The sequence below is a fragment of the Ctenocephalides felis genome, unplaced genomic scaffold, assembly GCF_003426905.1.
Source record: "Ctenocephalides felis isolate EL2017-DRISC unplaced genomic scaffold, ASM342690v1 CF-g0.4_SCAFFOLD_00845, whole genome shotgun sequence".
NCBI lineage: Eukaryota > Metazoa > Arthropoda > Insecta > Siphonaptera > Pulicidae > Ctenocephalides > Ctenocephalides felis.
In genome coordinates this window covers 87,529,656-87,594,184 of record NW_020536999.1, presented here as the reverse complement: position 1 = coordinate 87,594,184, position 64,529 = coordinate 87,529,656, and the positions used below count along the sequence as shown (strand labels likewise).

At 29.7% G+C, this 64,529-nt stretch overlaps 2 protein-coding genes across 2 annotated transcripts; both read right to left on the bottom strand.

Annotated features, from left to right (window-relative positions):
• Nucleotides 1–32,409: 32,409 nt before the first annotated feature.
• LOC113363687 (proteasome assembly chaperone 2-like) lies at nucleotides 32,410–33,394 on the bottom strand. The gene is made up of 2 exons (XM_026606164.1): nucleotides 33,268–33,394; nucleotides 32,410–33,208 (listed from the first exon to the last, which is right to left on the bottom strand). The coding sequence occupies exon 2, from the start codon at nucleotides 33,206–33,208 to the stop codon at nucleotides 32,435–32,437; it is 774 nt and encodes a 257-aa protein (XP_026461949.1). The 5' UTR covers nucleotides 33,268–33,394; the 3' UTR covers nucleotides 32,410–32,434.
• A 14,479-nt stretch (nucleotides 33,395–47,873) lies between these two features.
• Nucleotides 47,874–50,245, bottom strand: LOC113391328 (UDP-sugar transporter UST74c-like). Its single transcript, XM_026627273.1, has 3 exons — nucleotides 50,197–50,245; nucleotides 49,866–49,971; nucleotides 47,874–48,878 (listed from the first exon to the last, which is right to left on the bottom strand). Exons 1-3 carry the CDS (start codon nucleotides 50,243–50,245, stop codon nucleotides 47,921–47,923), a joined length of 1,113 nt encoding a protein of 370 aa, XP_026483058.1. The 3' UTR covers nucleotides 47,874–47,920.
• Nucleotides 50,246–64,529: the final 14,284 nt, after the last annotated feature.

Sequence of the window (64,529 nt, the reverse complement as noted above, 5' to 3'; positions counted from 1 at the left end):
ATTTTGATTTTGAGAATTTTGAAATTAAAAAAAAAACTAGAGGGTATGGCATCGTACCATAAGGCAAATTGCTGGAATTTCCCGTACCAAAAATTATTTTTTTTAAAAAAAGATATTTTTTTTTAACTTTCAAAAAATTAGATTATAAAGAAATTTAAAATTTTTGAAACAAATTAAATTTTTGGGAAAAAAACTTTTGGAAAAAAAATGTTTTTTTTATTTTGAAATATTTTCGAAATTTTGAACTTTTTTGCAAAGCAATCGCGCTGCTTTAGCTGCGTAAAGACGATAAACGATAAACAGATGTTACGGAATCCATAGAAAAATAAACAAGATTTATACTTATTATTAAAATCTCTATAAAATATCTGATATTTTGATGTGCATATGTGTAATAATCATTTTCGACCAATAAATGGCATTCTTTTATATTTGTTTACTAGATCTCCGAAACCACTAGACCTGTCTTCCTAAACATTCAATCGGTTCTTCATTTTGTCAACACAAATAAAATGTTTTTTGAATCATTCAAATCGGACGCTCCTTTCTCTCAAAAACTGAATTACCAATTTTGGCACTTTTTGCCCGTATCTTTGAAACGGCTGGACCTGCCTTGTTCAAAAACTAATCAGCACGTCTCCCTACCAATAGGATTCGAATGTTTTTTTGAATCATTCAAATCGGTTGAAGCGTGTTCCCGAAATCGTTGACAAAAATTTGTATCCGAACACACACACACACACATCCATTTTATCTAAGGTATGCCAAAATGCTCAGAAACCTTTAAAAAGATATATAAAAACTTGAGATTTTTCGCAAATACTATAACTTACCCTACGAAAATATTTCTAATCAATCAATCAATTCTAATATAATATATATTTATATTAGATAATATTATAAAATATTTAATTTTGAGCAAATTTTCCGAATATATCATTCATACTAATCGAATATAGAACCAATTATACCGTAAAATAAACCAATGGCATGGCAAGGCTGTGTTACGTTTCAGTTTTCATGCATAATGCTACGAAATACTGCCAGAATGTCATGTATCTAGTGCAATTAGACGTTTTAAACATAAACTTCACCCATATGTCATCAAGCCATATCCCAAAGATGCAGTTATGATAACATCGTTTTTTCTGCAATTGTGCGTTTTCTAGGTTAAGTTTTCTATCTAATGGGCCGATTCTGCCGCATAACAGACCAGTGTTATGGCAATGCCATGTTACGCTCCAACTTCCATACATTACGCTACTGAATCATACTGAATACTGTAAAATGCCATGAATTTGCTGTGCATTCAGGCGTTATACATATAAACTGCAATGTCACTGGCATGAAGCTGAGTCAATAAGACCATGTTATCTAAGATCGTTTCTTGGACATTTAAACAGTTTCTAGGTTAGGTTTCATATCTGACAACCTGAGAAAAACGCCTGACTACGCAGCAACCACATGGCTTTTGTCATAATTTAGTATGGAAAGTTCTTCATAAAATAGCCTGCCATAACATTGGTCTGTTGTGCGGCAAATAAATCGCCTGACTGCACACTAACTACATAAGATTTTGACAGTTTTTAGTACCACTTCATATGATAACTGCTACATGACATCGGTCTATTTTACGGTAGAATCGGCCCCATAATTATCAATTTACAATCGATTGCTAGGAAACATGTGTCTGAGAATAGCTAGAATAACTTATAATAACATTATGCACAAAACAAGTGTGACCTTGCCCTTAAGATGCGTATAAGGGAAAACCCCAATAATTTCCACAATATTTTAAGAAATGAGATAGATATTTTAATAAAAAATCTAATAAACGACATAACCTAAATATAATCATTGACTTTTTTCGTTGTTACAATATTATCTTATGTTAAGCGACCAATAAGACATTAGATAATTAAAATAATAAATTATAAATATAAACTGGAATATTAGTTTTGAACACTAACAAAAGAATAAGAATAAAGTTTGATTATTCTTGATGTTTTTTATATTATTTTATAAAATAAAACATAACAAAATAAATTATGTATTCAATTACAGTTTAAAAAATATTAAATATATAATTTACTTTATCCTCAAACCATGATCCCATTTTATTATAATGTTGGCAATACCTTTACTCGTGAAGTTAGCCGCAAAATTCCAGAGCGACCAACGGCAGCCGGCCCCCTCCGGTCGCTGTTTTATAATCCTCATTTTTTTTATAATGTTGGCGACACTTAACTTAACTGTCCACTTTTTTTTGAATCAACAATATTCAATCACTTTTTTCACCATTTAATTCATTTCCACTTTTCTGTCATTTTTCTATTATTATTATTATTTTTAGGTTAGCCGATACAGGTTTCAGGATTCCGTACCATTATAGAAAGATTTGTTTGATATACGTCTATTAATAAGATAAAAAGATTTTTTCGAATTGCTTAAAAACTATGCGTAAGTAGTAAATCAGATAAAGTTGAGATTTTGCATTAGACATAAATTTCAATTATTTATTTCAAAAATAAAGTTTTCGCTTTCACTAAAAACTCTAAATCTATTTTTTCATTTCTCGCAAGCCTCTAATAATTCCATTAATTTACCTCAAAATACTTGAATATATACGCCACTAGTTTAAATTTAAAATATTATTTTCGTCGTAGTTCGTCGAATAATTCGCGCGGGGGCAGTACGTGCGCTCTAACACTTTTCCTTATCTATGGCGATAAATATTACAATGGCGAAACGATAAATTATTTATTTAGGAATTTCAATTTAGAGAAACATAATGCAATACACAAAACACACACACATACACTAATAATAATATAAAACTTGGTCGTTAAATTTATTTATATTTATATTTGTCGAGGCTTTTGTTCTTATCGCCATCTTATGCAATTTGTTTTTACGAGATAAGAACAATTGGAAATTGTTTCACTTAGGAAATATAATAACATTATGCCCACTGTTCTATTTATAACATGCCATAAATAATTGAAAATTGTTTATCTTATTTCACCTCATCGAGCAACACTAAAATTATTTTTTAACAGAGTCAAATATAAAATAAATAATGAAATTTTTTATTCTGTTTCATCGGGCAACACTGTAATAAGGACATGGCGTATGTATCTTTCAAAAATAAACTGAATATATAAATATAATTGAACATGCCCCCTCTTTTTAAAAATATGATAAACATTTCTTCATTTAAGTCTACTGTTATACAAGTATGCTATGTTCCTAAAGTTGTGAACATAGTTTCGAGACGAATACTACCAACGTAACACCAACAAAAACCAATAGAAGTTTTCCGTAAATCTTTGAAATTAATCATAAGACAATTTAACTACAGTTACAGTTCTCAGAAAAACATTTCATCATTTCTGTCTACGGTCCAAAACAAGTATGCTATGTTCCTAAAGTTCTGAACATTGTTTCAAGACGAATACTACCAACATAACAGCAACAAAAACCAATAGATAGATGTTTTCCGTAAATCTTTGAAATTAATCATAAGACAATTTAAATATATAGTACAGTTACAGTTCTCAGATAAACATTTCTTCATCCCTGTCTACTGTCCCAAACTAAGTATGCTATGTTCCTAAAGTTGTGAACATATATTCGAAACGAATACTACCAACGTAACAACAACAAAAACTAATAAACGTTTTCCGCGAATCCTTGAAATTAAAAGACAACTTTACTATATGTAGAGTTACAGTTCTCCGATAAACATTTGTTCATTTCTGTCTACGATCCAAAACTAAGTATGCTATGTTCCAAAAGTTGTGAACATAGTTTCGAAACTAATACTAGCAACGTAACAACAACAAAAATCATTAGACGTTTTTCGCAAATTTTTGAAATTAATTATAAGACAACTTTACTATATAGTACAGTTACAGTTCTGAGATTAACATTTCTTCATTTCTGTCTACGGTCTAAAACTAAATATACTATGTTCCTATGTTTCTAGAGTTGTGAACATAGTTTCAAGACGCATACTACCAACGTAACAGGAACAAAAACCACTAGATGTTTTTCGCAAATCTTTGAAATTAATCATAAGACAACTTTACTATATACAGTTCTCAGAGTAACTACTGTGTAGAATAAATATCTAAATGAATTGAAGAGTAATTATTAAAGTCCTATGGAAATAGAACCTATGAAATTATTAGAGGCTTATGAAATACTATTTTAGGTAATAAGTAAAAAATATACATTAGGAACCAGTAGAAATCATTTATTAAAATTTATGTTCAACTTTAAAAAAAATTTATAGTCCTATTGAATGCAAGAAATTGATGTTTCTTTTACTAATTTGAGATAACTTTTGGTGATATTGAATAAAGAATAAATATTAGAGGCTTGTGAAATACTATTATGAGACAATAAGCAAAGATCATATGTTATGAACCAGTAGAAATCATTTATTAAAATTGATGTTCTCCTTTAAAAAAATTTTAGAGTCCTATGGAATGCAAGAAAATGATGTTTTTTCTACTAATCTGAGAGAGCCTTTGATGATATTGAATGACGAATAAATATTAGAGGCCTGTGAAATTCTATTATGGGACAATAAGTAAGAAAATACACATTTGGAACCAGTAGAAATTATTTTTTTAAATTGATGTTCTACTTTAAGATGGTTTATAGTCCTATGGAATGCAAGAAAATAGTATTTCTGTTACTAATCTGAGAGAACTTTTGGCGATATTGAATGAAGAATAAATATTAAAGGCCTGTGAAAGTGTGAAATATTATTATGGGACAGTAAGTAAAAAAAAACATTAGAAACCAGTAGACATCATTTATTAAAACTGATGTTCGACTTAAAAAAAAATTTATAGTCCTATAGAATGCAATAAAATTGTGTTTTTTTTACTAATCTGAGAGAACTTTTGGTGATATAGAATAAAGAATAAATATTAGAGGCCTGTGAAATACTATTAAGAGACAATAAGTAAAGAATACACATTAGGGATCAGTAGAAATCATTTTTTGTTAAATTGATGTTCTACTTTATGAAAATTTTATAGTCCTATGGCATTCAAGAAAATGGTATTTATTTTACTGATCTGGGAGAACTTTTGGTCATATTGAATGAAGCATAAATATTAGAGGCCTGTGAAATACTATTATGGGACAATAAGTAAAGAATACACATTACACAATACACAACCAGTAGAAATCATTTGTTAAAATTGATGTTCTACTTTAGGAATTTTTTGTAGTCCTGAGAAATACAAGAAAATTGTGTTTCTTTTACTAATCTGAGAGATCATTTGGTGATAATGAATGAAGAATAAATATTAGAGGCCTGTGAAAATCATCTACAAAAAGAATAAATTAAATGCACAAATTAATACAGAAAAAAATTAAATAGATAAATTATGAGTAAGAATTAAGTATAATTGAGCACTGGTATTTGAAAAAGGAGAAATTATTACAGACTTACGGAAATTTAGTCTATGAAATTATTATAGGCTTGTGGAATAGAGAAAAGAGATCTGGTACTACTACTAAGATTATCTTATATACGATTTTATTATCTAAATTAATAATTTTATTATCAAAAATAATAATTAATTTATATAACTAAATAGGTATATGCAAGTACTCTTGTTAAACATTAGAGGCCTGTGGAAATTACCTATTCAAACTTTAGAATAAGCCTATGAAATTAATAGAGGCATATGGAAAACGATTTTTACGTAAACGTTTAAACGAAAAATAAATAATTATTAAGGACGAAAAAAAAACTTGTAGGCGGCATTTTGCCTCAAAGAAAATTAAGTAAACTTCTCTTTAATTAACCAATGAATCAGAAATCAATGAAAATAAACTGTGAAATTATTATAGGCCTATGAAAAAAGAATTTGTTGTAAGTGGCATTTTGTGGCAAGCTGTATGAATTTTCCTTGAAGACGTAAATAACCACATAATCAATAGGAATTCAATAAAAATGAATTTATGCAATTACTAGAGGCCTATGAATAATTACTTCAGCAAATAAAATTATTACAAGTCAAACAAAAGCATTAAAAACAAGAAAAAAACATGTTAAACCATAATTAAGCATATCGTGTTTTACATTTATTACTTTAACACAATCATTTACCACTTTCAATTGAAACAAAAACACTTTTAATTTCTATTTTACAATTTGCATACAACCTTTTCACACACACACACTTCTCCATAAATTCTTTTGTTGAAATTCTTCCCACATCAGCATAAATTCCATTTAAAAAAAATTACAGCGTTTTATTATTCTTGTAGCAAACACGAAAAAAGAATAAAAATAATAATAAATGACAAGGGGGTCCCTCCCGGGTGCTCCGTCCCTTGTGCGACAGGAAGTCTTCGTCATTCCATAACAATGGCGAAGAGTTGAAAAAAAAAAGAAAATATGAAAATTGAAGAGGTGGTCCGTGTTCCCACGATGGTTCCGTATCAGTATAATTAAAAGTCGTTTTCGTGTTTAGGATGCGTGAAAGAAAATTGTTGAAGTGAAACTTCTTAGGCGGGCAAGTGAAGATTTGTTAGATAAAAAATATTTGGATTTTTTTGTATTTATTTCAATTTAATTCGAATTATTTTCTTATTTGTGAAAGCTTTTATGTACATTCATGCATTTTCTGACACTACCATGCACTTTCACACATTTTCATACACTTTCGTACTTTATAAAGTTGCACAACCTGACCTGTAACTAACTTAATATCAAACAAGCTACGTACTAGTAAATTTTTTTGTACTTTTGCAATGCAATTTCAGACACTTCCATGCATTTTCATACACTTTCGTATTGTACGATACCCTTTTATGCATCAGCAGTATTTTTATAAATTTCAGACATAATTATTTAGTTAAATATTTAAAAAATTCTATATATTTTATGAAGTTGCACAACCTGACCTGTAACTAACTTAATATCAAACAAGCTACGTACTAGGAAATTTATTTGTACTTTTGAGATGCCCTTTCAGACACTTTCATGCATTTCCATACACTTTCGTACTTTACGGTACCCTTTTATGTATCAACAGTACTTTTATAAATTTCAGACGTAATTATTTAGTTAAATATTTAAAAATTTCTATATATTTTATGAAGTTGCACAACCTGACCACCCGTAACTAACGTAATATCAAACAAGCTACGTACTAGGAAATTTATTTGTACTTTGGAGATGCATTTTGAGACACTTTCATGCATTTTCATACTCTTTCGTACTTTACGGTACCCTTTTATGCATCAGCAGTATTTTTATAAATTTCAGACATAATTATTCAGTTAAATATTTAAAAATGTCTATATATTTTATGAAGTTGCACAACCTGACCTGTAACTAACTTAGTATCAAACAAGCTACGTACTAGGAAATTTATATGTACTTTTGCAATGCACTTTCAGACACTTTCATGCATTGTCATGCACTTTCATACTTTACGATATCCTTTTATGCATCAGCAGTATTTTTATAAATTTCAGACATAATTATTTAGTTAAATATTTAAAAAATTCTATATATTTCATGAAGTTGCACAACCTGACGACCCGTAACTAACTTAATATCAAACAAGCTATGTACTAGGAAATTTTTATGTACTTTTGCATTGCACTTTCAGACACTTTCATGCATTTTCATAAACTTTCGTACTTTACTGTACCCTTTTATGCATCAGCAGTATTTTTATAAATTTCAGACATAATTATTTAGTTAAATATTTAAAAATTTCTATATATTTTATGAAGTTGCACAACCTGACCTGTAACTAACTTAATATCAAACAAGCTATCTACTAAGAAATTTTTATGTACTTTTGCAATGCACTTTCAGACACTTTCATACACTTTCGTACTTTACGATACCCTTTTATGCATCAGCAGAATTTTTATACATTTCAGACATAATTATTTATTTAAATATTTTAAAAATTCTATAAATTTCATGAAATTGCACAACCTGACCACCTGTAACTAACGTAATATCAAACAAGTTATTTTATGTATGTACTACGAGTCTCATTCATTTTCACATATAATCATGCACTTTCAAATATGTTTTCATACATTTTCCTGAATTTTCATTCATAGTACATACATCCTTACAAATTTTTATATATCTTCATTAATGTTCTTTGCCATTAATTTAAATTAATTCTTTATCATTAAATTAGATGTTCTTTATCATTCATTCAAATAAATTCTTTATCACTCCGGTGAATTTCATGCTCTTTCATTCATTTTCAAACGCTGTTGCTCATTATAATAACACAAATCCTAATATTTTCAAGAAATTTCATATTTATTCATATATCTTCATAAATTTTAGTACATTTTTGCATATTTTCATACATTAACATTCATTTTCACCCATTCACTTCATTTTCATTCATCCTCATCGATACACTTTCAAACATTTCTGTCGATCATCCTTAAAAATTTGTTCACGTGATTAATAGACGCCCCCTTAAAGACTCTTTTAGCCAATTCGATGTTTTTAAGCAAAAATATGCTAGATATTTTAATGAAAGTTCAAACCTTTTTTCAGATTAAAAAAAATTACTTTGTAAGATAAATGACTCGACCTAACTTTCAATGTTGTTCACCCTGATGAGTGAAGTAATCTTAAAAACATGTTAGGATATTCTTAAGCTTAATTTGAAAAATAATCGTATAACTTGTTTAAATATTTCAATAAAAGTTTATGATATTTTTGTAAAATAAAAACCAATAACTTAATTATATCACAAAATTGGTTATAAATAAGAAACAAAAAAAAAATAAAATTAATAAAATGTAAATTAAATATTTTGCTTATAATGATGTTTAAACTGACTAAATTCATAGATGATTAATTATTCATTTAGCTTTTTTTTAATAAAACAAGCTTAATAATACATTAAATATTTTTAAATATTCGGTATAAAATAAATGATCTGTTTTGATATAAGTTGTACTCCTTGACGTGTAAATAATTTTAGACGTAATTAGTTATAGTTAGTAAAATATTTCAAATTGTAAAGTTAGATAACAAGAAAAATAATAAATAAGATGTTTCTATATAATAATAAGTTATTTCTGCATATTTCATAATATTGTACCCCCTGATGTGTAACTAACTTCAGGTGTGATTAGTAAAATAATTTAAATCGTGAAGTGAGTCAACAAAACCCTGGCATGTAACTAACTTCAGACGTAATTGTTTAGTAAAATATTCAAAATTATATAGGATTACACCAACAAAAATATTAAATAAGCTAATTTTATACAACTTAAAGGGTTGTCCATTAATCACGTGAGATTTTTGGGGGGAGGGGAGGTTTGATAAAAAATCACGAAATATCACGTGGGTGAAGGACTTACTTCAGGCGTAACTGTTTAGTAAAATATTTAAAATTGTAAAGAATTACACCAACAAAAATAATAACTAAGGTAATTTTGTACAAGCTAAGGAGTGGTCCTTTAATCACGTGAGGTTTATGGGGGAAGGGAGGGTTGACAAAAAATTACAAAATATCAGGTAAGGGCAAGACTTACTTCAGGAGTAATTGTTTAGTAAAATATTTAAAATTGTAAAGAATCACACCAACAAAAAATAATAACTAATTTTAAGGTAATTTTATACAACCTGAGGGGGCGTCCATTAATCACGTGAGGTTTTTGAGGGGAGGGGGTTTGGCAAAAAATAAAAAAATATCACGAGGGAGAAGGAGGTGTATAGTGAGATATCACGTGTATTTATTTTTTACCTGATTGCTTTCTAAAAAAATCCGAACGTTTTCAAAAAAAAATCAAAAAAATTACATTTTTTTCTCGTAATTAAAAATAAACGTGATGTTTGATGAGGGAGGAGAGGGTAATTTTGAATATCACCACGAAAAATCACCAAGGGAAAGAGGGGGGGGGAGCAAAAATCCTTAAAAAAATCGAACACGTGATTAATGGACGCCCCCTAATTTGTATCTAACAAATAAGTTATTTATACATATATCGTAATGTTGTACACCCTGGCGCATAACTAACATCACACCTAACCGTTTTAAATTTCAAATTGTGAAGTGAGACTACAACCCCCAGTCAACATATATGTATTTATAAATTTTGTGATGTTGTATACCCTGTCGTATAAGCTAACTTCAGACATCAAGTAAAATATTTCACTGTGAAGTGAGACAGCAATGCCAACCTTTAAACAAACTAACTTTAAACCAAGCCGCACATTCCAGAACTTCACAAATACACAAATTCACACATTTTGTCCACTTGAACTTAAACAATGACACCATAAAAACACTAAACTATAATATATTTAACTTCAGTCTGTTAATAATATTAAATATTAACTAAATATTTCTTCCCGATTAAAATGTCTGCCCCGTTCTTGCAACAAGTCAAGACAACTCGACTCTTGACGCGGAGGCACGGACACACACTCGCCGAGCGGTCTGAAGTTGTGTGTGTGCGGTGTACGGTGAGTTTTCGTTTCGGTGTAGTGGTAGCCGTGAGATGCAGTTGTGACCAAAGTCGGAGAGAAAGGAATTTGTTTACAGAGTTGTTATTTAAAGTTCATTGTAAATAAATAAATTAATAAACTAGTGGTGCATGACAGCTTGCCTTAAAGCAAATTGCTGGAACTTCCCGTACCGAAGACTATATTATTAAAGAAAACATTGCAAAACTTAAGAAAAATTAGATTTTTGAGAATTTTTTGAAAAAAAAAAAGACTGAAAATTAGATTTTTTTTTATTATATGATTTTTTGTGTTTTGATTTTTTTGAAATTGTGTACATTTATATGGGTTGGCGCGATTGCTTCAAAAAAAGTTCAAAATTTCCAAAATATTTAAAAAGTTTTTTTCCCAAAATTTCATTTTTTCAAAAATTTAAAATTTCTTAAAAACTTAATTTTTATTTAAAAAAAATAAATTTTGGTACGGAAAGATCCAACAATTTGCCTTAAGGCACAATGCCATACAGAACTAGTTTTTCTTTAATTCTCACAATATATTATAGCTTCTAAAAAAATTTAATTATGGTACGAAAAGTTCCAGCAATTTGCCTTAGGGCACGATGCCATGCAACGCCAGTTTCAATAAAGTTATGGACCGCGAACCGCCATTTGGCCAACTATCGATATTTTTTCTTTCGAAGCGACCACATTAAAGAATGCACATCCACCATTGCAAACAAACATAATGGAAATGTATATACATAAAATATACATTTATACATACAAATTTATATATACATACATGTATATAAATGTATAAATAAATATATAAACATTTGAATGTGTTGAGAACTGGTTTTCTTGTTCTTGACAACTATGAACTCAAATACTTGAGCTAGCTAATGTTACATATGTTTTATACATATATACATACATACATATATACATACAATCATATTTATATATGTATATATACATAAATGTACATTTATAAACAAAAATGTCAAAAGATTATGTCGACAAAAAATGCAACTCGAAATTATATAATTTAGCTGTTACAACCAAAATCTACCTTTATACTAAATTTCATTCTGATATAATTTTGATATTATTATTTATAAAATATTTAAAAAAAAAAAATATTTATACAAAACAGTATATTAAAACTAGTGGTGTGTAGCATTGTGCCTTAAGGCAAATTGCTGGAACTCCCGTACCGTAACAAAATGTTCGAGGAATATTAAATGTTTTCAAATAGATTATTATAAATATTGTAACATTGTCTAATATTTATAAGAATTATATAAACTGAATTGCAAAGTTGAAAATATTGGTATAAAGTATATTAGAACAAGTCAAAATTACAATTCTGAATTATTTTCGATATACAAAAAAAAATTGAAAAAAAAATTGTAACAATTTTTTTCTAAAAGCAATTATTTTGTTATAACAAGCAGAAAGTTTTTTGAATCATTCAAATCGGATGCTTAGTTGTCTTAAAAACTGCAAGTTTTTGCACATTTAGCTCCAAAGATCCAAATTTATAAGATTAACATATAGATCCAAAGTTATAAGAGGTAATATAACATATAAAGTTTATAGTCAGTAATTCTTATTACTGGAATAAAAACACTCTTTTAAAAAGATTATTTTTATTGCATTCTTAAATAGTATTTGTTTTTTTAAAATCATATAAATTTTTTAATTAATTTGAATTTAATATTGAAAACGTGAACGAAAAATTGTATCCATACATACATACACACACACACACACATACACACATACATCCATTTTTTCTGAGTTATGCCAAAATGTTCAGAAACTTTCAAAACGTCGAGAAATGCAAAAATTTTCCATTTCGATTTTTGGCCTATTACAATAACTTACCCTACGGGAAGTTAACAAGATGAAGAACTGATCAAATTTTCATGAAGGTCTAGCGGTTTCGGAGATCTAATGAAAAAAGTAAAAAAAATGCCATTTGGCGGTCCGCGGTCCGAGAGAACTAAGCATCCGATTTGAATGATTCAAAAAACTTTCTGCTTTTGTTTACAAAACACTTGCTTTCGGTTTTTTTTTTCATTTTTAATACAAGTAAAATGTTTTTTGAGTTATTCAAATCGGACGCTCCGTTCTCATAAAAACTGAGTTACCATTTTCGGCACTTTGTGCCCCGTATCTTCAGAACGGCTAGACCTGCCTTCGCCAAAAACTAATCAGCACATTTTCTTATCAATACGAATCAAATGTTTTCTTAATTATTTAAATTCGACGGAAATTTGTATCCGCATACGCACACACACACACACATACATCAATTTTTTCTAAGGTATGCCAAAATATTAGAAACCTTTGAAACGTAAAGATATATAAAAATTTTCATTTTCGATTTTTTTGCGATTACTATAACTTGCCCTACGGGATGTTAAAAAAAAGTGCCATTTGGTGATCAAAAATGATCATCAGACATATGCACATCGAATCATCAGATATTTTGTAAATATTTTAATAGTATGTACAATTTTTGGTAACATTTCTATGGGTTCCGTACGAACGTTCATCCTTTACACTGCTACGCGGCGCTTACGCGCTTCGATAATTCGTCTATACGCAACTAAAAAAAAGTTCAAAATTTAAAACAAAAAATTCCAAGATTTTCAAAAAAGAAATTTTTTTTCAAAAATTTCAAAATACTCAAACATTTATTATTTTCAAAGTTTTCAAAATATTCGTAACCATTTTTAAAACTTAATTTTCGGTACGGAAACTTCCAGGAATTTGCCTTAAGGCACGATGGCATGTACCACGACCTTATTTTATTCATTTAGGCCAATTATCAAAAATTGTATTTGCAGGTTCCATCAGGCGTTTTACACATAAAACCTAACCTCAACTAGTGGGGTGTATGGCATCGTGCCTTAAGGCAAATTGCTGGAACTTCCCATACCGTAACAAAATGATCGAGGAATATTAAATGTTTTAAAATAGATTATTATAAATATTGTAACATTGTCCATTTATATTTATAAGAATTATATAAACTAAATTGAAAAGTCGAAATTATTTGTTTAAAGTATATTAGAACAGAATTAAAATAAAAATCTGAATTATTTTCGATATACAAAAAAAATTTTTTTCGGAAAAGAGAATTTAAAAAAAAATTGAAGCAAAAAATTTTTTTTCCAAAATCAATTATTTTGTTAAAACAAGCAGAAAGTTCTTGGAATCATTCAAATCGGACGCTTAGTTCTCTCGAAAACTGCCATTTTTTGCACATTTAGCTCTGTATCTCCGAAACTGCTGGACCTGCCTTTGCCAAAAACTAATCACCCCTTCTCCCCTTCATTACAAATTGAATGTTTTTGGGATCATTCAAATCGGACGCTCCGATCTCTCAAAAACTCGATTTCTATTTTCTGCACTCTTTGCTCCGTATCCCCTAATCGGCTGGACCTCCCTTTGCCAAAAACTAATCAGCACATCTCCCTATCAATAGGAATCGAATGTTTTTTTAACCATTCAAATCGGTTGATCCGTGCGCCCGAAAACTTGGACGAAAAATTGTATCTATACATACATACACACACGCACATCTATTTTTTCTGAGGTATGCCAAAATGTTCAGAAACCTTCAAAACGTCGAGAAATGTAAAAATTTTCAATTTCGATTTTCGGCCCATTACAATAACTTACCCTGCGAGAAGTTAAAAAGGCATAAAAGTCATACAAAATAAGTTTTGATTAGACTTCACGTATGTGTGATCCAAGAGACATCAGAAGGTTGCACTCGGGTTACGGGTCTATAAGCGTATGAATAGACAAAAGTGCCAAATAACAATTTTAACATAACATTTATATTTTATTTGAAAATTGACCCCAGTCTTATGTTTATGTAAACATGCTTATGTTTAATGTGTCAAAAATTCATTTGTTTGGCATTGGATATAGAATATTTAGCAAGTTGATCTTAGATTGAATAGTGCCCACATGAACTAGATTTTACAAATTAATTTACCTAAGATTTGAACATAAACAATAATGTTTATTAAATTAATAGAAGAAAAATGTACTATAGAAATTATAATTGCCAAAAAGCAACTAATATATCGAATGAGATTATAAAAATTATACACTAAATCATTGAAGCAATTATGTTGTGTGGTAAAATCAAGTGCGACATTGTTCTTTTACCGCAGATACTAAATTATTTTTTTCTAAATTTCTTACACTGCCTATGCTAAGACCATAAATGAATCACAAAGGCAGGACATCAAATAGGATATTAAAAAGTATAGGATAAGATATTAAAAAAATTGGAACTTTTGAATTGTGAGTACAGGACAATGTCTGTCGGGTAATCTAGTATATATGTATATATATATATATACATACATATATATATATATATAATATATATATATATGAATATACATATATACTAGATTACCCGACAGACATTGACATATATATATAATATATATATATATATATATATATATATATATATACAGGGCCGGTCCTGAGGTCCTCAGCGCCCGCATGCAAGATTTGTTCTAGCGCCCCCCTCAATAATTTCAACTGTTTTATCAGCTTTTCATTAAAATTATATAAACATTTACTTTATTTTTTTAATTAATTTTTAATCATTCTGGATTTTTGAACACACTTTAGTACACAAAAAATTAGATATAATCTAAATACGTATAGAATACATTGATTTTAAATTTATTTAGAAAATCTATCTTTACAAATTAAATATTTTTAAATTCTCAATTATTTCTAACGTAGGTGTAATATTAATATTTGAGATTTTAAAACATTTAACTTATTCATTATGCGATTTATTCTATAGAGCAAATCACGCCAAAAGAGCAAAAAAAAGACTAGACCTTTATTTTTAAACAAAACACTCGTATTTCATGTTTTAAATTCAATTTTATTCTAATTCATTTTTTCATTATTTACAATATCTAAAATTGAATCGTAAACTTTTCCTTATTGGTATCGTAGGGGCCAAATTGTATTCAACTTTACTTCCCCATCATATTCAGAGGACTTTTTAAAGTGCTGTCCAAAGATTAGTAAAAGATGCAAAGAAATTACATATTCCATTAACTATAATGAAACAAACAAATTATATTTGAATCTGTATTATTTCTGCATAGTTAATAATTAAATTGTGTAAAAAAAACCTTAAAGATTTTTGTTCCTAAGTACATTTTGCTTCCATTTTTAATAAACCATAAACCTAACCACGCATGTCTTTAACGTTCAAAAAACAAAAGGTACAATACAATTTTTCGGATTAAACAAGCCATTTTTTGAGCATTGACTCCCCATTTACCATTTTCTCTATCATAATTAGTATATATTTCTTTAACAAGTTCCATTTCAAGTAAATCAGCTCGCAATTTTTCATTAATAACGCCCAATAATTAATTTAAACTTTCGTAGGATGGCTAGATAGAAGAAAAGAATTTAAAAGTACATTAAACAATAAGCAGAAATAATAATTTAAAATTTGCAGAGTTATTATTTGGTTAATTGTTTCTATTGATATCACATTGCAAACTGAATATGCTCATTGTGACTCATAGTTAAGTTGGATTGTTTATCATAATCTATTAAGTATTCTAGATTTTATTTTTAAATATATATATATATATATATATATATATATATTATAAATTTCATTTCCGAACCTTGTTTTGGCGCCCCCTAAGGCGTGCGCCCGCATTTTTTGCATGCATTGCATTCAAGGTAGGACCGGCCCTGTATATATATATATATATATATATATATATATATATAATTTTACTGATTAATTTTTAATCTAAAATTGCATTAATAATACCAAACTGATAAAATGTATGCGCACATCCTTCCATTTATCACAAAAACTCCGGTTAAAAATTAAACTAAAACCAAATATGAATCACAACACATAAATTTTATCATAAACAATTAAAGGACATTCCATCCATCCATTTCTATTAATAACAAAAGACATCAATATTTTCTCATAGACTCGTATCAGAGGTTTGAAACCAGCCTCGGACACCGTGATCTCAAGCCGTTGTGATATCGGTTTTCAATTGGTAATAAATATAGCAGAATGTTTCCAAGTAAAAATAGCCTTGCCCAAAATTGCAGTAAAAAATTTATTGGTATTACAGAAAATGTATTAATAAAATAATCATTTAAAGATTGGACAACCGTTTGGGTCGCCATCTAAACAGCCACGATAAGACAGTGGACCCCCATCGGTTTCGTAGACCCCAAATTTTTTTTTCGCTGACGTGGACCCTTTTAAAATTGTCATGGACCCCTGGAGATCCAAAGCTAGTTCAATTAGTTCTAAAAGTTTTTCAAAAAGAGGCATCTAACGATCGTTTTTGGCAACCACTTCCCATGGTCTAAATTATAGTAATCGCAAAAAAATCTTCACGTTTTGAAAGTTTCTGAACATTTTGGCATACCTTAAAAAAATGGTGCATGTATGTGTGTGTACGTGCGTGTGAGTGTGTGTGTATAGATACAATTTTTCGTCAACGATTTCGAGAACACGGATTAACCGATTTGAAAGATTCAAAAAATATTCGATTCCTATTTTTGGCAAAAAAAACGAGCCGTTTTGAAGATACGATGCAAAACTTGCCAAAAATTGGTAGTTCAAAAGAGAACAGAACGCCTAATTTGAATGATTCAAAAAACATCTTATTTGCATTGACAAAATGAAGAATCGAAAAAATTTTTGAGAAGGCAGATTTACCGGTTTCGGAGATCTAGTGAAAAAAGTAAAAAAAGGCCATTTGCCGGTCAAAAATGATCATTATATGCACATCAAATTATCAGATATTTTATAGAGATTTTAAATAAGTATAAATTTTGTTAACATTTTTAGGGTTTCCGTACCAATGTTCATCCTTAAGACTGCGACGCGGCGCTCAAGCGCTTCTATATTTCGTTTATATGCGGCTAAGGTATCGCAAAAAAATTTCAAAATTCTCAAAACATTTCGAAGAATAAAAAAGCCAACTTTTTCAAAAAGACCATTTTATTCAAAAAATTTAAAATTCTCATAAATCTATTTTTTCCAAAGTTCTAAGAAAAAGTTTGAATCTTTTTTTAATTTTGGTACTAGAAGTTCCAGCAATTTGACTTAAGGCACAATGCCATGCTCCATTAGTTTCTATTATTAACCAGAAAGATTCTACTTTCAAAAACAAACAAAAACTTGAGAGAAAATTCAGTAGTTTTTTTATAGCATTTTTTAAAAGAAAGTTATTTGTCGAATCCTATACTTGTTCCAATGTTCGTGTCAAACGATTCAGAACGACTAAACGTAAAATTAGCAGGTCGAAAACGCTTACTAATCTTTCAAGAAGTTAAAAAAAAAAGCAAAGAAAAAAAAAGAGTGCGCGTAAGGATCACACGCGATTGAAGTAAAACTTTTAATATTGTATGAGTAGGCAATTAAGATAAAAATAAAAAAAACATCATATTTGAATTTTAAAAATCATCTTTTAATAATCACATAACATCAATAATAACTAGTTGGTTTGGTATTTAGCCTTGAGGCAAGTTACATGAACTTCCCGAAATGTGTAAATAATCGACTTAATAAAAAAAAAATGTGTAAATAATATACTTCATTAATCCTACTTTAAAAAAAACGATATTAGTTTTAGCAAACTTTGACGAATTTTTAAAATTAAACTACTTGTCGTTAGGCCGTAATATTACAGTAAGTTCTATAAGACCATGATGTATATCGCCAAAAAAAGTTCCATAAAAATCGGCTTGAATTTTTCTTTCAACAGTTAATTACAAGAAAACGGCTCGGTAGATTTTCACCTAAAATTAATCAGTACCATTCCCAACTAATATCTTTCGAACAGTTTTTGATTTTTTAAAATCGTTCGGTAGGATGAGCTTAAATGTGGACGAAAAGTTTTTTTCAAATTATAAAGAAACGGCTTGGCAGATCGTTGCACAAAACTGACAAACGATAGTCCTCACCGAAATACATCAAATGGCTTTTACATTTCTAAAATCGGTTCAGGCGTTTTTGAGAAAACGTCGATCAAAAGTCTAATTTTGACAAATGCCAAAAAGACCATACTGATTTTTGCAAACTTTGACGAATTTTTAAAGCTGAACCAGTTGTCGTAGGGCCGTAATATTTTAGTATGATCTAGAAGACTATGGTATCTATCGTCAAAAAAATAATCATAAAAATCGTCGATTTTTTTTTTTTAAAAACTTTATTGCAAGAAAACTGCCCGGCCGATCTCTACCAAAAACTAATCAGCACGATTCCCAACCAATATCTTTCGAACGGTTTTTGAATTTTCAAAATCGATTCAGAATTGCGGGCTAAAACGTAGACGAAAAATTTTTCACTTTTCTGCCATTTATGAAGAAACGGCTTGGCCGATGGTCGCACAAAACTGACAAACAATAGTTCTCGTCAAGGTACATCGAATGGCTTTTAAATTTTTGAAATCGACCCAGCCGTTTTCGAGAAAACGTCGATTTACGGCAAAAAATCTGTTCACATACACACACACACACACACACACACACACACATACTTTTTCCAAATTTGGTCTCATTCGATTCAGAATGGCTTGAAACGTCGAGAAAACATAAAATTAGCGAATCGGGTTTTTTGATGAAAACATAAACTTCTCCTTCGGGAAGTTAATAAGATCTCCTGAGAATCGGCACAGCTGTCCTACTGATATTAAGAGTTTGAATATGATGTGAAGCTTTCTTCCTAATTTTGTTACCTATCTTACCGGGAAATTCAAACCATAAACGTAGAAGTTCATCATTATCGCCACGTTCTATGTACACTAATTTTCCCACACAACCATTAGCTAAGCCATCACTTACATCGATATTAGTTGTTATAATGTAAAATTTATTCAGAACTAAAATTATTTCATACGGCAAACCCCCGGTATCAATAACCGATTTTTGTGAAACTGCTGACGAATGTATGATTGTTGATCTGTCGCATGGCAACCTACATAAATATCCGTGGCAGTAGATATTATTTTGTCTTCAACGAGACTTTCAATTCAATATAAATTTATTATATTCCATGACACATTTATTCTCTAAGAAAAAACGTGATTCAATTAATGCAAGTTCATATAGGGTTTAGCGCTCGACTTACGCATGACGTGACGGGAGTGGATCGCGACTCGCGACATCAGCGCCTACCTGCGTCGTAGTGTTCAACTTCACGTTGGCGTTTTCGTTGCATTTGTACGGATTTACACCCGTGTAGCCTAAAGAAATTTTTACACCCATATCGCGCCTAAAGAAGTTTTACTTCAAAAATTTCTTTCTCCCAAACCCTGTCGTCTTCATCTTCTCACAATGAGTAACGTCTCAGGAATTTAATACCTGATTCATTCGGAAAGGGACCCCCTTATCGATACCTCCAAGACTTTCTCAAAATAGCAGATAAATGATCAATTGAATAAAAGGACAGTCACCATTTAAATACCGTAAAACCCCGTTAAGACAATTTACTAGAAAACGGGCCAATACGCGTCTTAAGCGAGAAAGCGTAGTATATACGAGATAGAACATCAATGTAGAAAAAAAAAATTTTAAATTAAGTTAAGGGTCCCTTATATTATTCTGACCTAAAAATTATATATATCAAATCAGATTATAGTAAAAAATATTTGACATAATGATCAAACTAGTGGTGTATGACATCGTGTCTTATGGCAAATTGCTAGAGCTTTAAATTTTTGAAAAAATTAATTTTTTTGAGAAATTTGAAATTTTTTGAAAATTTTGATTTTTTTAAATATTTTTGAAAATTTTGAATAAATCTGATTTTTAAAAAAAAAAACAATTGAAATAATAATAATCAGAAAAGTAAATTGAATTTAAGAACTAGTGGTGTATAGCATCGTGCCTTGTGGCAAATTGCTGGAACTTCCCGTACTGTAGTTCACATTTTTTAGAAGCTTTCAATTTTCGAAAACAATAGTTTTTTTGAGAATTTTGAAATTTTTTTTTGAAAACTTTGATTTTATTTCTAACATTTTTGAAAGAGAATGAAAAAAAAAGATTTTTTTTAAAAAAAACTGGATCAAAACCAACTCTTTTAGAAATTTTGAATTTTTTCAAAGCTATCACGCCGTTTAGCTGTTTCAGAGATAAAATCTCGAAGCGCGTAAGCGCCGCGTCGCAGATAAGCGGATGAACATTATTATTCTTTGTAACTCATAAAAATGTAAAACTAGTGGTGCATGGTATCGTGCCTTAAGAGAAATTGCTGGAACTTCCCGTATTGCAATTTATATTTAGCATTAAATTTTTGAAAAAAATAGTTCTTTTAGATTTTTGAAATTTTTTGAAAATATTGATTTTATTTTTACCATTTTTGAAAATCTTGAGAGTATGAAAAAGAATTTGTTTTTTTTTTTAACTTGATCATAAACTACTCTTTTGGATATTTTGATTTTTCTCAAAACAATCACGCTGTTTAGCTGTTTTAGGGATGATAGAAAGCGCGTAAGCGCCGCATCGCAAAATTACGGTTAAACATTGTTAATCTTGGTACGCAACTCATGAAAATGTAAAACTAGTAGTGCATCGCATCGTGTCTTAAAGCAAATTGCTGGAACTTCCCGTACCAAAAATTATATTTAAAAAAAAAATCAAATTTCTTTTAGAATTCTGAAAAAATGGATTTTTATTTTTTTTATAAGAAAATTAACCTTCTGGGAAAATTTGATTTTTTTTTATACTTTGAAATATTTTGGAAATTTTGAACTTTTTTCAAAGCAATCGCGATACGTTAGCTGCGTAGAAACGACATATCGAAGCGCGTGGGCGCCGCGTCGGATGAACATTGATACGGAATCCATAGAAAAGTAAACAAAATTTATTCTTATTATTAAAATATCTATAAAATATGTGATAATTTGATGTGCATATGTCTAATGATCATTTTTCACAGTTATTCATTTCGTCATTACAAGTAAAATGTTTTTTTGAATAATTCAAATCGGACCCTCCATTCTCAAAAACTGAATTGCCATTTTTTGCATTTTTGCTCCGTACCTCGAAACGGTTGGACCCGTTTTTGCCAGAAACTAATCAGCAAGCCTCCCGATCAATAAGAATCGAATGTTTTTAGAATCATTCAAATCGGTTGATCCGTGCTCCCAAAAACGTCAACGAAACATTGTATCCATACACACACACATATATTCATTTTTTCTAAGGTATGCCAAAAAGTTCGAAAACCTAAATATATGCAAAAATTTTCATTTTCGATTTTTTTTAAAAAAACTCACTTGTATAATTTATACTTATTTGCATTCTATTTTTTATAATATATTATTAGTTTTATTTAGGTTATTCAAATTAATATCCTAAATTTAGAATCAATTGATAGAGACATTGTCGAATAACTTATTTCAAGTAACCGTCAACAATTTGAATAAGAAAGTTGGCTGTATAATAACTTTAGAACACACACCTGTAAAAATGTCAATAATGTCAATGCACAAAACTACAAGTTCTCTGGAATAAAATATTTTGAAAATTGATTATAATAAAACTCCCATTCTATTAAATGTATCAACAGTTAATGTTCCACAGAAACTTCCAGTTCGATTGTAAGATCAAAGTATGGTCAAACAAATATTCTTAATATAAATTATATAAAATTGAACATGTAGACTCTGGGGTTTTATTGTTTTTATGTTACCTCATTGCCTATAGCATACAAACATAACAACCTTACACATTTAAATGTGTAAATTTTTTGGATTCTCTAGAAATTGTATAGAAATACGATTGCCGGGCCAGCTAGTATATATATATACATATATATATATATATATATATATTTATATATATATATATATATATATATATATATATATATGAAATAGTAAGAAAATATATTCACATACCTTTTTATTCCCAGGAACACCAACTCGAAGTTTTATTGGCACTACTGAAAAATAAAAACAGTATTAATAAAAAATATAATATATATATATATATTAGTGATGTGCCGACTCGAAAAATTCCCGATTCGAATGATTCGAATCAGAAAAAAACCTGATTCGAATCATGATTCGAATCAACTCGAATCAAGTATATATATTGGGTTGTCAAATATCTCCCTTCCGCTTTTTTGCTCTTGGTTTATAATACAAAAAGGCGGAAGTGAGATATTTGACAACCTAATATATGGACGAAAAAAATCATGGATGTATTAATTTAGTAAAAATGATCCAAATTTATAATCAAAATTGTCAGTTTAACCAATATAACCGACAAAGTAAAAATTGTAAACATAAATTACTATCAAAAAGTATATTCTGAAAATTATTAAAAATGATATAATTTTGAGAACGGCTGAAAAATATCTTCAAATTAATTTACAATAATAGATTACCAAACAATTGTGCATCACTAAAGCATATAAAACAATATTTGGAATCATGGGTCGATTGTTTATTTTACTATGTAATCAGTAAAGGATCGCATCTAAACTGAGAGCTGAAAGTTAATTTCATTAATGTGAATTTGCCATTACTTACATAATCAGAAGTTAACATATTATTTACTAACTTTCTGGTATTTAGTAATTGTTTCCAAAGAGAATTATATTGAAAGATTCCCGAAACTCGTTTCATAATTTCGAGTGGTTTATTCTGATAACATTTAAAATCTAAAACACTTAATTATTATCAAAATTGTGTATTGATATTTCACGAACAAAATCGCTCTCAGCGCTCCGTAAAATAAATAAACACGCAAGAACGACGACGCACTGTATCGCCCATACGGTTAACTCATATCGCTCGAACGGCTTGAAGTCGGGATGATTCGAATCAGAATTGAAGTCGGAATAACTCGTAACGCCGCTTGATTCGGTTTAGCTCATGAAGTCGGAACAACTCATAACGCCGCTTGATTCGAGTTGGCTCATAATAAGTCGGAACAACTCATATCGCCGCTTGATTCGAGTTGGCTCATATGAAGTCGGAACAACTCATATCGCCGCTTGATTCGGTTTGAGTCATGAAGTCGGAATAACTCATATCGCCGCTTGATTCGGTTTGACTCATGAAGTCGGAACAACTCATATCGCCGCTTGATTCGGTTTGAGCCGTATGAAGTCGAATGATATAGTTAGTCGATGAATGCGGTTAAAGTTATATAAAGACGATTGGAGTCGGCTGATACATTTAAGCATATTAAAGTCGGGTGGCTCGCATGATTTAATTCATTGGTTATTTTTTATATTTATGATATTTATTTTTTATATTATTATAATATTGAATTAAATTAATACATTTTTTTTATATTTATATTTATGAAAAATTTTATATTTATGAAAAATTTGTGTTAATACATATTTTATCACAGTAAATATTTCGCGGCTTGATGCGAGTTGATTCGAATCAAGTGAAATCTGATTCGAATCAAGTCGTTAAAGGCTTGATTCGAATGATTCGAATCACTTGATTCGACTTGGCACATCACTAATATATATATATATATATATATATATATATATATATATATATATATTTAAAATGTGAAGATAATATAAATTGTTAATTTATTTACTATTGCAGTATATTTAATGCAGTATATACAGTAATAATAGTATGTATAATGTCAGCCGAAAAAAAAATTATAGACATAATACATATACCAATATCACATTCGATAAAAATGTTTATAAATGAGATATATAATATATTAACAGTAATATATTATATATCTAACTAATATATTAATATAATTATTCATCTAAATAATATATTACCTAACTGAGCGATATAAATATAAATTTCCAAGAAAAAATGAAAGAATGGATAGTATTAATATAATAATTAATGAAATATTTTAAGACACATAAATAAATATGATTCAATAAGTTTACCAATAACAATTTATTGGCAATTAAACATTGAAGTAGTTAAAAAAACTGTTTACGAGAAATTTTGTATCATATAGACAAATTTTAGCTTGTTTAACTATAATAAAGCTTTTTTTTTCAAACTCATATATCCAAAATCAATTCTTATAATTTTATTTGAGATTTTATGTACAAGATGATAAAAGTATCTAGCTACATAATATTCTGCATGTCATTCAAAAAAAGTAGCTGGGTTGTAAAAAATAAGAATTATCGATGAACGATATCCTATATATAAAATTCTTCTGTACGGGTGTATAATTTGATACATCTCCTAAACGGTTATTCGGAGTTTGATAATTCTTTTTAGAGTTTGTCAAAGAAGATTTTTAAGATTTAATGAACGATAAAACTATAGTAATATTGTAGAAATAAATGGAAAAAATGACTAAAAACCACTTATCATTGTTTGACATTGAAAACATTTGAACAGTCATCTGCTAAAAATGTAAATTCACTTGAAATTTAAATTTAGCTGAAATTATGAGCCTAGACAATATTAGAATGTAATGTGCAAGAAAAATGTAATGCCTACATTCTTATTGCCGAAAAGCAGCTGATATATGCCAGAAATTAAAATAATATAAGATACAGTCAACAGTTTATGCTTGGCAGATGAAATTATATAGTTCAGTTTAATAAATAATGCAATAAGTTCAAAATTGTATATATGTACATTATTTTTTTTAACAGATGCAATGTGGCATTGTGATTTACTAACGCCCAAACAGAAGAATTTTTTATATATAAGATAAAACTTATTTTTAGATATATAAAAAATGCATTTTGTGGGACAAGGTACCTTTGTGTTTACAATTATTAATTTGCTCAAAAGCAAGTTGTAATAATTAAACTTGTATATAATATCAGACTCTGGTCAAAACTTTGATATTTTTTGATTTACAAAAAATATATGGAGAAGAGCCGCAATATAAAAAATTTGCTTGTCCAATAGGTGAAGCTAAATATACTTTCAAAAGATTCGAAAGAACATCAGAATTGGTTCATTGAAAGAGTGAAGATGAAATGTAGTTACCAAAACTTTTCAAGCTATGATTTTAATTAAATGAAATCATTCATGCCATATTATTAGCAAAATAGTATTTAAAGATTCATGGACGTAAGCTTACAATTTCATTTTACTCTCTAGAAATTCTCTTTGATTCTCTTCGTAAAGCTTGTGCAACTTCAAAAATCACTTAAAATAAAACAGTTTGTTGTCCTACCTAAAACATAATAGGGATTACCATTATAATATTTGATAAATTAATTAAAAGCTAGGTACACTTTAATGCAAGTTGCAAGTTTTTAAATTAGGTTCAGGATTTTTGGCTAATAAGAACCACTTTGACTAATCGTCGCCAAAAACTAATCAACTCAAGTTATTTTATCAATTTTGGTGTCAAACAATCCAAAATGACTTAAAACTTTTGATAAATTTGATAAATTAATTAAAAGCTAGACCCCCTTCAAGGCAAGTAGCAATTTTTTAAATTAAATTCAAGATTTTTGGCTAAAATGCATTCTGCAAATAATAAAGAACGACTTTGGCTGATCATGGTGAAAAACAAATCAATCTCGAGTTATTTTTCCAATTTTGGTGTCAAAGATCCAGAAGGACTTAAAACGTTTGGTAAATTCGATAAACTAATTAAAATCTAGACCCGCTTTAAGGCAAGTTGCAAGTTTTTAAATTAGTTTCAGAATTTTTGCTACAATGCTTCTGCAAATAAAAAAGAACCACCTTGGCTGATCATGGTAAAAAAAAACAAAACAACTCGAACTATTTTTGCAATTTTGGTGCCAAACGATCCAAAATGACTTAAAAAGTTTTATAAATTAATTAAAAGCTATGTGCTTTAAGGCAAGTTGCAAATTTTTAAATTAGATTCAGGATTATTGGCTAAAATGCATTCTGCAATAAAAAGAACCACCTTGGCTGATCGTGGTGAAAAACAAATCAACTCGAGTTATTTTCAATTTTGGTGTCACACTATCCAGAATGACTTAAAACGTTTGATAAATTGATTAAAAGCTAGGTAAGCTTAAAGGCAAGTTGCAGTTTATGAAATTAGATTCAGGATTTTTGGCTAAAATGCTTTCTGCAAATAATAAAGAACCAGCTTGGCTGATCTTGGTGAAAAACAAACCAACTCAAGTATTTTTTTCAATTTTGGTGCCAAACGATCCAGAATGACTTAAAACCTTAAGAAAACCAAAAATTACCATTCGGATTTTCTAGCAAAAACATAAAATTTTCCTCCAAAAAATAAATCCAAGCAATTTAGAAACCTTGTTGTGCAAAATCAATAATCAATAAAATTTTTGAGGTTAATATATTAAAAAATATCTAAATATAATGTTTTACCTTATAATTAAACATGTTCCTTCTAATATTATATTGTTTAAACAAATATTTTTCTTAAAATACAACATATTTGACATTATTTCTTGATTTTAAAATAACTTTTGACAGATGTGACATTTTTAATCAATTAAGACACATCAATAGTGTTGCCACAAGAAGAAAAAAAATAATATCGATATTGTTTCAATGTCAAAAAAAAAATTATAAACTTTTGTCATACTTTTGTTAAAATAATTGTTAAACTAGTGGGGCGCATGGCATCGTGCCTTAAAGCAAATTGCTGGAACTTCCCGTACCAAAAATTATTATTTTTTTAAACGATTAACATTTTTGAAAAAAATTACTCTGAAAAATTAGATTTTTGAGAAACTATAAATTTTTGACAAAAATTTTTTTTTTTTTTTGAAAAAAAGACTTTTTGAAGAAAAGTGTATTTTGAATATTTTGAAAATTCTGAACTTTTTTTCAAAGCAATCGTACTGCTTTAACTGCATAGAGACGAAATATCGAAGCGCGTAAGCGCCGCGTCGGCGTCTAACGGGTAAACATTGGTACAGAACCCATAGGAATGTAACCAAAATTTATACTTATTGTTAAAATGTCTATAAAATATCTGATAATTTGATGTGCATATGTCTAATGATCATTCTTGACCGCCAGATGGCATTTTTTTTACTTTTTTCACTAGATCTTGGAAACCGCTAGACCTGACTTCATGAAAATTTGATCAGTTTTTCATCTTGTTAATACAAGTAAAATGTTTTTTGAATTATTCAAATCGGACGCTCCGTTCTCTTAAAATCTGAGTTACCGCTTTTGGCACCTTTTGCCCCATATCTTCGGAACGGCTAGACCTGCCTTTGCCAAAAACTAATCAGGACGTCTCCTTATCAATACGAATCAAATGTTTTTTGAATTATTCAAATCGCTTCATCCGTGTTCCCGAAATCGTCGACGAAAATTTGTTTACGAACACATATACACACGAACACACACACGCATACACACCCTTTTTTTCTAAGGTATGCCAAAATATTCAGAAACCTCTAAAACGTAAAGATATATAAAAATTTTGATTTTCGATTTTTTTGCGATTACTATAACTTACCCTACGGGTAGTTAAAAATAACTTAGGACAGGCGGAAATTTTTTTTTTGTCGATAAAAGGGGAAAAAATTAATGTTTAAAAAATTAATTAATGGGGAACAAAAAAAAAATGTATTTCAAAACACTATTCAAAATTTCCTGATAATTGAGCATCATTGAAAAGTACCATTACTGTTATTTATACAGTTATTTTATAATCGAATTAAACTACTTTCATAGATAAACAAGTATAAATAGATCGCAAACCCGGCCATTCTGATATTACCTCAGTTTTAATTGCTCCAGCATATCATAGAGGTCTAAATAAGATTTATATAAATATACAGGATGACCCGACAGATGTTGTGCTGTACCCACGTCTACAAATCAGAAGTTCTAATTTTTTTAATGTCCTATTCTATACTTTTTAATATCCTATTTGTTGTTCTGTCTTTGAAATTCATTTATAGTCTTAGCATAAGCAGTATAAAAAAAATCAGAAAAAAATAATATAGTATCTGCGGTAAAAATGCAATATCACACTTAAATTTACCAACCAACATAATTGTTTCAATAATTTAGTCTATAATTTTCATAATCTCGTACGATATACGAGTATTATAATTTCTGAAGTTCATTTTTCATGCTAATTATTTAATAAACATTATTGTTTATGTTCAAATCTTAGGTGAATTAATTTGTAAATTCTTTGTATATGGGCACTCTTCAATCTAAGATCAACTTGCTAAATATTCCATATGCAATGTCAAACAAATGAATTTTTGATACCGAAATAAAATTCTAAATCATTTTTTTAATAAGTACTTATTAATCTATAGAATAGAATATTATATCTATAGAAATATTTTTTTGTATTGTTAAATAATTTAGTAAAGTAAACTAAAATGTAACATGCATAATTATAAAAAAATAATGTATATGCAATTTTGGACTTATTGTGTTATTTATTACACTGGTTTATATAATTTCATCTGCCAGACATATACTGCTGACTGTATCTTATATTATTTTACTCTCTGGCACATCTCAGCTGTTTTTCGGCAATAATAATGTAGACATTACATTTTTCTTGAATATTATATTCTAATATTATCTAGGCTCATAATTTCAGCTAAATTAAAAATTTAAGTGCATTGACATTTCTAGCAGATGACGGTTCAAATGTTTTCAATATCAAATAATGATAAGTGTAATAATAATAATAATTTTTGCCATTTATTTCTTCAATATTACTATAGGTTGTACAATAAGTCTTAAAAATTTTCTTTGACAAACCCTAAAAAGAAATATCAAAATCCAAATAACCGTTTAGGAGAAGTACCAAATCATACACCTGTACAAAAGAATTTTATATTGTATAAGAAATATATAATTTCCGACATATCGTAGCATTCATTGTTATTATTTATATAAATGCAGTTGTTTTTAACATTTCATGAAAAACTATAATATTTAATTTCAAAAATCTTAAAAATTAATAAATACTATAATATTTATCAATAAACTAGTAAACATTAATTCATACCTTTTAGTATAAATATCCATTTTGAAAACACTTTTACAAAATTAGTCCTTCACAAAAAAACACCACTTATAATTTTCTAGTAAATCGATAGAGCGAACTATAATTATAAAACGATAAATCTCAAAATATATATATTTTATATATTAATTTTCAATTTATATTATGTTTCCTTATTTATTTATGTCACATAATTCATCGCCATTCATGAATTCTGTTCCGCAAGCTTTTGCGCATGCGTGAACACACCCTTAGAATTTTGTGGGTAAGAAACATAGGGGAGTTTTTGATAATGGATTCTCTTTTCTTTTTTTGTATTTAAAACGTTTTTTTTTTCACAAATGACATTGATGAAAAATCGATTAACGCTAGAAGGAAACTCACACCCACACTTTTCTCCATTTCTATAATGTTATTTATTTATTTATTAACTTCCCGTAGGGTTGGTTAAATAATCTCCTAAAAATCAACTAGTTGAAAGTGGCATTTAGTCTTAAGGCGAATTGCTTGAAGTTCCCGAAATGTGTAAGATTTGACTTAATCAATCGAAATTGAAATTTAGATATTTAGATAAATTTTTCAACTATTTATTTCAAAATAAAGTTATTGCTTTAAATTAAATCTAAACATTGCGATTTCAAATAAAATTTTCTCAAACACGTACACGTGCTTGTAGGCCCTAAAATCGTAGCTTATTATTAACTTCCCGTAGGGTAGTTTTAGTAATGAGTCAAAAATGAAAATTTTTGCATTTTTCCACGTTTTGAAGGTTTCTGAACATTTTGGCATACCTCAGAAAAAATGCATTTGTGTATTCTATATGTCCGCATTTTTTCGTCCATCTTTTGCGGGCGCACGGATCAACCGATTTGAATGGTTCAAAAAACATTCGATTCCTTTCGATAGGGAGATGTACTGATTAGTTTTTGGCAAAAGCAGGTCCAGCCGTTACAGAGATAAAGAGCAAAAGTGCAGAAAATAGAAATCGAGTTTTTGAGAGAACGGAGCATCCAATTTGTATGATCTAAAAAACATTGAATTTGTAATGATTGGGAGAAGTGGTTGTTAGTTTTTGGCAAAGGCAGCTCCAACCATTTCGAAGATAGAGCTAAATGTACAAAAAATGGCGGTTTTTGAGAGAAATAGCATCCGATTTCAATGATTCAAAAAACTTTCTACTTGTGTTGACGAAACAATTGCTTTTGAAAAAAAAAATTCATTTTTTTTATCAAAAATAATTCAGATTTTAATTTTAATTCTGGCTAAAGTTTTAAGGCTCACTTATATACTTTAAATGAATAATTTTGATTTTGAATTATTTTTTTTTACTTTTTAGCTATTTGCAAAGAAACGGCTCCACGTGGAAATTGGCTTTTAAATTTTTGAAATCGGTTCAAGCGTTTTTAAGCAAACGTCGATGAAAGTTACTTGTCGTAGGGCCGTAATATTGTAGTATGATCTATAAGACTATGGTATCTACAGTAAAAAAAATCATAAAAATCATCGTAAAAATTATTTTTAACACTTTATTACAAGAAAACGGCCCGGCCGATATTTACCAAAAACTATAATCAGCACGATTCCCAAACAATGTCCTTTGAACGGTTTTTGAATTTTTAAAATCGATTCAGAATTGCGGGCTAAAACGTGGACGAAATATTTTTTAACTTTTCTGCTATTTATACAGAAACGGCTTGGCCAATCGTCGCACAAAACTGATAAACAATAGTCATTGAGATAAAAGCCATTCGATGGCTTTTCAATTTTTCAAATCGATCCGGCCGTTTTTGAAAAAATGTCGATTTACGACAAAAAATCTGTTCACACACACACACTTTAACTAAATTTGGTTTCATTCGATTCAGAATGGCTTGAAACGTCGAGAAAGCATAAAAATAGCGAATCGGATTTGTTGCTGAAAATATAAACTTTTCCTTCGGGAAGTTAAAAAAATTAAAACTCAACTTTTTAATATATAAAATTAGTACTTGAATGTTTAAAGAAAGTGTACAATATCTAGAGAAACAGTGTTTTAAAACAAATGCTGAATTTGAAGCACACTAGCACCATCTATGATATGCTAAAAACATTCATACAGAGTAAAGCGCATTTGTTCTATGTTTAGCCCCCATGAATAACCCAAAGGACTATTGACTGATGTAAATGTGTATATTTGAATAATAAATACCAAAATTGTGGAAATTAATGCCAAAAAAACATCAAATACAATTGGGAAACATTTTGGAAACTTGCCAAGAAGCAACATCTTTTAGGAATATGATATATCATTTAATAGGTCTTTAAATGTAGATTGTAATTATTAGTCCAATCATTATAGTAAGTTTATCTCGGAATTTGAGATACCCAGCTGTAAGTCTGTAAATATTTGTCTGTAAATAATTGACACCCTAAAGATGTCTCATATGGTATTGACACTCTACCATTCGAGATACCCAGCTATAAGTCTGTAAATACTTGTATATTGACACCCTAAAAGTTGTCTCAAAACCTACATAGGGTAGGGTGCACGCAACATATGTAGGTTTTGAGACAACTTTAGGCTGTCAATATACAAGTATTTACAGACTTACAGCTGGGTATCTCGAATTCGGAGATTCTTACCAAATTTAAGCTTAAATGACTGGACTATATGTTATTTATTCACTTCCTGAAGAAAATCTTCGTTTTGTCTAGAAAATCTGATTTGCTAATTTTATGTGTGTCCTTATCAAGTTTCTCCAAATGACTTTGAAATTCTTATTCACGTACATTTTCCAATAGTAGTGTCAAATGATTTAGAATGACTGAAATGAGAAAATATTAAATTAACAAATCTAGTTGCCTTGAAGAAGATAAAATAAAACATATGTATATAAATAATACTTTTATCTTTTCCATTGTTTATTAAGTAAATATAAACTAGAAATTTCAATAAGGATTCTGAATAACAGTGAAAAAAATAACATGGTAATTAGAATATATTATCGGGTGGAATATTTCCATAAAGATAATTCCAAGACTTTGGTACAACAATGTCCAATTCACCGTTTGCTTCGTTTAACACATCAATAAGCTCGTTTAAAACACTAGTAGTCAAAAAAGCTTCATTTTTATTATCCCCGTCTGTACAATACCGAAAAATTAACAAAACCGGCAAACTCCTTTCCATACATTTCTCATAAAGTGCCTTAGCACATCCTGGTATGCTATTAATCAGACTACCATTATCATCATTACTATCATATCTAATCCAGTTTGGAGACTTCGACAGAACATCATCTACATCATTGCAACCTGTGTAATGCATGGCCAAAGAACCTCTATAAACAGCATCGCACAAACGTGTCAATTTACAACTGTAGCAACTGCTGAGAATTAAAATCCTCGAAAAGTTTTTGCTGCCTAAAAAGTCTACTAATTTATCTACAAATTCTTGCTTCAATAGATTGTTTATAGATGATCTCATTTGTAGTATTGCAATCTTTTTACTGGCATCATGGAAAATCTCCAAAGCTGTGTTTAGGGATGTTAAGTAGTTGCTGGTGGTGTCAGTTTGATGATTGTAGCCGTAAGGGTTGACACCTGATATGGGGGCACATGCAGGGTGCCACATTGTGCCTAGTCTTTTCATTTTTAAAGAATTTATGAGTAAGTCGGCTGACATTTGTGAGAGGTTACCGACGGATACACATGCTATAAGGAGAGTGTAGCCGTCGAAATTTTGGTCTTCGGTTAGATTAATCATCTAAGAAATAATTATATTGTTAAATCAGTGAATAAATTATAAGTAACAGAATGATTTACCTTTTTTCTTGAAGTAAGCCGTTTGTTGATGCAATTTTGACAATGACAAATCCATTTCGCTCAAACGACATGAAGTTAGTTCATTTTCTTATTAGGGAGTTGACACACAAAGTCGTATACATATCACGACACACAGTAGTCGCTTATAGGTTTAGATAAAACTGAATGATTTAAATCGTGCCTTGGGGTAAATCAAAATTATTTTCAATATTCAAGAATTTTTTTTTTGAAAATTCAAAAAAAGGAAACAATTTTTTCCCTATGGCAATCGTTTTGTCAACACAAGCAAAAACATGCTTAGTTCTCTCAAAAACAGTCATTGTTTGCACGTTTAGCTCAATATCTCCGAAACGGCTGCACCTGCCTCTGCTAAAATCAAATCACCACTTCTCCTCCCCATAATTACAAATCGAATATTTTTTAGATCATTTAAATCGGTTGATTCATTCTTTTAAAAACTTACATTTTTGTCGATAACTAATCAGCACGTCTCCTCATCAAGAGGAATCGAATATTTTTTAACCATTCAAATCAGGAAATCCGTACGCCCGAAATCGTCGACGAAAAACTGTTTCCACACATACATCAATTTTTCTGAGATGTGCCAAAATGTTCAGAAACCTCTAAAACGTGAAGATATGCAAGAATTTTCAATTTCGATTTTTGGCCCGTAACTATAACTTAACCTGCGGAAAGTTAACTAGATATAGGTGATATTTTTTATTAAAGTTGCATGAATTTTTTACTGTATATTATACGTGGAAATGATCGACATAATAGAATGTGTATAATTTATATAAATTTACTAGAAATAGGTAGAAATAACAATGTAATTATCTTGATTAGTTTTCAAACTTGAAAACTTTGTTCAAAATTTTGAAAAAACAGAAAAATATATGCAGCTTGCCTTACACCTAGTTAAATAATTAATTAATTTAATATAAATAACTAATCAAATACTACAATAACTTAGGGTAAGTTATAGTAATCGCCTAAAAATCGAAAAGGAAACATATTTGCATATCTTCACGTTTCAACATCTCCTGAACATTTTGGCATACCTTAGAAAAAATGGATGTAATATATGAGCCGCTCAGTGCACACATCGACTAACTCCACTTTTTGAAAAAACTGAGATATTAGTGGTAAGAACTTGGTATAATCATAACTTTTAGTATTTATAATAACTTTCCGGAATAATAAAGATTAGCACCGTTAAATGGCAAATTTTTTTGGCCATTGAATAATAATTAATTTATTTCAGAAGCCATTTCGATTAACTCCATACTCTGTATAATGTAAATCGTTTCAGTAACACTGTATCTGTTCTGGCCGTGCATCGACGCTTCTACATTTATATTTGAATTCATATTATCAGGGAAATTTTAAAAAACAATATACATTAAATCATCGCGTTTCTCAACTTTTTGTTTTATGGAGTTAATCGATGTGTGCACTGAGCGGCTCATATGTGTGTATGGATACTATATTTTTCGTCCACGTTTTCAGGAGCACTGATCAACCGATTTGAATGATTCATTTGAAACATTCGAGTCGTATTGACAGGGAGAGTTGTTGATTAGTTTTTTGCCAAGCCAGGTCCAGCGGTTTCGGGAATACGGCGCATAGAGTGCAGAAAATAGAAATTAAGTTTTTTAGAGAACAGACCATCTGATTTGAATGATTAAAAAAACATTCAAATCTTATTGATGGGGATAAGTGGTGATTAGATTTAGGCAAAGACAGGTCCAGCCGTTTCAGAGATACAGAGCTGTATGTGCAAACAATCGTAGTTTATGAGAGAACAAAGCATCCGATTAGAATGATTCAAAAAACATTTTGCTTGTATTGGCGAGATGATTATTTTTGGGGAAAACAAAAAAAAATTTTTTTTATTTAATTTCCAAACAATTTTTCTTTTTAATATCAAAAATTATTCGGATTTTAATTTTAATTCTAGCTAAAACTCTGAAACTCTCTTATATACTTCAAATAAATAATTTTAATTTAGCAATTCAGTTCATATAATTTTTAAAAATATGAGATAAGATTAAGTTTTGTTTATTTACTTTTTATATAAACATATGTATAACCGTCGTCGTCCAATTCATAGACTCTTACAGTATTTATAATAATATATTTGAAAACATTTAAAATTCTTATAATATTTCATTACAGTACGAGAAGTCCCAGCAATTTGCCTTAAGGCACAATGCCATACACCACTAGTTTATATCAATATTATACAGTTTTGAGATTCAAACTTAAAAAAATATCAAAGAAAAAATACTGATGTTTACAAACACAAAAATTTATTTTAAATAAATACAATGTATAATAAATAGTTAAAAACATAAACAATTACCTAAACAACAAATTAAACAATTCTAAATTTGTCTAATAAATTTATATCAATATTATATATCTATATAAATTATCACCGTATAAAAATATAACCGAACAGACTCTTCCTTTTACATTCACACCTTGGTTTATTTTCATCATGTCTGCCTCATTGCATATTTCATATTTGTCATATAAATTTTCATGTCCTTTTTAGATTTTTTAATTCTTGAGAATGTCTTATTGCACATTTTGCATTCATGGGGATAAATAGGCATATGGTTTTCCAAATTATGTAATCGTGCAAAAGTTTTGTTGCATATCAAACATTGATGAGGTCGATCTCCAGTATGGATAATTTTTCATTAATACTCGAAAATGTCTCATTGCACATTTTGCATTCATGAAGTTGAATAGGCATATGTTTTACCAAATTATGTAATCGTGCAATTGTTTTGTTGCATATCAAACATTGATGAGGTCGATCTCCAATATGGATCAATTTTTATGTCCTTTTTTAGATTGCTTAATTCTTGAGAATGTCTTATTGCACATTTTGCATTCACGGGGTATAAATTTGCATATGGTTTTCCAAATTATATAATCGTGCAATTATTTTGTTGCATATCACACATTGATGAAGTTGATCCTACTATGGATTAATGTATGGTCGATTATTTAAATTTTTGCTGTAAATGTTTTATTGCACATTGCACATTTACAGAAGCATTTTCTGGTGTGTATTAATAAATGTGATTTTAACCGACTCCATTGTATAAATAGTTTATTGCATAGTGTATATTCACAAGGGCTCTTTCTATTATGAATGTTTTCATGAATTTTTAAATCTTGTTTGATTTAAAATGCTTTATTACATGTCGCACATGTAATAAATATGATTTATAATTTATTATTTAATAAATAATGAATCTGATTGTATATGCATATTACTAATTTAGAATTTTCTTGTCTTGATTATGGATTACATCTTATAATGGCTATGATGATTATGATGACTTGAGCTATCTTCAATTGATTAGACTATACAATCAGTTGATTGAATATGCAAATGATTTCATATTGAATTAATAGGGCCATAGTTCATCATTAGTAGCATCGTCTCGATCATCACTATCCTTCTTGCAATATTTTTTCATTTAATTTCATCTCGAATTCTGAAAATTGATCTAAATATATAACCCCATCTTGTTTACAATATTCTTTATCTGAATTTGTGTCATTTATAGAAGTGTCTTGATTACAGATTACATCTTATAATGGCTTTGATGATGATGATGACTTGAACTATCTTAACAATCAGCTGATTGAATATGCAAATGATTATTACATAATCAACAGCCATGAGGATGTTTTCCCATATGAATCAATATCATCATTTCATGTTGAATTAATATGACCATAGTTGCATATTTCATAATTTTATTGCATATTTCATAAAGTAGGTTTCCAGTATGAATTTTTCCGATTTGTCTTGAATGTTTTATCACATGTCTCACATATAAAAGGTGTAAATTAAAAATGACCCCCACAATGGGTTGTTTGATGTGTTTTGAATGAATCTTTCTTATGAAAAGTTTTGTTGCATGCCTCACATTTATAGAGTTACATTGTTCCATGTTTTTATAAAATTCTTCCTGAAAACTTGTTGAATTCGCTTACATTATCCGCTACATGACTGATCGAATGAAGTTCCTGATCAAAACGCATTTCATCAACATCTAGATTATAAAAACATAAACTTCTCCTTCGGGAAGTGTGTTTTTTCATTCATTTTTATCTCAAATTCTAAAAATTGGTCTAGATATATTACCTTATTTTGCATATCATCTGAACCAGTTTCATTTGTACCATTACCATCGTCTCAATCATCAATACCTTCTTGCAATATTCTTTCATTAAATTTCAACTCAAATTCTGAAAAGTGCTCTAAATATACATCCCATCTTGCTTACAATATTCTTTATCTGAATTTGTGTCATTTACAAAAGTGTCTTGATTATGGATTACATCTTATAATGGCTTTGATGATGATGATGACTTGAATGATCTTATATGCCGATTGTATATGCAAATGATTATTGTATAATAAACATCCATGAGGACGTCTTCCCATATGAATCCATATCATCATTTCATGTTGAATTAATATGGCCATAGTTGCATATTTCATAATTTTATTGCATATTTCATAAGGTAGGTTTCCAGTATGAATTTGTCCGATTTGTCTTGAATGTTTTATCACATGTCTCACATATAAAAGGTGTAAATTAAAAATGACCCCCACTATTGGACATTTGATGTAATTTGAATGAATCTTTCCTATAAAAAGTTTTACTGCATGTCTCATATTTATGAGCTTTTTTAAAATTACAGATTGTTCTATGTTTTTATAAAACTCTTCTTAAAAATTGATTGCATTCGCTTATATCATACGCTATATGACTGATCGAATGAAGTTCCTGATTAAAACTCATTTCATCAGCATCTAGATTATATATATCTTGCTATATTTTTTTATTCATTTATTCCACCATTTTTTATCTGAATTTGTGTCATTTACAAAAATGTCTTGATTATGGATTATGTCTTATAATGGCTTTGATCTCTTATAAAAAGTTTTGTTGCATGTCTCACACTTATTAGATTGTTTGAAATTGCATGTAGTTCTACATTTTTATAAAACTCTTCCTAAAAATTGGTTGCATTCACTTATATCATCCGCTACATGACTGATCGAATTAAATTCCAGATCGAAACTCATTTCATCAGCATCTAGATCATAAGTAGCTTCTTGCTGTATTTTTTCATTCATTTTTATTTCAAATTCTAAAAATTGGTCTAGATATATTACATTATTTTGCATATCATCTGAATCTGTACCAGTGTCATTTATACTAGTATCATCGTCTCGATCATCACAACTTTCTTGCAACATTTTTTCATTAAATTTCGTTTCAAATTCTGAAAATTGCTGTAAATATATAACACCCTTTTGGATACAATAATCTTTATCTGAATTTGTGTCGTTTACAAAAGTGTCTTGATTATGGATTACATCCTGTTTTATATCTTCATCTATGGTTACCTCAGATTTTAGGAATCTTTGTAGATATATTGTGTCCATATCCAAACAGGTTTCTTCATCTGAATTTGATGCATCATCAAACGTTTCTTGTTCCATCTCTTCCTCAATTATTATTTCAGATTTTATAAATCTCTGTAGATATACCTCATCATTTTCCTGCAAATCATCATAACCATCAAAATTCTCTTCTCCGTGCGGATGTTCGACTGGTTCCATTTTAATTGTTGCGTTTGAATTTGTTTCTTCAAACATTTTAAGAGATTGTTATGTCTTGTACACAAATGTTAAATTCAATGTATTAATTAATTATTTTATATATGTTATTTGTTTGTTTTATTTACTTACTTCTTCTACTTCTTGTTTCAATGCAAACTCCAAAAATCCAAAAGCACTCTGAAGTTTCTGTTTCATCCCCATACAGGCGTAAAATAAGGTGTGACAACATGAAAAACGGGGAAGAATCATGGACTATATAATTTTGCAAACACGTGGTAGATTTTGGCCATAGATAAATAAATGAGTATAATTTGGCATAGATATAGGAAAAGTATATTTTGACATATTAAGGAAGAGTAAATTTTCAATAGGTAACGAGCTTTTCTTCTAATTAATGGCAGGAAAATTTTCAACTTGTTGTGCGTTTCGGGACAGTTGTAAAAGTTAATAAAATAAATAAAAATAAAAAGGTAACGAGCAAGCTCTCCTCTGGCGGATTTGAAAAGATACACGTTGCTCTAATTTAGTCCTATCTATGCTTCGTAATGATCCTTCGGCGCCGTTTTATACACATGCATTTTTAGTTTATTATTAACTTCCCGTAGGGTAAGTAATATAGTAATCGCAAAAAAATCGAAAATGAAAATTTTTATATATCTTTACGTTTCAGAGGTTTCTGAATATTTTGGCATACCTTGGAAAAAATGGATGTGTGTGTATGTGTGTTCGGATACAAATTTTCGTCGACGATTTCGGGAACACGGATGAAGCGATTTGAATAATTCAAAAAACATTCGATTCGTATTGATAAGGAAACGTGCTGATTAGTTTTTCGTGGAGGCAGATCTAGCCGTTCCGAACATATGGGGCAAAAAGTGCCAAAAAACGGTAACTCAATTTTTAAGAGAACGGAGCGTCCGATTTGAATAATTCAAAAAACATTTCACTTTTATTAACAATATGAACAACTGATCAAATTTTCATAAAGGCAGATCTAGCGGTTTCGGAGATCTAGTAAAAAAAGTAAAAAAAAAATGCATCTGGCGGTTAAAAATGATCATTAGACATAAACACATCAAATTATAAGATATTTTATAAAGATTTTAACAATAAGTATAAATTTTGTTTACATTCCTATGGGTTCCGTACCAATGCTTATCCGTTGAACGGCGACGCGGCGCTTACGCGCTTCGATATTTCGTCTCTATCCAGTTAAAGCAGTACGATTGCTTTGAATTTTGAAAAAGTTCAGAATTTCCAAAATATTCCAAAATACACTTTTTTTCAAAAAGTCTTTTTTTCAAAGAAAAGTAAATTTTTGTCAAAAATTTATAGTTTCTCAAAAATCTAATTTTTCAGAGTAATTTTTTTTCAAAAACGAGAAGTTCCAGCAATTTGCCTTAAGGCACGATGCCATGCGCTCCACTAGTTATTTTAGAAATTGGTTTACATAATTTATATTGTGTCTTATTAACTTGCCGAAGCAGAAGTGTATGTTTTCATAAAAAAATCCGATTCGCTAGTTTTGTTTTCTCGACGTTTCAAGCCATTCTGAATCGAATGAGACCAAATTTAGAAAAAGTTTGTGTGTGTGTGTGCATGTGCATCATCAGATTTTTTGCCGTAAATCGACGTTTTCTCAAAAACGACTGCACCTATTTCACAAATTTAGAAGCAATTCGATGTATCTCGAAGAGGACTAGCGCATAACAATTTTACGCGACGATAAGCCAAGCCGTTTCCTCGCAAATAGCAAAAAACTGAAAAAAGTCTACGTTTAGGCTCGCAATTCTGAATCAATTTTGAAAACTCAAAAACCGTTCGATAGATATTGGTTGAGAACCGACCTGATTAAGTTTTTGGTAAAGATTCGCTGGCACAAGTTCTTGTAATTAACTGTTGAAAAATATTTTTTCGACGATTTTAATGAATTTTTTTTTTGATGATAGATATCATGGTCTTCTAGATCATACTGAAATATTAAGGCCGTGAGACAAGTCGTTTAATTTTAAAAATTCGTCAAAGTGTGCAAAAATTAGTGACGTTTTTCTGGCGTTTTTCAAAATTAGACCTTTGATCAATGTTTTCTCGAAAACGCCTGAACCGATTTCAGAAATATTTTCTCAGAAAGTTTCAGAAGTCAGTTTTCAGTTTTCAGTTTTCTCAGAAACAAATTCAAAAATTTAAAATAAAAGACTATCGTTAGTGAGTTTTGTGCGACGATCGGTCGAGCCGTTTTTTGTAATTAGCCAAAATGTGTAAGACCTTTCATCCACGTTTTAGCTCACAATCTTGAATCGCAAAACACACATGCTTTTCCCAAATGTAGTCTCATTCGATTCAGAACGGCTTGAAACGTCGAGAAGACATAAAATTAACTAATCGGATTTTTTTTAATGAAAAAATAAACTTTGGAAAGTTAATAATATCGAGGTTAATAATAATTTTGAATCGCAAAACCTACTTTTTCCAAATTTGGTCTCATTCTATTCAGAAGTGCTTGAAACGTCGAGAAGACATAAAATTAGCTAATCGGATTTTTTTTATGAAAACATAAACTTCAGAAAGTTAATAATGCCGAGGAAAAGGATAGTTGAAATTAAACGAATACGAGAAGAATTCGAGATAACATTTTTTATTCAGATAAACATATAGAGTATGAATATATTAAAATCAGGAACATGTAACAATAAACTACTTAAAATAAAGAACATAATATAATAATATATTAGAGCGGGTCAATTTGTATGAGTCAAAAATAGTCGCTTAGGCACATATGATTTTTGGATACTAGGGATCAAAATAAGATACTTTGCTGAAGAAACTATACCTCTAAAATGAATTCAGATGTCCCGGGCATTGACCCAAAGATTGGGGTCAAATTTCGAAAAACCGTTTGACCCATTTAGAGTGCCCCAATCGCGTCCAAATGTATGACCGACCCCTACTAATTTTGTAATACCTCTAAAATGAATTCAGATGTCCGTCCCGGGCATTAACCCAAAGATTAAGGTCAAATTTCGAACACCGTTTTGACCCATTTAGAGGGCCCCAATCGCGTCCAAATGTATACCGACCCCCACTAGTTTTGTAATTTTTGGGCCAATGCAAAGTATCTTAGTTTGGTTTCTTTAGCAAAGTATCTTAGTTTGATCTCTAGTATCCGAAAATCATATGTGCCTAAGCGACATTTTTTGACCCATACAAATCGATCCGCTCTAATATATAATTAAGAATATCTATAATTAATCGATTATTTAAAATCACAATAAAATTATGGCGCCTAACACAAATTACACCTATATTTGGTTTTTATGCAGGATTTTAAAATAATCACAACATTTCAAATTAACAAATCTAAAATTACATCTATAACTTAAAGTTTAAATTTGGTAAGAATAATACAAATCGAAGTTTATAATGCCAATTATACTGAAAATGGAGTAAACTACATAGTCCAGCCATTTAAGAATCTAGGAATTCGAGATTACCCAGCTGTGTGTCTGTAAATACTTGTATATTGACACCCTAAAGTTGTCTCAAAACCTACATATGGTATTGACACCCTACCATATGTAGGTTTTGAGACAATTTCAGGGTGTCAATATACAAGTATTTACAGACTTATAGCTGGGTATCTCGAATGGTACGGTGTCAATACCATATGTAGGTTTTGAGACAACTTCAGGGTGTCAATATACAAGTATTTAAAGACTTACAGTTGGGTACCTCGAACTCCGAGGTAAACTTACTGTAATGACTGGACTAACAACGATAAGAATTATATACAAATAGTTTGGCTTTACAATTGTTATAATTTATAACAATTTTTAAAATTATTTTGAAAAAAAAGAAAGGGAACTATGTATGGCCCTGTTTGTACTATAATACAAATAATGGCTTTAAATATTTTATATATTTATATATTTTTTACAAGAAAACTCCACACAAATTTACTCATCTGGGATGTTGATGAAACTTAGTGATAGACTCGATAGTGAGACAGAATTCCATTTTAAATTATTATAGGCCTATGAGAAGTGTTTTGATTAGAAAATTATAGTGTTTTCAGTCGTTATGTATAACACATAACAAATGTGCTTACCCTGTTTTAGTATTTTCCGCACTCAATAGAGAGGTCTACTGTGCATAAAGAGTGGTGACTCTTTTTAAAGAACTGATTTTGTTACAATAATACAAATGCTTAAAAATGTATTGTATACGCGTATAACTTGTTTTCAAATTACTTAGGTTTATATTTTCTATATTATCTTATATATAAAATTCTTCTGTACTGGTGTATGATTTGATACTTCTCCTAAACGGTTATTCGGATTTTGATAATTCTTTTTAGAGTTAGCCAAAAAATTTTTTTAAGATTTAATGAACGACCAATCTATAGTAATATTGTAGAAATAAATGGCAAAAATTACAAAAAACACTTATCATTGTTTGACATTGAAAACATTTGAACTGTAATCTGCTAGAAATATCAATTCTTTTGAAATTTGAATTTAACTGAAATTATGAGCCTAGATAATATTAGAGTATAATATACACGAAAAATGTAATGTCTACATTATTATTGCCGAAAAGCAGTTGAGATGTGCCAGAAATTAAAATAATGTATTTTGAGTCAACAGTAAATTTTTGAAAGATGAAATTATATAATTTAGTTTAAAAAATAACGTAATAAGTCCAAAATTGCATATATTAAAAATTTGGAACTTTTGAATTGTAGACGTGGGTACAGGACAACGTCTGTCGGGTCATCTAGTATATTTACATAAATCTTATCTGGAATTAAACCTATGGGTAAATTTACGTGCTACAGTTAGTGGCGCCCCTATGGAGTGTGGAAACGATATAAAATTTGAGGTAATAAAAAAGCAGCGGTGTTTGTGATCTATTTATGCTTCTTTTATCTATGGTTGGGATGATCTAGTGGTTAGGGCGATGGGCTTCTAATTTTATTATATTTAAAAATTAATTATACCGAGTTTAAACACTGTTTTAACCAACTGTTTAAACACTAGCATGATTGTAAAAAACAATTACTAGCATAAAATATATTGAAATTAGGAGAGGAGACCGATCCATAGACCTTAAGGCCCGTTCACACAGCACTTGCTTTGTTTGGTGAGTAAGATGGCATGCTGGTTATCAAGTTGGCAAAATGACATCGTATCAATCTCCATTTGTTTCTAGCAAGCGAGATTTTGATATTAGAACTTGCGCTATTTTTGTGGATGGATTATAGACCTATGAATAAAACTCGAATCGCACGACATTTGTTTTCTGGGCTGGCTCACAGCATGCTTAATTTTTATGTGAGTTGTTTAGATTTTTGAGTAAGATTTATTTCAGCTTGCTAGTTTATTAAATATTATAAACTACATGACCAAATACTGCCTCCCTATTGGTTCAAACCAACAAATTCATCTTCAAAAATAGCGCACTTCTAACTTTTCCATAACCAGATTCTAACTCGCCAGCAGACCAAAAAATCAACGAAACAAGCTTCGTGTGATTTGGACTTTGAACGCTATTTTTGTGGATGAATTCGTTCGCTCGAACCAATAGAATAGCAGTATTTTGGCATGTGGTTCATCACATTTAAAAGTCTAGCAAGCTAATACAAATCTGGCTCAGAGCAAGCAAGTATGATTTGAACGGCTTGAAAAACTGTCATAAAATCTAACGCGATAAAATCTAGCATGCTATCCAGGCCAGAAAACTAAAATAGCCAAGCTTGTAAGCACATGCTTGTAACAGTTGAATGAGTCTTAACATAAATATATAACAATAACATGTCCTTTGAATATTGAAAAAAGAGTTCTTCACGTGTCCATTTATAATGTCAAAAGTCGATAAAGATTAAATTATTATATATATATATATATATATATAATATATATAATAACGTAATCATTTCTTCATATCATATTATGTACTCTGAACACTTCCAAATACAAGCACCAACAATACTATCGCTGAGCGGCGGCGGCGCCATAATAAACATTATAATACATAATTATAATAAAATACTAAATTAAAAAAAAATACTGCAACAACAAATTAACACATTATAAAAAACTTATACTTCATGTATTATACTGTCTATGGACCGATCACTTAACCACTAGATCATTACAACACAATGACAGAAAACACTATAATTTTTATTATTAACTCTATCCCCATCACAGACGAGTAAATTCAAAGTTTTTCTTGTAAGATTAGTCCTCACCACTCGGCACTGATTCAAAAATAATTTACTAGGAACTCGGTGCCGCATTCTGACAAAAACGTGCCTTCTGTAAACTTGATATTATGGTGTATGTTAGGCAATTAGTTTTAAATGAATTTGTGGACTATGAAGAACATACATTTACAATAATATCTAAATTTATTTTCGGCAGAATGTTAAAGTTTATAGCAATTTTCATAAGGGTTGAAACCAATGTCGTTATAATTAATTAGCACAGTGACAGTTTTTTTAACATTTTACAGAAAGTTGTAACAGATCGTTTTTATGTATCTCTGTCATCGACCTTACACTACATGGACTGCTAGTCCCCATATGTTTTTCATTTTATAAGGTATCAATAGGTAGAAGGAGACTGTGTCGTCACTTAGTGAACGAGCGTTGCCGACAATCGTGGAACACTCCAGATTGATTAAATGTCATATGTCATGTGTTTTATTTTAATAATGTAATAATAATTGCGATTGTGTGAACTGATAATTTTATAAGAGATGATATAAATAATATATAATAATATTTTTCATAATAGTTAATTTGATTCAAATATTATTTGTGATAATATTGTTTCAATAATATATTGGGAATTGTGGACTGATAATTTTGTAAGAAAATATATTATTAATATTTCCTCTGTGAAATAAATGTACATAAAATCGAATTCACCTGTTAAAATCGGTTTATATATTATAAGTAGGCTTGCAATGAATAGTATATTCGGCAAAATGCCGAATATCGAATATTCGGCATGCTTCAGAAACCCAATACCGAATATTCGCCTAAACTCGTTCGTAAAGTAATTACTATTTGCAGTTGTTATATTACTAACGTACTACATGTATATTGAATTTTTATGCCCAGGCTTGCAACGACTAGTTACTCTTTCTTATTTGGAAAATAAGGACCAAAAATATTGTTCGCATGTTTTGCGATAAAAAGCTTATGATATCTCTTTATTTAGAAATGCTTAGATTGAATATAATGAATGACTTTATTGAATTTAGACATAACACGGGCTTGTAATCGTTGAATGATTTTTGACAAATAACATAAACATATAACAATAACGTGTCCTTTGAATATTGAAAAAAGAGTTCTTAACGTGTTTATTTATAATCACAATAGTCAATTATTAAATATACAAAATACAATAACGATTGTATTTCATTTCTTCATATCATATTATGTAAATTATAGACTTCCAAATATGCAGATCCATCGCAAACTCTTTATTATATATATATATAAAATATGAAACACACACAATATTTTCGCTGGGCGGCGGCGGCGGTTTCTTTGATTTTAACTATTCGGTATTCGGCCGAATAGTCGGTTACTATTCGGCCGATATCAAAAAAGGTGCCGAATATGCCGAATACCGAATAGTAACCGAATATTCGGTGCAAGCCTAATTATAAGGCATTGATAAGAAAATGTTATAAGTTCTATGCATAGACGTTTAATTTTAGGTTAAGCACATGACATATAACATTTAATCAATCGGGAGTCTTCCACGATTGTCGGCAACGCCCGTTCATTCAGTGACGTCACAGTCCCCTTCAATCTTTTGACACTTATTTTGCGCTCGACTAGCAGTCCATGTAGTGTAAGGTCTATGGTCTCTGTCTTTTTTGATAAAAGTTTCATTTTAAGCTTGGTCATTTTACTGTAGAACAAAAGATTAATAATAAAAAGAGTAAAAAAAATACTATGAAAATAACTAATAACAAATTTTGTAAAGAGAATATTACTGTCTTATCACTGAATAAATTCTCTAAGAATGAGCAACCTTTATAACTCACGGGTCTTATTGAATTTTTTAAATTAAATAGCAGGCTGTACTTAATAATAATTTTTAACATAAACATATAACAATAATATGTCCTATGAATATTGAAAAAAGAGTTCCTCACGTGTCCATTTATAATGTCAAAAATCGATAAAGTTTAAATTATTATATATATGCAATAACAAAATCATTTCTTCATATCATATTATGTAAACTGAACAAAAATACAAACACTAACAATACTGTCGCTGAGCGGCGGCGGCGCCGTTGATATATGCAAATAAACATTAAATATAAAAATACTAAATGAAAAAAAAAAAATATTTCATAAATTACTGCAACAACAAATTAATACATTATAAAAATTGATTGATGGATGAAAGTTGATGAAATAAATAAAATTCTACTTGGCTGGCCGCAGAAAGATATTCAAAATGCCTTAAAAAGCCCGCGAGCCGCGTGTTGCTCATCCCTGATCTAGTCAGTACAAACTAAGTCATTGTGTAAAAAAACTTCCGAGTACCTCAGAAAAGGCACACGAACTCCCAGTTACGTAGTCCTCTCAGAGGGACAGCCGAGTGGTAGGAGTGAATTATATAATAATCTATCTAAATGCATAATTATTTTATAATTTAGCAAATTTCTCAAGTTTTTGGCCAATTTGCAAACAAATTGAGTTTTTTCTCAAAATGTTTGCATGTTTTATTATTTACAAGTGTTAATAGAGTTCAGTTCGCTATTTTTTCATGCTGACGAGAATGTCCACAAAAATTATATAGATAAACGAATTTATTAATAAATATAGGTTGTTTATATTTCATAGACATTCTCGTTTTTGTTTTAGTAAAATCCTAAATACTCACAGACAATATGTTTAAATTTTCAAAAACTTGTTTTGGTAAAAAATATTACAGATCTGTACAAAAATTTCCTCTCAAACTGATTCAATCTTTGCTTGTTGTTTTGCAACAGGTTCTTTTCTTCTAAATGTAACATAAGTATATAAAAGACTCCCAAGAACACTCACATTGATTCCTAGAAAGTTCACAAACGAAAAAACATAGTCACCACCTATTATCATACCCAAATAAGTGACACAAATGTTTTTCAAACAGCCAATAATTGTCGTAGTCAACGCACTGTTGTAATGAGTACATAAAATAGTGCTGTAGGTTAAAACAAAACCCATAACGCAGGATAATAAAAATTGTACTAAGAAAAACATATCGTCCCAATGTTCATATTGCAAAGACTTATCGATATCTCCAGTGCAATATGCTAAGGCTACGGACGGTCCAAGCATGAATAAAGCATTATAAAACATTAAGCCATACTTTCCTAAGTCTTTAGCATCTAACTTCTTCTTCATATACACTCCATTGGCAGCAGTGAATATATTATTCAGCATAACGTACGAATAACCGATGTAGCTGAATGATAAGTCACTACTGGCTGCTAACAGGGCTCCGAAGACCATAGCATACACACTGATCTGCACACCTTTATTAGGATATATCTTCAAGATCTTAAGCTCCAAAATCATTGTGAAAAGTATTGAGAATCTTCTTAAAGCCGTAAACATGGGCAAGCTCAGAAACTGTGTGCCTCCAAGACCGAAGGCCATGTTACCTAGATAAATAAAAGGTAATGGGAAGATCTTCCTGAACGTGGACTTTTCAAAATCAGGGAACTTGACTATTGACAAATTCTTGGCGCAGAACAATAAAATAATCGTAGCCATCATCTGTCCTAGTCCTAAAACTTGGAACGATGGAAAATGATGAGAGGTTAGAATCGTTTTATTGACTACAGTGATCATAAAAGATGCAAAACCGTAAAATAGAGCACTTGCAACTTTGAATACACTGTGTGGCCTTCGGTAACAGTCTCTCCTGGTGTAGTCCCCGTCATTTTAATAGAAATAATTTAATTTCAACAAATCCAATACACGAAACCAATCACACACTAGCCTTTGTTATATCTTTCTAATTTAATTATAATAACTACGTCACCATTGCTTGTTTTTTGTATTTTCTAATAATTAATTAATTTAGTTACATAAATATTATAAAGTTGATCGAATTTTAATGCGTGGCATTGCTCAATTTTATTTTTACAAATAAATTTGACGCAATGTAAAATGTCACAACTGTCACGTTGACATATTCAAATGAGGGCGCAGAGAGACACAAACTTTATATAAAGATGATCACACACGAATTTTTTCAAAAAGTAATTTCAGTCCATAGACTCTCTACTTTTTACGATCCATAGATATACTAATTTTTTTTTATTTTTTTTTAATTTCAATAATTATTACAACTGCTAATTTATTAACATTAAGTAATATTGATAAATAATAATATAAATTTAAATAAATAAAAGAGCAAAGGATAAAATTCACATGAAAATAATATCCGTAGTATGATTTAATGTAAAATATAAGCAAATAATAATAAAAATAAGATTAATAAATAATAGAAATAAATTTCAGAATAATAAAATAATACTAGAAAAATAATAAAATATAACAAAATAACAATAATAGAAATAGTAAGATAATAATAATAATAATAATAATAATAATAATAATAAAATAATAATAGTAATAATAATAATAATAATAACAACAATAATAACAACAATAATAACAATAATAATAATAATAATATATAATAAATAATAATAATTACAAATTTATAAAATCGTTTGGAATTTTTCGTTTTAATCTTGTTGGGCGCGCTTCTGAGTATACTTTGTTGGCCAAGTAATTTGGGTGCTCGTCTATTTTTTTTTTGTAGTTGTTTGTTTTTTGTTGAATTTCTTCATTTACTGTCATTATGTTGCTGTCCTGGTGAATCAGCCAGTTGGGAACGTACCTAGGTGCATACAGTGCCTGCCTTATGATCTTGTTCTGCACTCGCTGAATAATCTGTAGATTGGTTTTTTTGGCAGTGCCCCATAGTTGAATCCCATAAGGCCACACTGGTTTAAAAATACATTTATAAATAATTAACTTGTTATTCGTCGACAGTTCGGAACGTTTATTTAGTAGCCAGTAATGTTTTTTGAATAGTTCATCAATCTGCTGTTTTTTCTTGTTAATGTGAACTCTCCAGTTCAATTTTGTGTCTAGGTGTATTCCGAGATATTTTACGCTATCTTTTACTGGGATTTCCTGTCCATTTAACTTAATTGCAGGGCATATACCAGTACGCAGCGTGAATGTGATATGCGTAGATTTTGAGCCGTTTGTCATAATTCTCCATAAAGAAAGCCATTTTGTAGCAATATCTAGATGTTCTTGTAATAGCTGCGAAGCTATTGCGGGATCTTTATTGGAGGCAATGATACATGTATCGTCAGCAAATGTCGACACGCTTGTTCCGGAGTATAAAGAAAAATCCGCTGTGTATATAAGAAATAGAGTTGGAGAAAGGACGCTTCCTTGGGGCACCCCAGAAAGGATCTTTCTTCTGGTCGACTCCTCGTTGTTAATGTTGACGAAAAATTCCCTATTTTCAAGAAACGATTTTATTATTGAAAATATCGGTTCTGATAAACAGAGTTTTAGTTTGTACAACAAACCAGTGTGCCATACTTTGTCAAAGCTTGCGCAACGTCTAAAAACACAGCCGAACAATATTTTTTGCATGGAACGATTCGTTAATTATATTTACTAGGCGATGTACCTGCTCTATGGTTGAGTGTTGTTCTCTAAAGCCGAATTGGTGATTTGGAATTAGGTTTTGATTCAATAATTCTGACTTAATGCGTTGGAGTAATAATTTTTCAAATATCTTCGAAACACAAGGAAGTAGGCTTATTGGTCTATAGGAAGACAATAAATGAGGATCTTTCCCAGGTTTAGGTATAAAAATTATTTAGCTATTTTCCAAGCTTGAGGGAACACTTTTAATCTAAGAATTGAATTGAATATTATTGTTAATAATCTAAATCCCTTTCTGGCAGTTCTTTTATCATTTTTATCGTAATTTTATCTGGTCCAGGAGATTTATTAGGATTTGCAGCCTTGACATAATTTTTCAATTCGGTCACCGTTATGCGTTTTACTATTTGGCCTGGTATAGATTCATTCTGTAAACAATTATGAATAAAATCTTCATCATTTACGTTGCAACTGCGGGGATGAGGCTGGAATGTATTTTTCAAGTGTTCTGAAAATTCTTCCGATTTTTCTTCTGAACTTCTTGCCCAGGAACCATCAAGTTTACGCACTGGAGGTATATGTACTATCGGCCTTTTTAATCTCTTCGTTGCCTTCCAAAGAGAATAATTGTGTCTTTAGTGGATGAGAGATTAGTTAAATAATTTTTAAGGTATTCATTCTTATATTCATATAATAAAGTCTTTAGATTCCTGCAGGCACAGTTAAATTTGTTTTTATCGGTCGGTGATCTTGTGGTTTGCCATATTTTTCGCAATTTGCGTTTTTGAGCTATAATTTTTTTAATGTTAATAGGATAATTAGATTTGCTACTTGCATTTGAATGTATAGTAGATTTTTGAGCTGCTGATGATAGTAGAATTGTGAAGTTTGTTATCGCCAAGTTTAAATCCTGTTCATTTTTAAGGGGTATGTTGCAAGAAATTTTTTCATCAATTATCTCTTGGAATAATGACCAATTAGTAAATCTACTTGTGAGAAAATATGAGTCTTTATTTACTTCTGTAGTTGTAGAATATTACAGAATAATTGGCGAATGATCAGAATTTAAATCTAAATTTGATTTGATATCTAAACAATTATTGTTAACGCCTTTAGTTATGAAAAAATCTATTAGATCGGGGATTTGTTAAGATCTGTTGGCCAATAAGTAGGCTCGCCGGTGGATATTGACTTAAGATTGTTTTTTTCCATCGATTTATAAAGTTCTCGACCCTAGGGTGTGATCAGTCTAGAACCCCAGAATGTGTGCTTAGCATTATAATCTCCTCCCGCTATAAATGAACTGCCCAGCGTATTAAAAAAATTTATAAACTGATCTTCGGTAATCCTGTGTTTAGGCGGACAGTAGATAGCTGATAATACTAGCTGGTTATGCGATGGTATAGTAACTGAAATTGATGTTGCTTGAAGAAAGTCCTTCTGGAATGGTTCAGCCTCATGATGATTTATGTTAGCTTTTATAATAATAGATATACTAATGTTTTTTTTTTTTGTATAGCGAAGGAAATGCATTTATGCATTCCAGACTGGTCTTTTGTCTGGGTATGTAGGACTCAATACCGCCTAGATAAAAGATAAACTAGTGGTGTATGCTTATTTACCTATAGGTATATGTGGGTGTATGGCATCGTGCGTTTAGCAAATTACTGGAACTTCCCGTACCGTACCAAAATATATTTACAGAAACGTAAATAAACAAAACTTAATCAGATTTAAAATAAAGGGCATTGTCGAATATTTGTAAGAATTATATAAACTGAGTTGCAAAGTTAAAATTAATCATTTAAAGTATATAATAGAGCTTTAGACCTTTAGCTAGAATTCAAATTAAAATCCGAATTATTTTCGATATACAAAAACAAATTTTTTTTGGAAAAAAAATTTATTTTGAAATAAAGAAAAAAAAATCAAAACTAATTGTTTTGTTAACACAAGCAGAAACTTGTATGAATCATTCAAACTGGATGTTCAGTTATCTCAAAAACTGCAATTATTTGCACATTTAACTCGGTATCTCCAAAACGACTGGACTGCCTTTGCCAAAAACTAATCACCACTTCTACCCGTCATCACGAATTGATAGTTTTTTAGATCATTCAAATCGGATGCTCCGTTCTCCCAAAAACTCGATTTCTGCACTCTTTGCTTCGTATCTCCGTAACGTCTGGATCTGCCTTTGCCAAAAACTAATCAGCACATCTCCCTATCATCAGAAATCGAAAGCTTTTTTAATCATTCAAATCGGTTGACCCGTGCGTCCGAAAACGTGGACAAAAAATTGTCTCCACACATTAACACACACACACATATTTTTTCTGAGGTATGCCAAAATGTTCAGAAAATCTCAAAAAGTGAAAAAATTCAAAAATTATCAATTTCGATTTCTGGACGATTACAACAACTTACTCCACGCAAAGTTAATAAACAGAATCTCTTATCTCTTTTTTTGCCACAAAATCCGATTTGATAATTTTATATTTTGTCGGCGTTTTGAGATCAAAATTAGGAACCCGTATGTCTGTGTTAAACAAAATTAAACATTCATTCGACGTTTTTTTAAAAAAATGGACACACCCGATCTCAAAAATTTAAAAAACATTCTTTAGCTTTAGTTGTAGAAAGAAATACAAGGATTCAGGAAAGTTGCTAAGAAAAAATTTCTTTGACAACGAAAAGGAACTAGTTGTAAATTGCATATTTCATTAAGACAAGATACAAAATCTTCCTGATACATGTGTACCTTACCCACATAGATGAACAAGTACATATAAACCTATAAGAACTGAGATTTACCTATACATAAACAAATATAAGATTTACCTATTTATTGCTCCGTATCCCTAAAGCGGCTGGACCTGCCTTTGCAGAAAACTAATCGCGATCCCCTATCAATGAGAATTGAATGCTTTTTACAGTTCAGTAAGCCTCCAAAAAATAGATATATTATACATATATCCTGTGCCAGATCCTTTTTTTATTAGACCTAGAAAATATAAAAATGGATAAAACAGTGAAAGTCGAAATGTTATATTACTTACTCAAAGAAAAGATGTACTTAACGGGGCGTCCATTAATCACGTAATCGATTTTTTAATTTAATTTAATTTTTTTTAATTATTTAATTTTGAACTACCCCCCTTCCCCTTGGTGATATTCAAAACTAACCCCTTCCCATCCACCAACAAACTTCACGTGTATTTTTAGTTAAGAAAAAAGAAAAAGTTGTAAAATTTTAGATTTTTTTTAAACGTATGGAATTTTTTTTAAAAAATTGAGATAAAAAATATATACACGTAATATCTTACTATACCCCTCCCTCCACCGAATAATATCTTGTGATTTTTTGTCGATTCAGCACTGTATCAGAAAAATGTTATGGCAAGGTCATGTTACGCTCCAACTTGCTCACAATATGCCTGTGAATCATACTAAATATTGTCAAAATATCATGTATTTGCTGTGCGTTCAGGCGTTTTACGCATAAACTGTAACGTTACTCGTGTGTTATGAAGCTGGGCCAGAAAGTCCCTGTTATCTAAGATCGTTATTTTGGCATTTGTGCGTTTTCTAGGTTAGGTTTCTATCTAATGGACCGATTTTGCAGCATAACAGACCAATGTTATGGCAAGGCCATGTTACGCTCCAACTAGCATACATTATGCTACAATAATCATACTGAATATTGTCAAAATGTCATGTACGAGGTCTGTTCAAAAAGTACCCGGAATTTTCGTTTTTTCAAAAAAATATTTATTTATTCGTCTACATTAATGTGGTCCCCTTCAAAGTAGTCCCCCCCAGATATAATACACTTATGCCAGCGTTTTTCCAATTTTCAAAGCACCCTTGATATTCACTTTTTGATATGTCCTTGAGCACTCTCAGCGATTCGGCCTTTATTTCTTCAATCGAGGAAAACCGCCGTCCTTTCATGGGTCTCTTCAACTTTGGGAATAGGAAAAAGTCACACGGAGCCATATCTGGTGAATATGGAGGTTGGGGCATGACTACGGTATTGTTTTTGGCCAAAAAATTACGAACAAGCAACGACGAGTGAGCAGGTGCGTTATCGTGGTGCAACAGCCATGAATTGTTTTTCCATAAATCGGAGCGTTTTTTTCGGATTGCTTCACGCAAACGTCGCATCACTTCAAGGTAATACTCCTTATTAACCGTACGACCTTGTGGTAAGAACTCTTGATGCACTATGCCGTTATAATCAAAGAAACAGTAAGCAAAACCTTGACATTCGATCGAACTTGACGTGCTTTTTTCGGTGTTGGCTCACCTGGGCTCTTGCATTGGGACGATTGGGCTTTGGTTTCGACATCATAACCGTACACCCATGTTTCATCACCAGTTATGACCCTTTCAAGCAAACTTGGATCGTTGTTGACGTCATTTAACAGCTCTTGAGCGATGTTCATGCGATTGCTTTTTTGGTCAAAATTTAGCAGTTTTGGAATGAATTTTTTGCCAACTTCATCAGCAACTTCTCTAATTGTGATTCGGCGATCATTCATAACCATTTTTCCACTTCTTTCACATTTTCATCGTTTGTTGACGTGCTGGGTCGACCGGAGCGTTCGTCATCTTCAACGTCTTCGCGGCCATCTTGGAAACGCTTATACCACTCGTAAACACTTGTTTTTTTCATAGCAGACTCACCATAGGCTTTTTGTAACATTTCACACACTTTGTTACACTTTATTTCATTTTTTACGCAAAATTTAATACAAATTCTTTGACTTTTCAATTCTTCCATTGTAAAAATCGCCGAGCTCAGAAAAACACGTCGAACCTTAGCGACTACCACAGACAAAGTAAACAGTGAATATAGCTAAAAATTTCATCATACTTTAGGGGCATGTATACCAACACAATAAAAAAAAATTTTTGACAATCAGACACTCCAGACCCGCGAAATTTAAAAATTCCGGGTACTTTTTGAACACACCTCGTATTTGCTGTGCATTCAGGCGTTTCGCACATAAACTGCAATGTCACTCGTATGTTATGAAGCTGAGTCAGAAAGACCCTGTTATCTAAGATCGTTTTTTTTTCACATTTGTGCGGTTTCTAAGTTTTGTTTTCTATCTGACAACTTGAGAAATACGCCTGACTGCACAGCAAGCACATAGATTTGTCAATATTTAGTATGAAAAGTTTTTGATAACATAGCCTTGTCATAACATTGGTCTCTTATGCGGCCATAAATTTTATTACAAATTTGTTTTTTCAATAAATATACAATTATAAAGTCTTAACATATATACAGGGATATACTTTTATTAGATATGTTACAGCAAATTCACTCAAAATCTATTGCTATAGCGTTAAAATATTTTAACACAAATATTTTATTACATAAAAGTTCAGAAGCATTTGAAAAACATTTGTATGCTATACTTACAATTAGGTAGTATACATAGGAAAAATCAACAATGAACCTCTTCTTGTATCTATTTATTCAATTTTTCCATGTTGAAGCAGAACCCAAATCCGACAGTCAATTGTTTCTGAATTTCTTCTTTAGGGACAATAAAAGGATTCGCATCACTTAACAATGACCTCGTTAACCCACAAACATAAGCCCCTACACTCAAACCAATTATTTCAATTTCAAATTCACTACCTCGATGCAAAAGAGGATTAACACTTGCACAAAAATCATATTCGATCGTCATTGTCAAAGGCTCTTCATAATTACGCCTTCCGTGAAAGTGTGCTGTTGCAAATAACTGACGGTCCTTTAAATCTGGTGTTTTCTTGTAAAAATCAACATGTAAACAGTCATCATACTTATTTTTACTTGTGCTTGACCTTTCTTTCCCTTTTAAAAATATGGCCATCAGCATTATTGGTTGTTCAGATACAATACGAAATGTTTCTACCACTGGATATGGAAATGGTAATTGAGTTTCAAAGAATTTGTGGGTCGATACAAAATCGAACATAACAATTGCATGAACACAAAGTTTGGGATTATTATTTTGAGCTTGACGAGGTGTTCTGTTATTGCTCAACCCTGATGAAAGTGGTTGTAGAGATGGTGAATTGTGATTCAAGAAAATATCTGAAAGCTAAAGAGAAATTATATTTGAAATATATAATTTTTACTAGATGATCCAACAGACCCACATCTACAACATTTTAATATCCTATACTAATATTTACCGGTTAACTAAAAATGATAATTATTGGTTTTTAAATTACTCTTCACACTAAAATGCATATACATCAATATAAGCGATGATAAATGTAGAACTGCTTTAAACAAAATCATGAGTTTCAATTACCACACTATATTAGAAATTGAAGTCTTTTAAACGATATAACAAATTCAGAAAAAATTAATATATAGTATCCGCGGTAAAAGTACAATATTACTTGGATTTTTACACTCAAAACAATTGCTCCAATAATGTTGCCAATAATTTGTGTAATCTCGTACCATATTTTAACTGGTTTTTAGTAATTATATTATCTGATTTACATTTTTCTTAGTAATAATTTAATAAATACTATTACTTAATTTCATATTTTCAGTGAATTAATTTGTCAAATCCCATTCATATGTGCACTATTCAATCTACGATCAACTAACTAAATATTTCATATCCAATGCCAAGCAAAAGAATTTTTGCCACAATGAAACTTCTAAATAATTTTTTGATTTATTTTTTTGTATTGTAAAATAATTTAGTAAAGTAAGGCAAAATACGACATGCATAAGTTTAAGAAATTGATATGTCTAACTGAATTATATAATTTCATCTGCCAACATATACTATATCTTATATATTAAGTTCTCGTAGGGTAAATTATAGTAATCGCAAAAAAAAAATCGAAAATGAAAATTTTCATATCTCTTTACGTTTCAGAGGTTTCTGAACGTTTTGGCGAATTCCTTAGAAAAAATTGATGTGTGTTTGAGTGTGCGGATACAAATTTTCGTCGACGATTTCGCGAACACGGATCAACCGATTTGGGTAATTACAAAAACATTCGATTCCTACTGATAAGGAGACGTGCTGATTAGTTTTGGGCAAAGGCAGGCCTAACCGTTTCGGAGATTCTTCAGTTTTTGAGATAACGGAGCGTCCGATTTAATTAATTCAGAAATCATTTTACTTGTATTGACAAGATGAACTGATTAAATTTTTGGGAAGGCAGGTCTAGCGGTTTCGGAGATCTAGTAAAAAAAAATGACATTTTGAAGTCAAAAATGATCATTGGACATATGCACATCAAATTATCAGATATTTTATGGGGATTTTAATAATGAGTATCAATTTTTTTACATTTCTATGGGTTTCGTAACATCGTTTGTCCGCTAGACGCAAAACAGTGCGATTGCTTTGAAAAAAAGTTCGAAATTTCCAAAATATTTCAAACTAAAAAAAAGTTTTTTTCCAAAAGTTTTTTTCCAAAAAAGTATTTTTTTTTTCAATATTTATAATTTCTCAAAAATCTATTTTTTTCAAAGTTTAAAACATATTTAATCTTTTTTTAAAAATTTAATTTGTGGTATGGAAAGTTCCAGCAATTTGCCTTAAGGCACGATGCCATACATCACTAGTATTTTAATTTCTGACACATCTCAGGTGCTTGTCAGCAATAATAATGTCATATATTATTTTTCTCATTCATAATCATGATTACATTCTAGGCTCATAAGTGAATTGAAATTTCTGACAGATGACATTTCTCACCTTTTCAATGACTTGCCGTTTTTTGCAGTTTTTTTCATTTACTTCTATAATACTACTATATTTTTATAATCACATAAATCCTAAACAATTTGTTTAACAAACTTCAAAAAGATTTATCAAAATTCCAATAATCGTTTAGGAGTTCAGTGTAAGATTTCTCAAAAAATCTAATTTTTTCAAAGTTTTGCAAAGCTTTTTTCACAAATTTAGTTTTCGGTACGGAAAGTTCCAGCAATATGCCTTAGGGCACAATGCCATGCGCCAATAGTATTATTTTTATTTGTGGCACATCTCAGCTACTTCTCATGTATCATTTTTCTCACTCATAATCATGATTACATTATATTCTAACATTGTCTAGGCTCATAAGAAAATTGAATTTTCTGGCAGATGACAATTCTCACTTATTATCAAACTATTTTCAATGTCAAACAATGGCATGTCGTCTTTTGCAATTTTTTCCATTTATTTCAACAATGTTACTATACTTTTATAATCATTTACATGGCTTCCTAAACTATGGACCGCGACCCCAAATGGGTAGGTAAGTCTTGGGATTGCAAGAGATTTGAAGTATATATATTATCCTATAACATCACTTCTGGATTTTTATATTTTTTACAAAGAATTCTTAAACTATGTATTTTCATATGTATATCGTCACCGAATAAATAAATCATCCAAAAATATTAATTTCTCTTTCTTTTATTTTTGTGTGGGGTTATTAAAAAACTTGTAACATAAATGGGGTCATCAAGAAACTCGCATTCATAAATTGGGTTGCAAAATGACAAAAGTTTAAGAAACTCTGATTTACATCCTAAAAAATTCCCTTATGAAACTTCAGAAAGATTTATCAAAATTTGAATAATCGTTTAGGAGGAGTATCTTTACATATACCCGTACAGAGAAATTTTATATATAGAAATAATAGGAAAAAATGGCAAAAAACGACATGTCATTGATTGACATTGAAAATAGTTTGATAAGTGAGAACTGTAATTTGCCTGAAATTTCAATTTTTTTTGAGCCTAGACAATATTAGAATATAATGTAATCATGATGAGTAAGAAAAATAATACATGACAATATTATTGCCTAAAAGCAGCTGGGTTGTACCAGAAATTAATATAATATTAGTGGTGCATGGCATCGTGCCTTAAGGCAAATTGCTGGAACTTCCCATACCAAAAACTATATCATTAATAAAAGCTATGCCAAACTTTGAAAAAATTAGATTTTTGAGAAAATTTGAAGTTTTTTAATTGTTTTCTTTTCATTTGATTTTTTACACTTACCTCATCAACAGTTAATATTTTGCTCTCTGCAAACATAAACGCAAACTCAGTAGGATCAAAAGCCAAGAATCTAATATTTTTTATTACATCTGCTTCGTCCAAAATACTTCTAATCTTTATCCAAAAGTCTTTAGGTTTATTTTCATTGTCAGCTTCAGTTTCTCTATTTAATTCAGATAGGGCTTTAAAATACATGTTTTCGGTTTCGTCTTCCAGCTGTAATGAATCTGAATGTTCAACTTTTAAAATATGAAATGTCTTATTTTCCATCATTTGCAAACTTAATGGTACGTCATGTTTTTTTGTGAGCACAGGCTTATCTTCATTATTATCTACGAAATACTTATGCTCTGCCCAACTTAGAACAGATAAATACAGATCAGTTTCTGATATATTTAAATCATCTTGTTCCACAATAGTTTTCAGGGCTTCGGGACTTAATGACAAAAAGACATCATCTTTGCAAAAACTTGCTGTGTTTCGGGAAATCATCTGCAAAATTGTTTATTACAATAATAATAAAGCATAAGTTTTAATAATTTGTTATTATTTTCTCACCTCTAAGCATGGTTTTATCATAATTTCAATATTCTCTTTGAATGCAAAATTAAAATAATCAGCAAGACATTTCTTACAGCATAATTCAGTTAAATGTTTTTGTTTAAATACAGCTTCGACAGAATACTCAACCAACTCATGTACTTCGTATTTTATTGCGAGTTGTATGATGAGGATGACGTCTTTTGATTTTAATTTAGAGAAGTCTACTTCATGGGTATAAATGAATCTGCAACAAATGATCAAAGACAATAATGAAATGTGACCTGCAAACCATAATGTTACAATCTTACTTGATTAGAATTTGGAAGTTTTTGATGTCCGGCTCTTCTATTGTTAGTTCTGAACCAGGATGAGTAATTAATAAATCTTGAAAGACCAATGACGACAAAGCTAGTAAAGCCTTGTGGCTTTTTATATGAATTGTTTTATTCTGTAAATGATTGAAGCATTATTACATAAATGCATAAGATATAGAATCTTGGTGTAATACCTCTCCTTTGACATGTATTGTCACATCTGTATGTTTCTTGGATAAGAATAGATCCTTGAATCGGTTGAGGTCTGTTGCATCGGAATCAGACATCATTATAAAAGTAAATGAGCTTTTACTTGAAGTTTTTGTTCTCGTTCTTGATTCACCTAAAAACCAAGTTTGATGTTGTAACATTATAATTCGCCTTGTTTTGCTACAATTTGAATTTGCTAAGCATATTCAAATGCTCTGTCAAATAGAACAAGGTACAGGAAAGATGGTGTGGATTTATATAAGTATTTATAAAATACAAAAGCACTAAACACTATTCGCGATGGATTGACATTAGTAAATATAAAGGTAGAAATTGCTATTTACATGCCGAAATGTTATTACCAGTAAGCGACTTAATTTGATTTTCGAAGTTACAAATGAGAGTGTGACATACAACTGCCAATTGCTGCGAACAAAGCAAAGTATGCAATTTAGATCATATTTAGATGACCAACTATGCAAACTGTCAACAAGCGACCAACTTCATTGTGCAACATTTATAACCATAGATAAAAAAACGTAAGGTTCACACGCGATTGAAGTAAAACTTATTTGCTACTGTACAAATTTATAATAGCATTAAAAATATGTATAATATTTAAAAACAATAATGTAATTAAAGTCATACTTCTAATATGACATGATCGGTTTGTCATTGTAATTAGCATTTGGAAATAAACCTTCATTAGAGAAATGAAGTAATTGTTGATTAATAAATTCTTTACTAAATAAATATTCGTTCACACAGTGAATTATGTTAAACAACGCCTAAACAAATATTGTTTTTGCAACTTCACTCATCATGTAATTGTATTTGAAGAACTTCATGTAATTAAAATTAACATACATTCATTGACTGATGGTATTTTTTTACTTTTTCGCTGGCGATATAATCTCATTCTTTGAACAGCTGTAATATCTGTCTTCCCTAAAAAATATTTTCCATTTTAATAAATTCAAAGATTTATAGAAACTACAAATATGTAATATAATATAATCGTATTCTTTGAACAGGTGTAATATATGTCTTGCCTAAAAAATATTTTTCATTTTAATAACTTCAAAGATTTATAGAAACTACGAATAATATAAAAATAATTTCTAATCAATAAACTTACTTTTAGTACACTGCACAAATGTTTAATTTGTTTTATTATTTTCAAGGAACAGAGTAAAATATTTTTTTAATTCAGGCATTTTTCATTAAATCAAGATTTTTACTACGATGTAACTTTAAAATGTTTATTTATCTATGCCGATTTCCTGTTGATATCGGTACGCATACAACGTTGATACCGGTACGCATACAACGACAGATCTCTATTCACATACACGACGACTAATCACAATCGACCCGCATTGAAATGATTTCATCGAAAGCGAATGACGTACAGTTCTGGCGTAACGTTAGTTCTGTTGCATTTATATGGATTTGCGCCCTAGTCGCGCCTAAAGAAGTTTATTTCAAAATAATGAACGAGTATGGGATGAGTGCTTACGTTATTTATCACGAGTTATTTATAATTATTTTGTCAAGAGTTATTTAGCATTATTTTTATCATGAGTATGTATGCACTCGTTATTTATCATTTCGTTGCTTATAAACATAGATAAATAATTAAACGTTAAATATAAATAATACAACACTCAGATTTCTAACACACACTTTATTTAATAATTACAGATGTTTTGAGACTGTGGTATGCCTCATCTTCAGTGTAATTTGAAAACATTTAGTAAAAAGTATTATATTAACTAAAATTATATAAGAAATTATATACTAACACATTATTTTATATTATATTTGAATTACATTTAAATTTTGGAAAACAAAAAATCCCAACTATCTCTTACAAAGCTTGACACAGTACTAGGGTTTGTCGGTTTTCAAAAACCGGTATTTTGACGAAAATTATGGAATTCGAAAACCGGTTTTTCAGTAGAAAAAGTCGGTTTTCACTGTATAATGACAAAAATAGACAAATGTAAAAGATAGATGCAAGTGTTTTAATACTTAAAATCATCAGTTCGATAACATTTGAAATTATACAGCCTGCCATGGCTCCCAGAAAGGTTTTCTGTTATCTTTGTATAATGTATTATTATAGTATTTTTATACCAGTGTATATATAATTTAAATCAGTGTGTCTTCTTCTTGAAGAAGTAAGTTCCTCTACTCAAACTTAAAAAAAAGAGTTGTTAGCCCTAAAAGCCACAAATAAAAGAACAAAAAACTAATTATAACAGGCTTTGAAAACAATTAAGCCTAGTTCAGTTGCAAGTAAGAGAATATTTTCTATTTCGGGAAATTTTGTGAGTAAACAAAGGACACGCCTAAGTAACAAATCGATAGACGTTCTCAGTTTTTTAAAATCATATTTTATTAAACAAAAAATAATTAGATTTTTAAAATTAATTAATTAAAATTGCTTGGAATAGAAAATACTCGGGGTTTAGCTGATTTGTTTTTAAAAAACTAAAATTGATATTAACAAGTAAGTATCAACATGGTCTATTTTTTAATTTTTTTAATTTAATAAATGTTTTTTATTTAAATATGTATTAGTTATTGGTGGTCATTCAAAAACTTCCTTTCATTCCGAGCATAAAAATTTTCATCATGCTTATAGTGAAAAGATGCCCTGAATAACTATTAATTATTTTCAAAGTTATTTAATCCAGATGAAACTATAATTTTATTTGTTCGACTAATTAAAATTGAAAGATATCGTTTCCTATCCATAAAATTGACGCAATAAGAAATTTCGTAAAATACTGCATTAAATCGCACTAAATTGCGGATAATATAAATATTTGTTATTACAGAATATTCGAGCAAAAATTTATTTTCTATATAAAATTCAAAAACCGGCTAAAACCCTACACAGAACTAAACATGTTAATATATCAGAAATATTTGAAAACAAATCTCAAGTGTCGAAGATGAAGAGACAGTATAATTAATGTTAACAAATGGAGTGCGCTGTTTTCACTGTGATAATTTTTCATTTTTCTCTAGTACTATATTGATCATTACATTTTAATTATATTTTAATCACAGTTAATAAATATTAAGATTTTATTATTAGCAATTGTAACTAAAATTAATTAAATTTAATTAATAACTTAATAATATTTATTCCTAACTTCATATCTAATAATTAACCAAAGTTAAAAAAATATTAATCGAATAAATAAGATGTTCTATAAGAAGATTGATCATTATTTTTAATTGTATTTTAATCACGGTTAATGAATATTAAGATTTTATTATTATTATTAGCAATTGTAACTAAAATTAAATTAAAATTTGATTTAATAACTTAATGATATTTATTTCTAACTTCATATCTAATAATTAACCAAAGTTAAAAAAAGATAATCGCATAAATAAGATGTTCTAATAAAAAAGATTGATTCATTATTTTTTAATTGTATTTAAATCACGGTTAATGAATTTAAGGATTTATTATTATTATTAGCAATTGTAACTAAAATTAAAATCAAAATTTAATTTAATAACTTAATGATATTTATTTCTAACTTCATATCTAATAATTAACCAAAGTTAAAAAATATTAATCGAATAAATAAGATGTTCTATAAGAAGATTGATCATTATTTTTAATTGTATTTTAATCACGGGTAATGAATATTAAGATTTTATTATTATTATTAGCAATTGTAACTAAAATTAAATCAAAATTAATTTAAAAACTTAATGATATTTATTTCTAACTTCATATCTAATA

What these genes read in the sequence shown, in the direction of transcription:
- LOC113363687 (XM_026606164.1), bottom strand. Translation starts at nt 33,208, where the DNA reads ATGATTAATCTAACCGAAGACCAAAATTTCGACGGCTACACTCTCCTT.
- LOC113391328 (XM_026627273.1), bottom strand. Translation starts at nt 50,245, where the DNA reads ATGACAAACGGCTCAAAATCTACGCATATCACATTCACGCTGCGTACT. An exon ending in CACATTCACGCTGCGTACTG is followed by an intron (nt 49,972 to 50,196) that starts GTATATGCCCTG and finishes TTTTTAAACCAG; the next exon opens with TGTGGCCTTATGGGATTCAA. An exon ending in CAGGCACTGTATGCACCTAG is followed by an intron (nt 48,879 to 49,865) that starts GTACGTTCCCAA and finishes GGACTACACCAG; the next exon opens with GAGAGACTGTTACCGAAGGC.